Source organism: Zophobas morio, unplaced genomic scaffold, assembly GCF_036711695.1.
Source record: "Zophobas morio isolate AGI-343-1 ecotype UQ-CSIRO unplaced genomic scaffold, CSIRO_AGI_Zmor_V1 ptg000021l, whole genome shotgun sequence".
In the NCBI taxonomy this organism is placed as follows: domain Eukaryota; kingdom Metazoa; phylum Arthropoda; class Insecta; order Coleoptera; family Tenebrionidae; genus Zophobas; species Zophobas morio.
The window spans coordinates 9,346,676-9,407,623 of NW_026972126.1; the positions used below are offsets into that span (position 1 = coordinate 9,346,676).

General features: G+C 34.6%; 3 protein-coding genes and 5 long non-coding RNA genes across 14 annotated transcripts; 5 read left to right on the forward strand and 3 right to left on the reverse strand.

The window, feature by feature from the left end:
* Positions 1–28,911: 28,911 nt before the first annotated feature.
* Positions 28,912–29,509, reverse strand: LOC135132427 (uncharacterized). Its single transcript, XR_010281026.1, has 3 exons — positions 29,336–29,509; positions 29,153–29,287; positions 28,912–29,089 (listed from the first exon to the last, which is right to left on the reverse strand). It is a non-coding gene; the product is annotated as an uncharacterized LOC135132427 (long non-coding RNA).
* An 87-nt stretch (positions 29,510–29,596) lies between these two features.
* LOC135132428 (uncharacterized) lies at positions 29,597–30,727 on the forward strand. Of its 2 annotated transcripts, XR_010281028.1 has the most exons (3): positions 29,597–29,949; positions 30,008–30,308; positions 30,360–30,727. It is a non-coding gene; the product is annotated as an uncharacterized LOC135132428 (long non-coding RNA). The 2 variants fall into 2 exon arrangements; XR_010281027.1 differs by lacking the exon at positions 30,360–30,727 and having other exon boundaries at positions 30,008–30,312.
* A 2,536-nt stretch (positions 30,728–33,263) lies between these two features.
* LOC135132880 (uncharacterized) lies at positions 33,264–33,986 on the reverse strand. The gene is made up of 3 exons (XR_010281102.1): positions 33,716–33,986; positions 33,533–33,667; positions 33,264–33,456 (listed from the first exon to the last, which is right to left on the reverse strand). It is a non-coding gene; the product is annotated as an uncharacterized LOC135132880 (long non-coding RNA).
* Positions 33,987–35,184: 1,198 nt separating this feature from the next.
* LOC135132937 (uncharacterized) lies at positions 35,185–35,956 on the reverse strand. The gene is made up of 3 exons (XM_064061158.1): positions 35,717–35,956; positions 35,538–35,666; positions 35,185–35,483 (listed from the first exon to the last, which is right to left on the reverse strand). The coding sequence occupies exons 1-3, from the start codon at positions 35,778–35,780 to the stop codon at positions 35,287–35,289; spliced, it is 390 nt and encodes a 129-aa protein (XP_063917228.1). The 5' UTR covers positions 35,781–35,956; the 3' UTR covers positions 35,185–35,286.
* A 136-nt stretch (positions 35,957–36,092) lies between these two features.
* On the forward strand, positions 36,093–38,887 carry LOC135132939 (uncharacterized). 2 transcript variants are annotated; one of them, XR_010281112.1, is made up of 3 exons: positions 36,093–36,251; positions 36,300–36,485; positions 36,540–38,887. It is a non-coding gene; the product is annotated as an uncharacterized LOC135132939 (long non-coding RNA). The 2 variants fall into 2 exon arrangements; XR_010281113.1 differs by having other exon boundaries at positions 36,094–36,248.
* Positions 38,888–39,420: 533 nt separating this feature from the next.
* LOC135132872 (uncharacterized) lies at positions 39,421–40,031 on the forward strand. Its single transcript, XM_064061087.1, has 3 exons — positions 39,421–39,530; positions 39,581–39,706; positions 39,755–40,031. Exons 1-3 carry the CDS (start codon positions 39,467–39,469, stop codon positions 39,952–39,954), a joined length of 390 nt encoding a protein of 129 aa, XP_063917157.1. The 5' UTR covers positions 39,421–39,466; the 3' UTR covers positions 39,955–40,031.
* A 6,426-nt stretch (positions 40,032–46,457) lies between these two features.
* Positions 46,458–58,937, forward strand: LOC135132105 (uncharacterized). Of its 5 annotated transcripts, XR_010280971.1 has the most exons (6): positions 46,461–46,871; positions 46,924–47,052; positions 52,871–57,003; positions 58,314–58,395; positions 58,444–58,581; positions 58,636–58,937. XR_010280971.1 is itself a non-coding variant. In XM_064060043.1 (4 exons), exons 2-4 carry the CDS (start codon positions 46,807–46,809, stop codon positions 53,101–53,103), a joined length of 423 nt encoding a protein of 140 aa, XP_063916113.1. In that variant the 5' UTR covers positions 46,462–46,693; positions 46,758–46,806; the 3' UTR covers positions 53,104–57,001. The 5 variants fall into 5 exon arrangements, 3 of the variants coding, with proteins under 3 accessions (XP_063916115.1, XP_063916113.1, XP_063916112.1); XR_010280970.1 differs by lacking the exons at positions 58,314–58,395; positions 58,444–58,581; positions 58,636–58,937 and having other exon boundaries at positions 46,462–46,867; positions 52,871–56,482; positions 56,537–57,001; XM_064060043.1 differs by lacking the exons at positions 58,314–58,395; positions 58,444–58,581; positions 58,636–58,937 and having other exon boundaries at positions 46,462–46,693; positions 46,758–46,867; positions 52,871–57,001.
* A 928-nt stretch (positions 58,938–59,865) lies between these two features.
* On the forward strand, positions 59,866–60,619 carry LOC135132530 (uncharacterized). Its single transcript, XR_010281039.1, has 4 exons — positions 59,866–59,976; positions 60,085–60,161; positions 60,217–60,354; positions 60,405–60,619. It is a non-coding gene; the product is annotated as an uncharacterized LOC135132530 (long non-coding RNA).
* The last annotated feature ends 329 nt before the right edge of the window (positions 60,620–60,948 follow it).

The following is a 60,948-nucleotide window of genomic DNA, read 5'->3' on the forward strand; positions in this document are numbered from 1 at the left end:
AGGGTGGATAAGCTGCGGGCGAGCCGCAGAAGTCTCCTCGTCCTTCGTAGCGAACTCCGCAAGCACTGGGTGTCAGGTCAGGGTGGATAAGCTACGGGCGAGCCGCAGCCCCGACACCACGCCGAGCTACCCCTTCCGAGAAGGCGAGGGTGGCCCCCAAGGCTTCCACAGCAATCGTCCCCGAGGCGGAACGCCGTGACAGCGGATGCGGGCTCCGAATAATTAGTGTACTGTGTTTTTTTTGACTTTGTAAATACATTATTATTAAATAAACTCTTACAAACTGGCGCCCAACGTGGGGCCGGAAAACCGCGAAAACCACAGTGAAGTGAAAACCGCGAACAGTACCGCGAAAACCACAGTGAAGTGGAAAAACGCGAACAGTACCGCGAAAAGCACAGCGAAGTGGAAAACCGCGAACAGTACCGCGAAAACCGTTGTAAGGTGAAAAACCGCGAAAAATACCGCGAAAGTGCGTAAAAACGCGAGAATTTAAAGAATCGTGTGCTCGAACTTTCCATCATCCCGGTCCTAACACGAACACAACGCGCCGCAATGGCCATCACTGCAGAACAAATAGAACTACTCATACAACGCCTGAAACCAGAAACTCCCGCCAAACAATTCACGCAGTGTACATCACGCTTTGACGGAACCAGAAAGCGCGAGACGGTTGAGGAATTCATCGCTGACGTCGAGTATTATCGGACATCGGAGAAGGTCTCAGAGGAGAATGCGATCAAAGGTCTCCGTTTCCTTTTGCAAGGAGACGCGTACACTTGGTGGTGCGGTATAAGTTCCCTCATAAGAACCTGGGACGAAGCGATTGCCGCTCTACGAAACGAATTCGCGCCACGCCTCCTGCCATACCAGGTATACCAGGAAGTATTCGCAACCACCCAAGATGCTAATACGCCAACCAGCCACTTCATATCAAAAAAACGCGCACTCCTCGCACAAATCGATCCTCCAGACAGCGAGACCAAACAGATGGATTTCATCTATGGCCTGTTGAAAATAGAAATCAGGGACCGAGTTCCCAGAAGAACCGTGGCCACCTTCACCGAACTCATCACAGCCGCTCGCCAAGTAGAAGCAACGCTTCAGGAAGTGAGGAAACAGAAAACTGACGAGGAAGGAGCAAAGCAAAAGAAAACGAAATGTGAGTTTTGCCATAACTATGGCCACGATGTAACAGTATGCCGGAAGAAGCACCAGCAAGGTCTCCGGCGAGAAGCACCAAGGGTACCAGCGCATCTGGAAATTCCAAACAACCGAACTTCCACTAAAAGTATTTCTTGCTACGGATGCGGCCAACCCGGCGTCATAAGAAGAAAATGCTCCAACTGCTGCAAGAAACCAACGATCGCTACAGCATCGTTCGACTTCTGCTTCCTGGACACACAAGCAAGCATACGTCCAGCAGTACCTATCACGATCCAGGGCGCTCAAGGCACCGCTTACCTGGACAGTGGCGCCAAAACCAGCCTTGCCAGTGCCCAACTCACGACACTACTCAAACAACGCGGGTACCCATTTTCTGAGAAGACGGTTTTGCTAACACAAGCAGACGGCAAAACCGAAAACCGGCAGGTGCTAGTCACTACCATACCGGTGACTCTAATGGGCAGAACCATCGACACCACGTTCGTGTCACTCCCAGATGCTCGGGATTCGCGTACGCTACTTGGAATCGACTTCCACAAATCAGCAGGACTCGTAATCGACTACGAAGCTCAGAGATGGCATTTTAAAGGGAGCAGACACGAGACATACGGATTTGTGTCAAAGGACGATGACGCATGGCCAGCGAACGGTAGCACCGCCGCTCTAGATATTAGAGCTGCCAACACGCCAACGCTAGAAGAACTTACGACGATGCTCGAGGAGCATCACCTTCCCAGACCGCTAACCCCCATTCCTGATGTTACCATGGAATGTGACGTCATATCAGGAATCGCTGACTCATACGGCCCATGCATCACAAATGACTTTTCCAGAACGGGATTTATGATGCAGGATGCGGCTAATGCTGTCCAGCAAGAATGGGATAGGAACTTAGAAGGGCCCTACGCACGTCTTTGGATGGCCAGTATGGACATCCAATATGTAACCCTGCGTACAGATGAGGGTACGAAACTCAGCGAGGCACAGGTGAGAGGACTCAACGAGCTGCTGTGCCAAAACATGGATCTTTTTTCCGCTCACGGCCCCCCAACGCCCTTCGCAGAACACCGGATTAACACAAACAACCATCCTCCCATATCAAGCCCACCATATAGGCAAAACCCAGTGAGGCTAAACTTACTACGCGCGGAGGTCAGCGAATTGCTCGAGCAAGGGATAATCGAGGAATGTGAGAGTCCATGGGCCGCACCTACCGTGCTTGTTCCAAAGTCCAGCGGAGGCTACCGACTCTGCATTGATTACCGCCGTTTGAACGACGTCACCGTGGCCGATACGTACCCACTACCACGCCTGGATGACCTCTTGCATTCAACCGGAAAGGCAAAATATCTATCCACCATGGATCTGAAGTCCGGCTATTACCAAATCCAAGTTGCTAAGGAAGATCGTGATAAAACCGCTTTCGTCACCCCATTTGGCCTATATCGGTTTTTACGACTTCCTATCGGTCTCCGGAACGCTCCAGCCGCATTCCAACGTTTGATGGATCGCTTCAAGATAGGACTAGACCATATCCAGATACTGGTGTACCTGGACGACATAATAGTTCTATCCCCGACATATGACCAACACATGCAAGACCTGAGGGATTGTTTTCAACGAATGCGACATTTTCAATTACGAATGAATCGACAGAAGTGCCGTTTCGGCTGTAGCGAGGTGAAATATCTGGGACATATCCTCACCTCTGAAGGCATTAGCACCAATCCTGAGAAGGTGTCTGCTATTGCCAACATGGCACCTCCAAGGAACACAAAACACCTCCTAACATTTCTACAAACCTGCAATTGGTACCGCAGATTCATCGATAAATTTTCGGAAGTAGCCAGGCCACTCACCAACCTAACTAAGAAGAACGTAGTGTGGGAATGGGGTCCAACCCAATCAGCAGCTTTCGAAGAACTCAAAACAGCCCTCACCTCGGCACCTATTCTCAAGCCAGCTGAACCCGGGAAACCCTACATACTGCGAACCGACGCAAGCGCGTATGCCTTAGGAGCAGCTCTCCTCCAGGGGGAGGGAAACGAAGAACGTCCCGTTGAATACGCAAGCCGTTTATTATCCCCGCCGGAAAGGAACTACTCTACCACCGAGCGGGAAGCTTTAGCACTTGTGTGGGCAGTCCAGAAGTTCCGCGGGTACTTAGAGGAGGCACCCTTCATTGCGATCACCGACCATCAGCCACTACGATGGCTGATGTCCCTCAAATCACCAAGCGGAAGATTGGCAAGATGGGCCTTGCAGTTACAACCATATAACCTAAAAATCGAATATACGCCAGGAAAGGCCAATATACTCGCCGACACCCTATCAAGGCCACCGTGTGACCAAGACACGACCATCGACTGTCCGCTATGCATCGTTTCCATAGAGTTACCAAGAACAGGGGCCAAAGAACTACGCCAAGATCAACTGTCCGACCCGGACCTAAAGAAAATCATCGATTCACTCGAGCAGAACAACCAAGAAGAATCTACCCGATGGGCTGCACGGGGATACATGATGTCACAAGGAGTGCTACACCGCTATTCATCTGATGACGACACTGAAAATCCGCAGTATGTGGTGCCTTTGAACAAACGCGAAGCCATCATTCGAGATCACCACGACGCTCCGTCTGCCGGTCATTATGGAGCCGAACGCACGTACTACAAGATCATTCAACGATTCTATTGGACAGGAATGAGAAAGATGATACAAGAGTATGTAAAAAACTGCGAGATGTGCCAAAGGTACAAAATAAGTAATCAAAAACCTGCTGGACTGTTACAAACCCCTGTGATGCGCCAACAATTTGAAAGCATATCCATCGATCTGTTTGGCCCACTACCAAAAGGACCCGACGGCGAAACATGGATATTTATCGTGGAGGATTGTGCATCCCGATGGATTGAGTTGTTCGCACTCAAGGATGCCAAGGCTGAAACATGCGCATGGGTCCTGGTTCAAGAAATCTGCTTGCGATATGGACTACCTAGGCGAATCATATCAGATAACGGCACGCAATTCATAAGCGCCGCCATGCAGAAGATCTGTTATTGTTTTGACATGGACCAGGTCTTCACACCGGTATATCATCCTGCGGCCAACATGGTGGAACGCAAAAATAGGGACTTGAAAACACAGATATCTATCCTCGTGGGAAATGAACATCAAACCTGGCCCGAGAAATTAGCCAGTATTCGATTTGCGATGAATACAACCCGGTGCCAGTCGACAGGGTTCTCTCCAGCATACCTCACCTTTGGCCAAGAACCACGAACGCCCAGCGATGTCAAGCACGACCTCAGGGCCGTAATCTTAAGCGAAAATTTTATACCTGAAGTCACGCCCCGCCTCGTGAGGATCGTCGATACCTTGAAGGAGGCCCGAGAAAAACACGAGGCAGAACAAGACCGACAAAAACACTATGCCGACCAGCACCCACGACCCGGCCCACAAATCCAACCTGGTGATCGTGTGTTAGTCAAAACTCATCCGGTGAGCAACTCAGCTAAGGGTCGAACATCAAAGTTTGCACCTAAGAGGGATGGACCGTACATTGTACTCAACGCCAAGGGACCCTGCAGCTTTGAAATTGCAGCACCAGACCATCCTTCCCTCCCATTAGGGGTATACCACGTCTCCGATCTTCGATTGGTCACCACCCAGGACGAAGACCCACAACCTATACTACCAATTCGACGGAGAGGACGCCCTCGCAAGCAACCTCCACGTCATCAGAACCCCGCCGGGACGTCTAGGGGTTCCGAAGGGGGAGATTTGTAACATCCCCCAAATTAGTACCTATACGCTCCGCCGGACCCTCCGCGTTAGCGCTCGTGTCACCAGCGGAGATGTCGGTACGACACCTCCCACGCCAAACCACCCTCACCCCATTGGACAAATAACCGACTCAGCCCTACAGTAGGAGAGGGGATCACTAATAAAAGAGGGTAGCACACCCTCTTCAGACAGAGTTCTACCAGCTCTCTTGGGTGATCTCCACAAGCACTGGGTGTCCGGTCAAGGTGGAACAACTCAAGACTTGCCCAGTAGAAGTCTCCTCGTCCTTCGTAGCGAACTCCACAAGCACTGGGTGTCCGGTCAGGGTGGATAAGCTACGGGCGAGCCGCAGCCCCGACTCCACGCCGAGCTACCCCTTCCGAGAAGGTAGAGTTCTACCAGCTCTCTTGGGTGATCTCCACAAGCACTGGGTGTCCGGTCAAGGTGGAACAACTCAAGACTTGCCCAGTAGAAATCTCCTCGTCCTTCGTAGCGAACTCCACAAGCACTGGGTGTCCGGTCAGGGTGGATAAGCTGCGGGCGAGCCGCAGAAGTCTCCTCGTCCTTCGTAGCGAACTCCGCAAGCACTGGGTGTCAGGTCAGGGTGGATAAGCTACGGGCGAGCCGCAGCCCCGACACCACGCCGAGCTACCCCTTCCGAGAAGGCGAGGGTGGCCCCCAAGGCTTCCACAGCAATCGTCCCCGAGGCGGAACGCCGTGACAGCGGATGCGGGCTCCGAATAATTAGTGTACTGTGTTTTTTTTGACTTTGTAAATACATTATTATTAAATAAACTCTTACAGTAGGTATTTACATACACACCAAAAATTCTAAAACATGAAATGAGAGTTGTCAAAAACACTTATTGCTATCCCTCTCTTAGCTATCGATGAGAAAGCAATAATATAATTTACCTAATCTTTTTTTTAATTTCGCCATTACGTGACAAAAAAATATCCTGATATCTATAACCCTATACATAAAATCGTTAAAAAATTATCATTCTTCTGTAATAAAACAATGTTCTCTCTGAAGTGGATGCAATATAGGTTATGTTTTATTTGTTTTATGCCTAATTACCGTGTGTGCGTTATATTCACTTTTATTTTTTCGAGTACCTAAGGATTAGATTTTTAAAATGATATAACATTAAAGATGCTACACCGTGGATTACATTTGTATTTTATCAAGTACCTACCTATCAGATAAAAGGGACTGTAAATCTGAGATACGTAATGATGTAAATATCTCTTAAAATTGCATTTAAAATAATAGTAAAACTTTAACTTAAAAAGTCTTTTTGCTTCTATAATGCGGCTTCACAATTCGTAGAAAACGAAAATGCAAGTTTCCTTTTGCCGTTCGTCTGTTAAAAGTATTTTGAGATTTTAGGACTAGTCTGAGTTTATCGTGACGATGCCCTAGGTAGTCACAATTTATGTACTTATTAACCAAAATCGTAATTATGTCAACTTAAAATTTTGGATAATGTATCTCACTTGAGTTTGATGGTGTTCATTTTAAATAGAGAGAGAAATTTTTAGAATATGTTCCTTTGGTTACTACTCCGAAATAAAACAAAAAGTATTTAGTATAGTAGTTCGCAAACTCTACATTATATAGCAAAAGTATTACGGGGTAATTTATTGATAGTTTTCGTTTTTACGATTAATCCGGCAATTTGAACAAAAAGTGGGATCCTAGAAAATTGGGAAACCGTATCACCGAAGACCTGGGATTCTGGACGACATCGCTGATTCCTAGAGCCAGTGCAGATGAAGAAAATCATCCTTTTTTCTTATGCAAGTTTCGAAATTCCGCATATTCCTCTATATTCAACTCGCAATCAACATTTCCGACAAGACCATAATTTATACGAAATCAAACAAATCAATTTAGGGCAAACACGACTATTTCAAAATTTTGTATCACAAAAACAAAATTTCTTTCCTCGTAGACCTGTGCAGCAATAACCTTTTGGTAATAATCGGATGAATTCGATGACGCGAAATAATAAATTATCAAAACTTGAACCAATGGATACAACTTCGACAATCTTAACTATAAAACCAAAGCCCAAATTTACTTTCGAATAACTGTACACTCATGAAGTAGATGACGCTCAAGGAACCGAAAATATTGAATTTAAAAGTCCATTTCAATTCGGCTCTGAACTATTATTATCTGAGAATACGGCAGAAAACAACTGTCTTGATGATAATAGCATGCACTACACGGTAACGAAATCGGAAACCAAGCATCAAGTTCTTCAACGCAATACAACGACTTGAGTTCAGCTTACAAAGCGTTTGAAGAAGATCCTTATCACAACCATGAAACTTATTATAGGTATCAGTGGCGGCTCGGGACCTTTTGGAATGGAAGGACACAATTTGATTGATTAGTTAAATATGAAGATATAAAACAGGTTGTTATTACCAATTAATAGACGAAATTGTGTGACGGAAATAAATACAAAAATACATTCAACTTCTCCACATACCTTTTTGCCTTCAGTCAAAATTTTACGCTCATAGCATCTAAAAGTTCATTTTGGACAGTTTTAGGCGTTCCTTTAAAAACCGTTGCTTCTTTCAAATGATCTGATAAAGTCCAATTCAGCCATAAAATCAATCAGACCTCGAAATATACCTGGATTTTGTGATTCCCTACTTTCGTCATATCCACGTAAAACAAATTCAAACACTCCACAAAATTGTAGGCACATTATCACCCGGCATAATATATGGCGATTTATGTCGACCCTTGCGTTATGTGTCGGAATATTATTAATATAAGCGGTGTGTAGTTGTTTCCAAATGTCTGTACTACCAAGAAGATTATCCGAGAATATTTATCATACGTGTTCGCGCAGAATGAAAATTAAAACCCGCCATAGTAACTCAATCCTGCCGAGCACTGTCGGAATGGGACCGTCAGTTCAGGTGAATCAAGTGGAGACGTGAGGTTTCCATGTCAGCGATGTAAACAAAACGTCTAAATCAGCTATGATTCGGTCTCTGTTCCCGGCTTTTATTAATATTTCATCAAATGACATATCATATATCCAAGACACATCTTTAGTTAGTTTTGATAATTATCCGATAATTTTTTAAATATTGAAAATTACTATTTTGCTATGTCCAGTGTGTTTGTAGACGTTGTAATTTGGGGGGGGGCACGCGCCCTTGTGACTTCTCAAAATTTTTACCAGGATTTTCGAGAAATGTACCCGAAAAGATAACGTTCAATCAGACCGGTCAAAATCTTCCATATATCTGTATCCCCGAATTAAATTCTTATTTTTTGGTAGACACCGGTAGCTCAAAAAATTTTTAAATTCAAATTTAGCATATCAGTATTATCAACCATATATTCAAAATGAAAATCTAAATAATGTACAAACCCCTCATTGAATTTCTAATCACTCCCAAACAGCTGTAATAGCTTTTTTTAATTTTTTAAGAACGAATAGGGGAAGGCGGGGTAAAGTGAACATAGATATAAAAAATGGACAAATAAACTTTTATATGCATTATATCAATGATTTAGCGCTTTATGCTGATTCACCAAACATTCGGCTATAACTATAAAGAACTAAAAACGTCAATTAATTGTTAAATATTTACTTATTTATTTACAATTTACTCCAACCGTGCATTTGGTCCACTTCACCCCTATAGGGTGGGTAAAGTGGTCCGCCTGATTGGGTAAAGTGGACATATTAATAGAAAGTCATAAAAATAAGTACAAAATACAATAAATTTTCAAAAAATATAAAACACTTTATTTCAAAATTCCATAAAAACTCAATAACACATCTTCTATAAAATACAAACAAAAAATATAAAAAATTGATAGGCTTTTAGGCACAAATATCACAAATTAAATAACATATCTTTTGTAAAATACAAACAAAAAATATAAACAATTGATAGGCTTTTAGGCACAAATATCACAAATAAAATGTTTCATTTTTTTGTTAAACCCTGAGCAATCTTCATGAGCCCAATTTTTACATTTTATGCACTGGACCCATTTTTCTTTAGCCTTAGAGTCGCTAAACAGGGAACTATAATAAATGCATGCAGCATCGTCTTCCCTATTTTTCGAATCATTTTTGGTAAATGTCAGTCTTTTCTTAGGAATTTTGGTTTTTTCTTTTAGGGTAGTCCTATTTTCTTGAAGTTCCTTTGTATAAGAACTTCCCGTCAGTACCGCAGTTTTACCTGGTTCAGTTTGCCCCAATATACGATGGTCCAGTTTGCCCCCAAATGTACTTCAAAAATATTTCAGGTTATATTTCTTGAAACATGAACGTATACAGTTAAATTTTACAATATATCAATAAAATAATGTCAGGGCTATAACATGAGATAATGTAGTATCATAAATAGACAATATCGTCTCTAAAGCTTACACAAGGTACATAAAAAGATACCGTTTTGAGACCACCAACAGACACACGCACATTAACAACAGAACACTGTGCGCAAAATTTAAAAATTTTTGTCAGTGATATCTAGCGACAAAAAATCATATATTAGTAGTTTAAAAAAATATTTTTTTCAAGAAGATATCTTTAATTAAGCACCTGTTCACTTTGCCCACTATGACCTTTTTGCCCCGCGTTCCCCTAATTTGCATAAATTTTATCTGTTTAATTTTTCGCTCAAATTCGATGGATTAATAGGCGCTGACCTTTTGATGAAGTTAAAGGCTAATACACATTTTAATCAACATGAAATACTAACACCTTCACTTAAAACCGTTTCCAAAAATATCGATTGTCACTCGACAGTTATATCACCTCGATGTCAACAAGTTGTGAGAATTCCAGTCAAAATGAAAGAGGGTGTAGGAATTTTAAAATGCAGAAATTAGAAACACCTCAAGCTTTCGTGAATGTTAATAATGATTTTGCTTTAACGGCATTTTGCAATTCTAATGAGCGTTCTGTCAAAATTAAAATTCAAGAACCTTTTGATATAGAAACTTTAGATTTATGCGACGTAAATTTTTATGAACAAATGGAGACTGACGAAATGACAGACACTGAGTACGATCACTTCCGAAAGAATAATTTAAAAAATCTGCAACTTGAACACTGTAATCCTGAGGAGAAAAATGTCATTCGTAAGTTATGTTACGAATTTAGGGGCATATTTTATTGTGATAAAATTGCACTAACGTGTACTAACAAAGTCCAACATGAAATTAAATTGACAAGTGACACTACCATCTATACTAAAATTTATAGATATCCGGAAGTGCATAAAACAGAAATACGTGATAAAATTTCAAAAATGTTGAAACAGGGTATAATACAAAATTCTACCTCGCTTTGGTCTAGCACTATTTGGATAGTTTCAAAAGGTTTAGACGCCTCCGGTGTTCAAAAATGGTGTATAGTTGTTGACTATCGGAAATTAAATGAAAAAACTGTTAAGGCCAGTCGCTACGTTTTATGAGTGGATTTTTCGGTCTATTTTCAGAATGTAATATTCCGTTATTAACAGACCTATGATTTTGAAGATTTTAAAAAACATTTTTGAGACCTGTCAAAAAGATACGAAGATAACCAGAACAAAGTTTTATTGCAAAAACCTAGATTTTTCAACTTGAACGTAAGCACTTTATGGTTTACCTTATCGAATGCTTTGGAAAAATCGCTGTACCTATACCGAATCAACTTGTACCTATGGACGAAAGCATCATTAAGATAACTATAATACCCTAATACATTAGTTAAAGTGGACCTGTTTTTGAAGAACCCATGCTGTTTGGAAGAATTAATAGAAGAAGTCATTCACTGAAGTGATTGAAACAATTACTTTTAAAAAGTATGCATTACTTTAACAATTACTTTTTGCACTTTGAAAAATTTGATGAAAACTGAATTTTAGATATTTGCTGTATGAGTCCAAAGGGTCAATAAAAAACGTTCTTTTATGTTTTTTTAGGACAAGAACCATAACAACCAGTAGTCGTTAATCGTTGTGCATTATTATGTTCAAAGTTCCTGCCTTGTGCATGTAAGTAAGCTCGTAATGTTTCCAAATTTTCATCATTTTTGTAAAAGTTAGTCATCAGTACTTGCTAAGAGGAATTTTGGCCAATGAAAGACCTTCTAAGGAAAGAAAGGGCAGGTGGGCGGTACTAGAGTCTGTTAAGATAAAACTAATTTTGGCAAATCATATATCCTCTAAAGAAAGAGAGGGTGGGTGGGCGGGGCTAGTAGCTGCTAAGATAAGACTGATTTTAGCAAATGACGTATTCTGTAAGAAATCTAATGAAATTATTATAAGGGAAGACACTAAAGGCTCCAAAGCACTTTCAAATACTTTCCAATCAGGAATATCTAGAACCTATGTAGCCCCACCCACCCGCCCTATCTCAATTGTGATGATTTTTTTTTATTCGTCGTGAGCCAACAAGGCGAAGCTTAACTACAAAATCCTTATTTCTCTGCGAGAACTTAAAAGTTGTCAGATCGAGGGGCGGGGCTTAATTGCAAGATCTATATTTGTCTACAAACATGTTTTAAGTTTCTTGTTCTGAAAAGACGACTACGTATATTAAGAGAAAACGCATAAGCCCCACCCACCCACTTTATCTCCATCGTGCCGATTTTTTATTTTATCGTCGAGAGCCAAAGAACGGAATTTAATTGCAAAATTCTTTTTATTTCATGTTTTTAAGTATCCTGTTATTCAAAGAATAATGTGTATATTAAGAAAAAATTAAACCCAAAGATTAAGCGCCACCCATACCTGCCCTAATCTAAATATCTAAAGTAAAGTTTTCATTCGTTGGCCGACCTAGGGGTGGAGCCTAATTGCAAAATCCACATTTTATTAAAAAATGTACCATTTTAAACGTATTTTAAGTTTCTAAGATTAAAAAAATCATCAGAATTGAGATGGGGTGGGTGGGCGGGGTTCTATATTTTGCCTTGTTTTCTTAACGTGCATAGTATTCTTTGAACAACACGTTACTTAAAAATATGTTTTTAATTTCGTGTAAAGAAATAACTAGCTTGCAGTTAAGCTCCGCCCCCTTGCTTCACGGCGAATAAAAAAAATTGGTCTAAAGAGTTTAGACAGTACTTCCCTCGCTGTCGGAAACTTGACGACTGCATGCCTATTGTGTTTTTTTTCTCATTACATTTTTGTAGTGGGAATTTAAAAAAAAATGCGATGACGTCATCAACATTTTTGCAAGGACACGTATATCAGTTGGGATAGATGTAGTGTAATACTAAGAATAAAATTATTATATTCTCAAATTTTCGGGAAAATGAATTGGGTCGTTTGAATATTGATTTGTAATAATCAATAAAATAACGAAACAATTTACTCACGTATACCTACGTATCAGAGGCAACTGAAAATCGTGTATGTATAAACATTCTTAATTTAAGATGACAGGCGTAACAGCATACGTGAGAGCCAAACACAGAAACTGTAAACAAAACGACCGTCGGTTTTATTGCTTCGACTTCCGCTTATTATATAAAACATTGGGTTTTATTTTAATTCTTGACGGTGAAATTCACAATTGGTTGATTATAAACATGTCTATTTCACATTCGCGGAATCAAGTGAACGCATAAAACAAATGCAGGTCTGTAATGTTAAAGTCGATGTAAATAAGCGTGCTACCCTTATGTTTCAACCGAGTTTTTTCTTTAACAAATTTTGTGTCTACCAAATTGGGTTGGTTGGGGTGTAATACTAATAATAAGTGTTGCCTTTAATTTAATCAATAAAATAAATTGACTTCATTAATTTTTTTGAACCACCTCTTAAGAAAATCTAAAAAACATGAATGGAATGATAAATCACAAGTACAAACTCATCATATTTTTTGCATTTTAGATAGGATTTATTCAGCAAAATTTAAGGGTGACGTCATCAATTTTTTTAGGAGGGATGAACAAATACATTTTGAACAAAAGTTTACCATGCTTATAATAACTTTAAAATATTCCCAAGATTTCAAAGCATTCAGTTTTGTAATTCCTGATTAAATTGATAAAATAAATTCACGCCTTCATTAATTTTTTTGAGTCACCCTGCATATGCAAATCCAAAAATATGAATGGAATGATAAATCACAAGTACAGACTCATCATATTTTGTACATTTTAGATACGATTTATTCGGAAAACTTTTGAGCTGACGTCATCAGTTTTTTGTAGAAGATAACCAAATATATTTTGACTAAAAATTTATTATGCTCTTTATAACCTTAAAACATCTGCAAGATTTCAAAGCATTCGGTTTTGTAGTTCCTGATTAAATCAATAAAATAAATTTACGCATTCATTAATTTTTTTGAGTCACTCTGTATATGCAAATCCAAAAAATATGAATGGAGTGATAAATGACAAGTACAGGCTCATCATATTTTGTACATTTTAGATATGATTTATTCGGCAAACTTTCGAGCTGACGTCATCAAGTTTTTGGAGGGGATAAGCAAATATATTTTGACTAAACATTTATTATGCTCTTTATGACCTTAAAACATCTGCAAGATTTCAGAGCATTCGGTTTTGTAGTTCCTGATTAAATCAATAAAATATATTTACGCATTCATTAATTTTTTTGAGTCACCCTGTATATGCAAATCCAAAAAATATGAATGGAGTGATAGTTCACAAGTACAGACTCATCATATTTTGTACATTTTAGATATGATTTATTCCACAAACTTTTGAGCTGACGTCATCAAGTTTTTGGAGGGGATAAGCAAATATTTTTTGACTAAAGATTTATGATGCTCTTTATAGCCTTAAAACATCTGCAACATTTCAAAGCATTCTGGTTAGCAGATTAAAAATTAAATTTCAAAATGTTGTTTTATAATTTTGATTTTTTTTCCAAAAATCTGGACGTTTCAGGTGAAAAGTCGATTCAGAGTTGTAAACTACATGTGTAGGACTATGTTATTTTATACAATTGAAAACCCATTTACTATGTACAATTTTGAAGTGACGTCATCGCTTTAGTGGTGGGGATGATTCGACAAATTTTGGTTAGCGTTTTACCATCTACATGATATTCTTAATATAAGTACAAAATTTCACAACAATCGGTCGAGTACTTTCGGAGATTATCTGTCTAATAAAAATCCGTGACAACAGACGGACAGACGGACAGACGGACAGACGGACGGACAGACGGACAGACGGACAGACGGACAGACAGACGGAAATGGGAGACCTATTTCTTCGTCTTCTAGGGGTCATGAAAGATCCAGAAAACGTAAAAGTAGAGAGTCGGCCGACGGACTCGATTACAATACTTCCTTTGCTTACGCTCGGGAAGTAAAAATCATCACAAAGTAGATGGGGTGGATGGGCGGGTTTTACATTTTAACTTTTTGTTTTAATATGTGTAGACTTCTTTTCATAGCGTGAAACTTAAAACATGTTTAAAATGGAAAATTTTTATAAGGAAATATCGATTTTGCAAATAGGCTTGTAAAATCCACATTTCCTTGCAAAATGTACCATTTTAACCATGTTCTAAGTTTCTTGTTGTGAAAATATAAGCCCCGACCGCCCGCCCTATCTCAATTCTGATGATTTTTTTTTATTCGTCGTAAGCCGAGGGGCGGAGTTTAATTGTAAAATCCTTATTGATCTACGAGAAATTACCGTGTGAAATATGTTCTTAAGTTATTGTGTTATACAAAGAAAATTAAATGTATTAATTAAAAAAGAAAACCGCTATAGGTTACAGAAAATTGTCATTATTTATAAACTCAAGTTGCCGTCGATAGTAACTTTGATGTTCAACTTTTGCCGTATTTAAAGGGGTTGTAGAAGAAAAGTGATGTATTTGAGTTTCTTGTTGCCGAAATAAGTCTACACGTATTAAGAAAAAAAGGTATAATGTAGCCCCGCCCACCCACCCTATCTAAATTGTGATGATTTTTTTTATTCGTCGTGAGTCAAGGGGGCAAAGGTTAACTGCAAAATACTTACTTCTATACGAAAAATTAAAAACATGTTTTTGGGTATTCTGGTGTGCAAAAAATACTGTGTATATTAAGAAAAAACTAAAGCCAAAGATTAAGCCCCACCCATACCTGCCCCGATCTAAATAGTAATAAAGTTTTCATTCGTTGGAAGCCATAGAGGCGGAGTCTAATTGCAAAATCCATAGTTCCCTAAAAAAATACCATTTTAAACATGTTTTAAGTTTGTAAGAATAAAAAAAATCTACTACTACTGTACAATTTTAACCATGTTTTAAGTTTCTTGTTATGAAAAGATGACTATGATATTAAAAAATAAAAGGTAAAATATTCTTTTTACGCGTAACCTCCTTTCCGGAATTGTCAAAGTGACACTGCCAAAAGTGCCAAAGTCAAAGCAATCATGGATTAAGCATTTCATTTTAAATTCAGATAGTATCAAGTGGGACGGGGTATTAGTATTTTGGGTTGCGTAAAAATAATTTTCAGAAATAATTTTCTCGTGACTAACCCTGTATGTTGTGATAACTTTCTTTATATAACGCAAGTTTAATTTTTACTTCCCGAGCGTAAGCAAAGGAAGTATTGTAATCGAGTCCGTCGGTCGACTCTCTACTTTTACGTTTTCTCGATCTTTCATGACCCCTAGAAGACGAAGAAATAGGTCTCCCATTTCCGTCTGTCTGTCCGTCTGTCCGTCTGTCCGTCTGTCCGTCTATCCGTCTGTCCGTCCGTCTGTCCGTCCGTCTGCCGTCCCGGATTTTTATTAGACAGATAATCTCCGAAAGTACTCGACCGATTGTTGTGAAATTTTGTACTTATATTAAGAATATCATGTAGATGGTAAAACGCTAACCAAAATTTGTCTAATCATCCCCACCACTAATGCGATGACGTCACTTCAAAATTGTACATAGTAAATGGGTTTTCAATTGTATAAAATAACATAGTCCTACACATGTAGTTTACAACTCTGAATCGACTTTTCACCCGAAACGTCCAGATTTTTGGAAAAAAAATTAAAATTATAAAACAACATTTTGAAATTTTATTTTTAATCTGCTAACCAGAATGCTTTGAAATGTTGCAGATGTTTTAAGGCTATAAAGAGCATAATAAATTTTTAGTCAAAAAATATTTGCTTATCCCCTCCAAAAACTTGATGACGTCAGCTCAAAAGTTTGTGGAATAAATCATATCTAAAATGTACAAAATATGATGAGTCTGTTCTTGTGATCTATCACTCCATTCATATTTTTTGGATTGGCATATACAGGGTGACTCAAAAAAATTAATGAATGCGTAAATTTATTTTACTGATTTACTCAGAAACTACAAAACCGAATGCTTTGAAATCTTGCAGATGTTTTAAGGTTATAAAGAGCATAATAAATGTTTAGTCAAAATATATTTGCTTATCCCCTCCAAAAAATTGATGACGTCAGCTCGAAAGTTTGCCGAATAAATCCTATCTAAACTGTAAAAATATGATGATTCTGTACTTGTAATTTATCACTCCATTCATATTTTTTGGATTTGCATATACAGGGTGACTCAAAAAAATTAATGAATGCGTAAATATATTTTATTGATTTAATCAGGAACTACAAAACGGAATGCTCTGACATCCTGCAGATGTTTTAAGGTTATAAAGAGCATAATAAATGTTTAGTCAAAATATATTTGCTTATCCCCTCCAAAAACTTGATGACGTCAGCTCGAAAATTTGCCGAATAAATCATATCTAAAATGTACAAAATATGATCAGTCTGTACTTGTGATCTATCACTCCATTCATATTTTTTGGGTTTGCATATCCAGGGTGATTCAAGAAAACAAATGAAAGCGTAAATTTATTTTACTGATTTACTCAGGAACTACAAAACCGAATGCTTCGAAATCTTGAAGATATTTTAAAATTATCATAAGCATAGTAAATTTTTGATCAAAATGTATTTGGTCGTCCCCCCTAAAAAATTTATGACGTCACCACAAAATTTTGCTGAATAAATCCTATCTAAAATGTACAAAATATGGTGAGTCTCTTCTTGTGATTTATCATTCCATTCAAATTTTTTCGATTTGCATATACAGGGTGACTCAAAAAAATTAATGAATGCGTAAATTTATTTTATTGATTTAATCAGGAACTACAAAACCAAATGCTTTGAAATCTTGCAGATGTTTTAAGGTTATAAAGAGCATAATAAATTTTTAGTCAAAATATATTTGGTTACCTTCTACAAAAAACTGATGACGTCACCCCAAAAGTTTGCTGAATAAATCCTATCTAAAATGTACAAAATATGATGAGTCTGTACTTGTGGTTTATCATTCCATTCATATTTTTGGATTTGCATATACAGGCTGACTCAAAAAAATTAATGAATGCGTGAATTTATTTGATCGATTTAATCAGGAATTACAAAACCGAATGCTTTGAAATCTTGGAGATATTTTAAAGTTATTATAAGCATGGTAAACTTTTGTTCAAAATGTATTTGTTCATCCCTTCTAAAAAAATTGGTGACGTCACCCTTAAATTTTGCTAAATAAATCCTATCTAAAATGCAGAAAATATGATGAGTTTGTACTTGTGATTTATCATTCCATTCATATTTTTTAGATTTTCTTAAAGGGTGCCTCAAAAAAATTAATGAAGTCAATTTATTTTATTGATCAATTTAAAGGCAACACTTATTATTAGTATTACATTGGACCAACCCAATTTGGTAGACACAAAATTTTTTAAAGTTAAAACTCGGTTGAAACATAGCTGACTAGGTTCCGCGAATGTGGTATAGACATGTTTTAAATCAACCAATTGTGAATTCCACCGTCAAAAATTAAAATAAAATCCAATGTTTTATATAATAAGCGGAAGTCGACGCAATAAAACCGATTGTCGTTTTGTTTACAGTTTCTTTGTTTGACTCTCACGTATGCTTTTACGCCTGTCATCTTAAATTAAGAATGTTTATACATACACGATTTTCAGTTGCCTCTGACATGTATACGTGAGTAAATTGTTTCGTTATTTTATTGATTATTACAAATCAATATTCAAAACGACCCAATTCATTTTCCCGAAAATTTGAGAATATAATAATTTTATTTTTAGTATTACACTACATCTATCCCAACTGATATACATGTCCTTGCAAAAATGTTGATGACGTCATCGCAATTTTTTTTTAAATTCCCACTACAAAAATGTAATGAGAAAAAAAAACACAATAGGCATGCAGTCGTCAAGTTTCCGACAGCGAGGGAAGTACTGTCTAAACTCTTTAGACCAATTTTTTTAATATTCGTGTATGTATGTGTAACGTTATTGTAAATGAAATATGGGTTTCTTATTATTTTAGTTACACAATCATACATATATACATATTTCAGAATATATTTTAATACTGTGTTCACTAATGCAATGAGGATTGAATATTTTGTGACTCAAACCTATATTTGAATTTTGACCATAAATTTGTTTCAAAAATCAGTTACGATTACTGTGGTATCTATTCTATTGAAAACTTCTTCTTATCTCCAAATTACATCAAAACTTATGACGCATATCGATTTTTTCTAAGAAGAAACAATTAACATTCCATGTTTCATTTACTACGCTTTTAGTAAACAAAAACGCTTTATAAAATGCAAGATATCTTATCTCATAAAGCGTACTTTTGTACCTTATTTTTATACTGCACTTTCATAGTGAAAATTATTAAATTCAGCTCATCAAGCAATGTAACCATACAATTTGCACCAACTTCGTTAAATTTTCTATCTATATTTTATTTGCAAATTTTATGGAGACGTGATAACTATAAGGTATTTTAAAACCAGAATGTAACTGCTTTTATTTTTGCCAGATTATGTGAATCATTTAGATAAAGACTGCAGTTAAGTGTATAGTATGAAAAGATTATCTTCCCAATCGCTTTTTTGTTACCGGTCTTACTAAATCGTTTCACACAAATCACCAACAATATCAATACCTAGAATTTCTTTTACGTACAGAGATATAAATTCCAGGAAATTGTAATCAACTTCACATAAGTGCATTCCATTCTTCACAGTAACTTTTTAGGATGTTTCGTAATCATCTCAGATCCAATTTTTCCACTTTTATGCTTAGAAATAGGTTCTGAGAGTCTAAAGAAAATTCGTCCAAACTCTTTAGACGAATTTTTTCAATAGCCTTAGTGTCATGTTTTAAAAATAGAGATGAACTTAATTAACAAAATTTTTATTACAATATAAGAAAAGTCGGAGGATGAAAAAAATTCCAAGTTGGAAGAACACCTTTTAAAGTTGTCGAAAATTTGTTATTCATTTTTTTTTAAGTCAAAACAAAGGAACGTCGTTTGCGTCGAAGTGGCTAAAGCTTTAAAACCTTGACAAATTAAATATAGGTTATTATTGGGATTCCAGTTTATCGCTAAGTTTTGTCTGCAACTTTATACTCTGCTGACTTTCTCAACTGACTCTTGAGTGCCAAATAAGTCCTTCATCCACAGCAGGATGTCCTAATTGTAGACTAAAATAGACAGGAAAGTGACTAATTTCGTCGATTTCGGCTACCGACGCTTCCTTTCCTAGTGTGGCAATTTCTCACTACAGGGCATTAACTAGCATTCAAACACTTATTGGTACAAGAGATTGACGTAGCATTTTCGACTGCAATACCGTTTCGAAGTTCCTCTTAAAACATATACATTGAGAAAATAAGAATATAATTTATTTCCGTAAAGTTTGTAAACATCACTATAGGTATATCAAATATTGTAAAAATGTTAAATTCTCTATCTATATTGTTAATAATAATTAAGTTCAAATCTCACAAAACGTCAAAAAAGTGCTGCAATAAATTGTATCTATTTGAAACGTTTGAAAAAAATTCAGTCTTAATGCACACAAATGAAAATTAAAATAACTTTTATGGCAACAGTTTTGTGTAATCTACTTTCTTATACCAGTGTATCATCTGTTGAGCAATATCATTACTGCTTCCTGGAATGTATCGATCCAGTGCAAATAAAAAACTGTACATTATTATCTTATTTCGTTACAAGAATACCGCCATACATATAACGATAAAATACCAGCAAGGTGGGAACAAATTTTTTAGTTTGGAGATGTACAGAGTGTATTTTTATACAAAAATTATACACTGTGGTGTTCCTATTTTTTTTTTTTTGTAAACGTTAACGAAGAGGTGAAGAATTGATTTGAAATAGACAACGAAACACGTATAGCACACACTTGATTGCTTTAAAAATCTATACAACCACTTTTTTTTTTGTGGGGGGAAAACATAGAGATCTCAGACTGGAGAGACGTTAGAGAGAGAGGGTACGGTGACCATTTGAGAGGTCCGAATCGGTAGGCAAAACAAAGCAACTTCCAGTTAAAATTTACTTTTAATTACTCACTTCCTGGTGTGTGTGGCATTTGTGTGCAGTTCTAAAGTGCTTGTTTTCTTACAATCGCAATAATAACAATCATATTCACGATGGTTACATCTTGTTGTGCATTTGGATGCGAGGAGCGGCATCACAAAGGCTGTAATATTTCATTTCATCGGTGAGATATCTGCTGAATAATTTTTTCATACAATCTTTATTTAATTTAATTTCAGTTTTCCGACAAATCTGCGTCAAGAGTGTCTAGCAAACATTTTAAAAATGAGAATTTTCGGCAGTTAATAAATTCTGTTAATCCCACACAACAACTGAGAATTTTTCAAAACATAAAAAAAAAATTGGTCTAAAGAGTTTAGACAGTACTTCCCTCGCTGTCGGAAACTTGACGACTGCGTGCCTATTGTGTTTTTTTCCTCATTACATTTTTGTAGTGGGAATTTAAAAAAAAATTGCGATGACGTCATCAACATTTTTGCAAGGACACGTATATCAGTTGGGATAGATGTAGTGTAATACTAAGAATAAAATTATTATATTCTCAAATTTTCGGGAAAATGAATTGGGTCGTTTTGAATATTGATTTGTAATAATCAATAAAATAACGAAACAATTTACTCACGTATACGTATCAGAGGCAACTGAAAATCGTGTATGTATAAACATTCTTAATTTAAGATGACAGGCGTAACAGCATACGTGAGAGTCAAACAGAGAAACTGTAAACAAAACGACCATCGGTTTTATTGCTTCGACTTCCGCTTATTATATAAAACATTGGGTTTTATTTTAATTCTTGACGGTGAAATTCACAATTGGTTGATTATAAACATGTCTATTTCACATTCGCGGAACCAAGTGAGCGCATAAAACAAATGCAGGTCTGTAATGTTAAAGTCGATGTAAATAAGCGTGCTACCCTTATGTTTCAACCGAGTTTTTCCTTTAACAAATTTTGTGTCTACCAAATTGGGTTGGTTGGGGTGTAATACTAATAATAAGTGTTGCCTTTAATTTAATCAATAAAATAAATTGACTTCATTAATTTTTTTGAACCACCTCTTAAGAAAATCTAAAAAATATGAATGGAATGATAAATCACAAGTACAAACTCATCATATTTTTTGCATTTTAGATAGGATTTATTCAGCAAAATTTAAGGGTGACGTCATCAATTTTTTTAGGAGGGATGAACAAATACATTTTGAACAAAAGTTTACCATGCTTATAATAACTTTAAAATATTCCCAAGATTTCAAAGCATTCGGTTTTGTAATTCCTGATTAAATCGATAAAATAAATTCACGCCTTCATTAATTTTTTTGAGTCACCCTGCATATGCAAATCCAAAAATATGAATGGAATGATAAATCACAAGTACAGACTCATCATATTTTGTACATTTTAGATACGATTTATTCGGCAAACTTTTGAGCTGACGTCATCAGTTTTTTGTAGAAGATAACCAAATATATTTTGTCTAAAAATTTATTATGCTCTTTATAACCTTAAAACATCTGCAAGATTTCAAAGCATTCGGGTTTGTAGTTCCTGATTAAATCAATAAAATAAATTTACGCATTCATTAATTTTTTTGAGTCACCCTGTATATGCAAATCGAAAAAATTTGAATGGAATGATAAATCACAAGAAGAGACTCACCATATTTTGTACATTTTAGATAGGATTTATTCAGCAAAATTTTGTGGTGACGTCATAAATTTTTTAGGGGGGACGACCAAATACGTTTTGATCAAAAATTTACCATGCTTATGATAATTTTAAAATATCTTCAAGATTTCGAAGCATTCGGTTTTGTAGTTCCTGAGTAAATCAGTAAAATAAATTTACGCTTTCATTTATTTTCTTGAATCACCCTGTATATGCAAATCCAAAAAATATGAATGGAGTGATAGATCACAAGTACAGACTGAATCATATTTTGTACATTTTAGATATGATTTATCCGGCAAATTTTCGAGCTGACGTCATCAAGTTTTTGGAGGGGATAAGCAAATATATTTTGACTAAAGATTTATTATGCTCTTTATAACCTTAAAACATCTGCAAGATGTCAGAGCATTCCGTTTTGTAGTTCCTGATTAAATCAATAAAATATATTTACGCATTCATTAATTTTTTTGAGTCACTCTGTATATGCAAATCCAAAAGATATGAATGGAGTGATAAATTACAAGTACAGACTCATCATATTTTTATAGTTTAGATAGGATTTATTCGGCAAACTTTCGAGCTGACGTCATCAATTTTTTGGAGGGGATAAGCAAATATATTTTGACTAAACATTTATTATGCTCTTTATGACCTTAAAACATCTGCAAGATTTCAAAGCATTCGGTTTTGTAGTTTCTGAGTAAATCAGTAAAATAAATTTACGCATTCATTAATTTTTTTGAGTCACCCTGTATATGCCAATCCAAAAAATATGAATGGAGTGATAGATCACAAGTACAGACTCATCATATTTTGTACATTTTAGATATGATTTATTCCACAAACTTTTGAGCTGACGTCATCAAGTTTTTGGAGGGGATAAGCAAATATTTTTTGACTAAAAATTTATTATGCTCTTTATAGCCTTAAAACATCTGCAACATTTCAAAGCATTCTGGTTAGCAGATTAAAAATTAAATTTCAAAATGTTGTTTTATAATTTTGATTTTTTTTTCCAAAAATCTGGACGTTTCGGGTGAAAAGTCGATTCAGAATTGTAAACTACATGCGTAGGACTTTGTTATTTTATACAATTGAAAACCCATTTACTATGTACAATTTTGAAGTGACGTCATCGCATTAGTGGTGGGAATGATTAGACAAATTTTGGTTAGCGTTTTACCATCTACATGATATTCTTAATATAAGTACAAAATTTCACAACAATCGGTCGAGTACTTTCGGAGATTATCTGTCTAATAAAAATCCGGGACGACAGACGGACAGACGGACGGACAGACGGACAGACGGACACACAGACGGAAATGGGAGACCTAAAGAAAACGTAAAAGTAGAGAGTCGGCCGACGGACTCGATTACAATACTTCCTTTGCTTACGCTCGGGAAGTAAAAATGAAACAAGGCCTAGAAAACTGACTAACAATGAGACCCAATGAGACCCTTTCGGCACTGCTAAATTTAAAAAAATAGAGGTGAACTTACAAAGCCATCAGTTGATGTCATCAAAGTTTGTAAGATAGCTGAAACCACTTTCAGAACTATGAAATATAATATTTCAGCGAATGTTATTAAAATTCTTACAATTAAAACCATTAGATTACTAAATTTCAGAATTATGTTTAATGTCTTAAATGACCACATTTTGGATCAAGATCCACTTAACAATCATGTAGTCCAGTTGGTTTATGTAATTTTACGTATTTTTTTTATTATTAAACTGAATTATGAAAACAGCAGAAATAATCAAGTTCCTAATAAAATCAGACAGGTATACACAAAATTAATTTTGTTCAATAAATTGTGTGTTTATATTCATTTTGTATTGTATGTATGTACAGTGTCCTACAAAATAAAAAAAAAACGACAACAAAGTTGAATTTTAAAATCATTTTTACATGATCTCCTATTTAACTCAACGGCACCGAAGCTCGTTCTTGCCTACCGATACGTGTTGGCCTTGTCTAACAACACTCACTGTAGATATGTTTATTTCTCTCTCTAGTTGTCATCGCATGCGAGCGGTATTACGCGCCTCAACATTCCATCCATTAATTATTAGATCATTGGGGGAAAACCATACAAATCCTGTTCTAGTTTCTTAATATTACTCAGAATTTGTTAAAATACCTGTGTCTAAAAAAGATGGAAGCACCATGCAATATTTAAGTTCAAATTCTTCAACTCCCAAGCAGCAGACTGTCGTCTAATTCACGTCAATTTTTGGTCATAACTCGTCGGCGACGTCATTCGCCCAAAAAATCACGTGATAATGACGAGATTTTTATGACTTACTTCTGACGTCAATTAATGACGTCAAAAGGCCGTCCTTTCTTGGTCATGTTTTTATAGATTATATGATCAATTAGATGTGGATCGTCGTATTCTTTAAAAAGTGCCCTTGATAATGCTTAATTATCTTTAGAGCAAAAAAAAAACCAACGGCTTTATTAGAAATACACCAAAGACAAGTTTTTTCATCTACTAATTTCTAATCAAATAATTATTTCTGAAAACTTGTTTATACTCTGGAAGTGTTATTTTGTAAGTACCTGCTTGGCAAATTATAAATAGAACATCCGGGGTTGAGCGTATAATAGTGAAAAGACCCCACGAGTCCCACGACACAAACAAAGTCATAAAAATTCTTTGTCCATTGTCCCTAAAATGGGACAAGGTTTTGAAGAATTCCTTCGTCGAATTTTGATTTTATAAAGACGTTTATAAAGTGATGATGGTTACCAAAAAAATTGGAGAGTGATTTAATATTTAGTTTTATTAAATTTATTTCATCTAATGAGAAAATAATGCCCAAGTTCCGTATTTACCATACAATACATCAGATGTTTGAGGCGTGCATTCGGACTTTCCCTTTTTTCGGTATTTATGTTTATTGCACTTCACAGTGAAGCATCCCAATATTTCCAGTTGGTTCTCAACTGCCGAAACTTTCTCGTGTATTCGTTACTCACTTCATTTTTAACGCAGTTTTGTTAAAATTTCTGTACAGTGTGGGTTATACTTATTTACACTAGGTAAGTTAATATTTAATAAAGTAATCATTTTAATTTTTACATGTTTCTGTTATTTTTGATAACAGTACGTAGATAACAAAAGCAGTTTTTTTAAGAAGGACCACCATTAGTCACTAAAGATACTCCCACTGATTATGAAGAACTTACGGTGATTGTTTTTGAAAATGAGGCGCCATAAAAAAAAGGTATATTACTGAAATTATTTATGTACTAATGCTAATGAACATAGTTTTATTCTAGATTTGAAACAAATACAAAACACATGTGCGAAACGAAATAAATGCTAAAGGAAACGAGTGAAAAAATCTCCAACATGGAAACGTCATCAAATCTGACAACTGAAAAAGAAAACAAAAATAGAAGTTATGCCGCCAAGACCACACCTAAACAAATTTTGACGAATTAAAAGATTATCTTTGCCTATTAGAATAAGCAGATTTCTTTGTAAGTTAAAAAATACAATGAATTCATATATACATATAACATAATTGTTCCGGCTTGAAGTGCCAATGTTTCATACAATCCGAATCGTAGTACCAACGTTTTTTGTAATCCGGTTGATACGACCATCTATGGTCTTCCGAATTGTACCTTGATATTGCTCGAAGGACCTTTGTTTGTTATAATTGAAATAATGGACAGCGTTCGGTTTTGATGTTTAATATAGGACGGTTACAGAAGTACTAAAATTACAGTACTATTTACAAAATCAGGTAAAGATACCCAAAAGGGTCAGTGGCCGCTTCCGGAAATGCAACACATAATAGGTATTGGATATTATATACAGGTAGATGCCTGTAATACTACGATATTTTTGATAACTTACTATACATGGCACATTTCGCTTCATTGTAAAAAGTATTGACAACGAGATTTTCCTGATAGGCTATATGTTTTTGTCAATGCAACCATTTTACGATTATCCGTTAGATTTAAGTAAATTTAGCATTTTTAAAATGCAGAATTTGTCTTCTGCTGTAAGCCGTAATCCCTTAAATTTAATAATTTGGCTATTATTGCCCATAGACGAAAAAATGATTGCATTTCCATTAATCCATGCACTGGGTTTTTCTTTTCAGTGCAATAAATTAAGGCAAACTTAAAAAAGTTAGGTTATTAATATGATTGTTAAAACAGAATTAATTCTTAACGGTACTTTTTTGTGTGTTGGGGACAGTCAAGTCGTCGTGAATTAGAAAGTTTTACAGTGTATTTTCAAAGCAAGTAACTTCAACAATGCGATTCAACTGTCTTTTCCCTTTATTCTAGTTTTTTTTTTATATATTTTTTGTAAATAGACTTGTTTGTGTTTTTAAGATTGATTTATAGTTTATTATAGTTTTTTTTTTAATATTCTTTGTAACTAAATAGATTTCTTTGTGTTTTTAAAACTGATTTTTCTTTAAATAGCATATTTTATTGCAACGTTTATTTTTGATTATATATTGTATATTATCCTTTTTTTTGTTTATAGTAATTTGACTCGCAATTACCTGTATGTAGATTTGTTTGTGTTCTTAAAAGTAGTTTATCATTAATTTGTTTAATTGACATATATTTTTTTATTTGTTTATTGAAGTTCATTGTTGGTTGTACAGAATTGTAGTAAATTTAATTTCTTTACATTAATTTGTTTTAACTTTAATTAATACATATTTTGTTTTGGGGTTTACCTGGTGATTATAACGAATTATAATATTTTATTTAAGGTAAATAACATAAAAATATAAAAGTATTTCAGCGTTTTATTATTGCATATTTTTTTCTAAAAATCAAAATATAAAAAACGTCTTAAAATGGACAATAAATGCCGTCTATAAGACGTCAGTACATCACGTCAATAGTTCGTCAGAAAATGACGTCATCTGGACGAGACATTTGACCGTCATTGGTACGTCAATATCACGTGAAATCTTTGGTCACTATGACGTAATTGATGACCATTTATTCACGTGAAAAAGACGACATCATGTTGCCTGGGCTATTACGTGAGTTTTCGAAGAATTAAGTATTTTGATAATATATTATCTGTGTACGAAAGTACGGATTATTATCTTAAGCACATCACATTTTTCCAAATAATACTATTCACTAAATAGATGTTGTTCAAATAGTGCCGCATTTGAAATGTGCAAATTTATTATCACATCGATTAATTACAATTTTTTTAACATTTACAACTGTTTTCCATTATTAGCACTGTCACCATGATTATCAACATTCTTTGGACAATTTTTGATGGTTCACAAAATTCCCATCTGTTGTTTATTACCTTCGCTGGTACTTGAAACATCGAAAACAAGTCAACCTTTAATTATAGTTTTTTTTAATAAATGATCACAAATCAGAAACGAACTCATGCAAATTGCTTTTGTGGAAAGTTGGAGAAACTCAGAATATTGTTCAAAGAGTATTTATGTTACAGCTAATATCCAAAATCCGTTATTATGCATAATAACTAGACATTTTAGGAATTATGCGTAATAACTAAACTTGTCAGTTATTATGCGTAATAACTGAAATTTTCAGTTATTATGCATAATAACGGAAACGTTTAGGTAATATTGATAATAACTAACAGAGAAACAGGAATTATGCATAATATTTTCAAAAAAGCTACCCACCCTGCCTCCCTTTCCCCTACATATCACATGTACAGTTAATTTAAAAAAAACGGGACAAATTACAGTAACAGAAACGTCATATTCCCATTGCTTTTCATTGATCTATGAGAACCTGAATTGCTCATCTTGTCACGTTTTTTGTGAAATCAGCTATTATTATGCATAATTCCTGTTCCTCTGTTAGTTATTATCAATATTACCTAAACGTTTCCGTTATTATGCATAATAACTGAAAATTTCAGTTATTACGCATAATAACTGACAAGTTTAGTTATTACGCATAATTCCTAAAATGTCTAGTTATTATGCATAATAACGGATTTCGGATATTAGCTGTAACATTTATATTAACTCTAGTAGACAACAGAGATACAATCTGATGTTACTAATGGCCAACTTTCATTCATCAAGCGTTACATAACCTCAATTTTTATTATAGACCTTGGTCAATAATAACTTCACTTCCATTATTACCCTTGGTCAAATTTAATTATCATTATTGACTTTGGTAGAGAATGATAATGGTTCTACGCTACTAGTGAAAAAGAACAAAAAGCTGACAAGTCAGTCCAAAAGAGTGACCAGTGAGTAAAAGAAAGTAATATTTTTCAGTACAAAAAAATTACACTTCATGGACGTGATTAGGAACATAATACGACTAGATTTGTAATGGTCGCTTTCTTAGGCGACTAAAGCTGGATTTATAGCTATTCCGCATACGCAAACGAGCCCGGATGACGTAACGGAAGAAAGTTCAACATCAGACATCAGGTTTTGTTAATATGCATTTATAACGACTCCGCATCCGAAAGCGGGTCCGTAACCCAAGTTCTTGCGGTGCTTACGTTCGACCAATACGTGTGGCTATTGTGCCGAAAGGATCCGAATAAATACGACAAAAATCGAATCAAATTGCATTAGCTGATTATGATTATACATATATGCGATTAAGTATTATTAGCGGTTTCTGTTCTGTCACTTGGTTACGTTAATTGCGCCTCGGGCTGTTGGAAACCAAAAAAATAAAATAAAATAAAAATAAACGTCAATAGAATTGACGCTGAATTATTCATCCCTGATAATTGGACTGGATCTAAAAACTGATCAAAGAGGTATATTTATTATACTCCTGCTTATGATCCCCACAAAAGAGATCTTAGATAATTTAGGAAATATAATTTTTTACAATATTTTATGTTAAACCTAACATAGTAGGCACTGAATTTTTTATATTTGTACTAAAGTTACAAAAATCGTCACTACAAATAACACATGAACTATATTGCAACCCGTTGAGTTGTTCACAGGCCCATATAGCATCACTATTGTCATTCGAAATGCAACCTTTTTGTTCGATGGGCGTACCCTCTGAAAATGAAAAATACAAAAATTGCAATAGGCAAATTAAAAAAGTTGAACACTTTTACATACCAATTATGGTAAATGATGATATACAGCTAAACGTTTCACCATCACGACCATTAGAGCAACAAGTTGTTTCTTCTAAAGGGTAATCACATTTGTCATCACAGTAGTAACACTTTAAAGTGTTTTCGTCACCCCTAACTACAACCACAATTATAATTTGATTAATAAATTAAGATAAATACTAACCTTGATAAGCACTAATGAGTGCTATAACAAAACAAACGTGCATAAAAGTCATTTGGTGATAATACATTTAATTCACTTAAATATGCATATTTGTGTCAATATACAGAAATTAAAAATACGTTCATCATTGAAACCGCTATTTTGGCTTGTTTATACGTGTATAAGTTTCATTCAAACAAAGCCTCGACAATAATGTTTTACGGAGGGATTATTTATGTTCTTATCAATTAAATACATAATCGTTTAGAGTACGCAGTTATATTTGGGGAAGGTTATTCATGCCTGTGTTTCAACAGTTTTATAAGTTTTCAGTGGAAAATCAAAACAAGTGAGTGGAGGAATGGAATTAAATATGGGTTTGTCCATAAATAATTCTACACAGTGTACTTGTTCCCTCTTTAATCATGTCTGAAGTTGTGAAATCTGTTCCTTCCATTTTACTTCCCCAGCGTAAGCGAAGGAAGTATTGTAATCGAATCTGTAGTTTTACGTTTTTTCGACCTTTCATCACCGCTAGAGTACGAAGAAATAGGTCTCCCGTTTGTCTGTCTGTCTACCGTCCCAATTTTCATTAGACAGATAATCTTGACATTTAGAAATTTTTTCTAAATCAAGTAAGTTTGCGTAACATTGGTTGCATATTTCCAATGCATTTATGTGTATTTTTTTTAGCTGAACGTAAGAAATAAGCCTATATTTATTTCATCTTTAAAAAAAATTCTTCCAGATAATTTTATTACTCACAAAACAGATGGAGTTCTAATAATTCCACGTTTGAATTGTGGAAATTTATTATCAGATATCAGATAAGTTCGGAATTATTTTATGATATTGTGCACCAGATGAAATCTTAATGAGATGACACCAGGGGCGGCTGGTCAGGGGAGGCAGGGTCGGTCACGCCGTACCAGTCATTTTAAAATACTTAGTAAGCGTTGAAATTAGAAAATAAAAAAAGAAATAAAGTTTGAATGTACGTTAGGATAGATCATATATATTAAAAATATATTTTATTATATTGTAGGTACAAAATAAAGCATTTGTTGCTAATTTTAAATGCTGATAAACACGCTTTGCCGGCGAGATTTCGGCACGCCGTATCCAGGAATGCATTATGCTCGATGTTTCGACTTCGTAGCAGCTTACGGTTTCATCGTTCCCTTTGTCTAGTACACTGTAGTAGACAAAGACCTGGCGGAACGTATGTTGTGCCAGGTCCGGCGAAATCCTCCTTCGCCGTACCCAGCAACGCGAATTTAGTTTTTAAAACGCTTAATATTTAAGATAGCTAACCAAATTACAAAACAATAACGGCTTCGATGTTCTTCAGTGCATACTATTTTTTTTTTAATAATAATAATTGTCGATTTAATACATTTTCCTGTGTATGAATAATAAACGAAAAAAATTACATTAAATTATCTAAAATTTTATTTTTCGGACATAACTTAGCTACAACATAAATGCGCTTTTTCTGTATTTGTAGCATCTAAGCGTTTTCAGATATTTCAGAAACGAATTTAAAGTTTTAAATCATTTTAATTTTTCAATTATTCAATTAATTTATTTGACAATTTGTCATATACATTAAAAAAAATAAATGTGAATGAAGATAGTTAACAGTTGGTACTTTTATTATTACTTTTTTCTATATTTTTTAACTGCATGTTATTATTTAATTATTATTATTTAATTGTGGATGTCCGGGGTCGGCAAGCCGTATAGCCGCCGGTCGACGCGGAACTCAGTAAAAATAATGTTTTCGGTGGTTCTCAATTAATGATAAAGCAGAACAAGTAGAATTAAGGATTAATAGTATTTGGAATCAAACTGACATTGTCAATTTCCTATAAAAAATTATTTTAACAGGTCGAAACATTTGAGATGTTTTGTACATCCTGGCACGTAAAATGTCAGTGGTTAATGAGTAGCAGCCATACATTACGAAAATATATAACACCAAGGTGTAGACTCAAAATATTTGGCCGACCCGGAATTTTGACCCACCAGCCGCCACTGGATGACACGATAATAGGTATTGCACAATTCACCAACCTGCTTTGGACAATTTTTATTTTTCTCTCTTACCTCACAAAATTCACATATATTGTTTATCAGATCACTTTCGTTGGCATCGATTGAGTCATTTATTTCCAAAAAAACGAAAAACAACAGTATCAAATAAGGACTAAATGTTACTTCAGAACAAAGCAAGTGGGAGACATAAAAACTTGATCTAAGGCTAAGGTTACTTATCCAGAACTTCAATCGCCTCTGAAATACAGCCTAAAAATTATAAAATTTAATTTTGCTCAGTTTTCCATAAGAAAATTTTTTGTGACTTCAACAGTATTTAAGCAAAGACAAATATCAATTTGAACAAAAGCAGTGTAATACTAATATTAACGTACTATATTTTCAGTTCACAGACCTCCCATCTGTGAAACAAGCGCGCCACCACTGGACTAAGGTGGCTGTTATAGTGTCGTATTATGTGACTATAGAAAAAGACGAATTAAACAATAAAATAAATATAACAATAGTAAACAAAATTAAGACATACTTATTCATAAAGCACAAGTAAAGGAATGTGCTATTTCATAAAATTTAGGTAATCTTAATTATGCAGTACATTGAGCCGACGTCATCAAACTGTTGTTGGGGATGATTACATGATATTCCTAGTATATACATACAAAATTTGGCAACAATCGGTCCAGCAGTTTGGAAGATTATTATCTGTCTAATAAAAATCAACAGACGACAGACACATGAAAACGGGACACCACTTGTTTCGTGCCTTGGGAACATGAAACGTCGAGAAAATGTGAAAGTGTCCAGTCGTTCGATGGTCCCTATTACAAAAATCGTTGAGAAAATATGCCCTACAACTACAAAATCTGGTGCTAAAATACCTCAAAAATTGCAAGAATACCCGATATTAAGAAGTGCATTCTTATCCTATCTAACAATCCATTAGAAAAAAAACATAAAAAAAACGCTTGTGTTGCTATATAAAATGAAGATTATTGATGGCATTAAGTATGTTATTAAAAATACATTTATATTCGTTAAGTGGTGGTAAAACGCCCATGACAAGCTACTGAAAGATAAGGAAATCAACTTCGAACTTATAGACACAATTAAGGTTAAAGATTACTAAAAATCACCAAAAGAGTGTCCAAAGTCATCTAAAAATTTTAAAAATCCGAATTTTTTCAAAATTTTGTGTTTTTTAATTTTCGAGATCTGAAGTAAAATGCTTATGAAGTCATAGTCATAAATTCACTATATCTTTATCCGAACTTTATACGCTATGTGGAAATTAAAATCTACAGTGGCTTTATTAGAGACAGTGCCGACAATAGGCCGGATAGACGCCATGATGAGGCTAATGTGAATTGCTGGTTGCATAAGTTAAACAGTGGAAACTGGTAGGTTGGCAACCTAAAATACATTCTTTCCATTTTTATTTCCCTTAATTACCTATCTATTCAAGTCATTTTATACCTTTTTTTTGCCGAATTTGTGCATTCAACGCCAACACATCCCGGCATTTTGAAAAACTTTATTAAAATGACAGCAATGACAAATTTGAAATTTTGACAAGCTGCAACCAATCAAAAACAAGACCACCATTCTCGCCAGTGTCTCTAATAAAGCCACTGTATTAAAATCAACGTTGATTGCGCCCTCTATTATATCCGACAGTATTCAAAGAGCAGTTGCCTGCAATCTTGATGTTAGCAACGTTGCCTATATTTTAGGCTATAAATTTGAAATTGGTGCACACGTCTTATCAGACTATTATTTTCCACATCGACAAAGTTTCCTATGAAATCGGAAAACTTATCAGAAACATGATTTACTTATCACACTTTTGCTTAGGACACTGATAATAAATCTTGGACAGATAATTTAGAAAACATAGTTAAAAACATATTTTAATGCTAAACCTAATATAATAAATACTGAATTTGTTACTTTTGTACTAGAATTACAAAAATCGTTATTGCAAATAAGACATGAACTATCTTGCATATCATTAAGTTTTTCACAACCCCATATAACATCACTGTTGTCATTCGAAACGCAGCCTTTTTGTTCCATGAGCGTACCCTCTAAAAACAAGAAATACAACAATTACAGAAACTATTACAACACAAAAATTACTAAAATTAAAAACCTTATACATACCAATTATGGTAAATGATGAGATACAGCTAAATGTTTCGCCATCACGACCATTAGAGCAACAACTTGTTTCTTCAAAAGGATAATCACATTTGTCAACACAGTAGTAACAGTTTAAAGTGTTTTCGTCACCCCTAACTACAACCACAACTACAATTTTCTTAACAATATTAAGATAATACTCACCTTGATAAACACTAAAGAGTGCGATAACAAAACAAACGTTTATAAGACTCATTTGGTGATAACAAATTCAGTTCACTTATAAACGTATATAAATAAATTAAGAAATATATTTCTTTCACTATACCTCACTAGTTAAAATGTTTTCATCGTAGAAACCACTACTACAGCTGTTTATGCGTTTCAATCACAGACAAAGCCTCGACAATAAAATTTCGTTCAAAGATTGTTTATGTTCTTATCAATTAAATACATGATCGTTGAGTGTGTTTAGATTTGAGGACATACAATCACGGTTGCTTAATTCTCCGTTTCAGTAGTTTTAAAAGTCTTAAATGGAAAATAAGTAAAAACAAGTGAGTGGAAGAAGTACCTTGTAATAACACCTTATTTATAATTAATAACTAACTTAAAAGTTAGATTAAAAAAAACAAAAATTAAATTTTATTTTAAAAATATGCAAGATGTTTCAATTTAAAGTAAATGTTACAAATAAACAAAGACGATTTTTTTAATGCAGTATATTTTCTTTACTTGTTTTTGGAAAGTTTGTTGCAAAAAAGTAATTTAATTTATTTGGGCCAGAAATATTTTAATAATAATACAACCATATTTTTTGACTTCAGTAAGATACTTTTATTTTTCTAAATTGGTTAGCCAGCTATTCAACCCTCTTTAAAGTATGTAAATCAAATTCCTGATTATTTTTTTAGTAGTGACTAACGTAAAATAAAAAAGTACTCTCTGCGACGAAGATTTAAAATTCATACGTGTATTTCAAACAACGAGCTCATTATTCTAAATTAGAGTTAATCGTGAGATCATTTTTATAGGTGGTACTACAGCACTACATCTCTGGCACTACTGACACGGTGACACCACTGGTTGACCATTGACAGATCTGTCACCTATCATTGACAAAAATTAAACATGTACACTAGAAATCCTGTCGAAACCTAGTCACAAATTCAGTGATTGGTGGACCCTGTTTTAAAATGTAAAATGTGGTGGCTCCATATTCCACTATTTTAGCGAAATAAAAAAGATAAGAATGGGAATGAATGACGTAACTTGCATGAATCATGCGCCGAATTATTCACTTTTTGTGGACTAAAAATCACGTTTAGATATTATATCGATACGAATGAGAAATAATTACTTAAATTAAGCAAACGTTCTGCAAGAACGGTTCATTGTTTATTTAAACTTATAGCCAGTGAGTAAATACACAATGTATATGTAATCTGAAATCTGTCTTGATTATGCAACCAATTTACTTTGATAAGATGACTTTTGTAATTATCACACTTTAATTGCTGACACATCAGTTAAATAAAAATTAACCTGCTGTCATAACTGTCCTTAAAATAACCCAAATAATGAACAAAACCTTAGTAAAATGTAAACATTTTCGAGTACTTTTTTAAGCGCTTTAAAGGATGCCACTGACAATCTAAAATCATGCGACTAAATTATAAAAGCAAACACCTGTTATTTATTTTTGCAATAAAGATATAGTTAAACAATATCCAAAAAAATATTAAAATGTGGTAAATATCAAGTTGTGTGAGGACCTATACATAGAACAAAAACAATGTCATAAAACTTAAAAATACAGAAACCGTTAATAAATTTGCAGAATTGCAAGAGTCACTGTCACAAGTTGTACACCTTACTACGGCAACAGCGGGGTTGTTTATATACTGGTCGTTCAATATATCACACTGATTATTAGGATAACAACCTCTGTGTAGGATCTCAGTCCCAGGGTCTAAAATTCAAAAAACTTGTAGAAAAAATTCAAAAAACTGGAGAAAAATCATACTTCCTTTAACGTATTCAGCACAAACTTCACCCCCTTCACACGGAATAACCGGTATATCCTCCAAATTGTTTTCGCAATCCATACCAATGTTCAGCGGACCAGTGCATTTGTAACAATTTAACGAAAAGGCTGCATGATTACAGGATAATTAAACTCTTAATAAAACCAATCTGACTTACCAAAATTAATATTCAGGGTTAACGCTAAAACTGAAAGGATAGCTATTCTTGCAACGCACGCCATGTTTGACTAAATACTGTATTTAGGGTTTCATATCAGGAATTAACGTCTATCTGTTAAGCCAAATAACACGCCATGTTTACTCTAAAGACGCTTTTATTACCTTTGTGCTCACATTCGTTATCAAACACTCCACCTTGCTCGATATATTCAGTAATTAAAGTACGAATACAAGGGAACAAATTGGGCGAAGCTGTTTGTTTTCTTAGAAGATTTCTGACAATGTTAGATGCATCTAAACCATTTACATATGTGTATTCTGCGTTTAATAAAATATATCGTTATTGACTATTACATTTTATTACCTTAATCTGTAGGATTAACTATTACAGATAAGAATCAAATTTTGCTCCAATTTAAAAACGATACGGCTATCTTATATTAAAATTATGACTGACTTATTGTTTTAGTGCCAAACGTACGCATCGTCCTCTCAATTTTAATTTTGTTGCTAGATATAACTCACTACTAGTGGTTCGTAGAATGTATTAGAGTTTTAACTCCTTTCTTTTCGTATTATAGAACACATAGGTATACGACGCGCGCCGGAATAGGATATCGAGTTCGAGCTACGAGCTCGAACGCGGTGTCGGTGTCGAGGTGTTTGAACTGAGTTTAAACATAGGGATGTATCGCCGCGCTATAGAGAGAGAGAGAAATAAACTATAATAAAATGTGTTCGTTTGACTGTTCCAACAACTAAATTAGGTACAACAATTGATGTCGATTTCACACACTTTATTACTCATTTACAATTTATAGGCGCATCTAAAACATCATGTCACTCCAAAATTTGAAAGTCCAAGTGTTCCTTCCTAATGCCAACAAGCGCTGGGCAGGTACAGAAGCTGTACACAGGGTTTCATCTTTCTCTAAGCTCATTAGGCATCGGAAACTATATCGATGGTGCACATGTGTTTGTTTAGGACGCTGTGTCAAATGAACAGCTCCACTACAATTCTGAGATCTTTTCTACAGAGTCTCAGTAGCTTTTCACTGCGTTTCTCATCAGGCCCTTCTATTAGCAGTCCCCAGTGACGACAGTACAAGATCTGTAATTCTTGGTAGGTATTTAATAGAAGTCTCAAAATGTCTTTTTCCGACACGGTAAGTAGCGGTAGCGTACACAGCGACCCTAGCTTAGCAAACGGATTCTTAATAAGGACCTTCTGAAGTCTTGTTGATTGTGGACGATTGCCTGCCTTTCCAGAAAAGACTTTCCATCTGTCTGCTTTTTTACTTAGAATTGCGCATTTGAATTCTTATTGAACCCTCTTATAGAGCTCTCAAGAATTGGATGATGTGTCCAGTCGAGCCCTATTCCAAATGTTCCTTGCAGTGTGTCCCAATCCACTTAGGGTTACGCTTTGTAGAACTCTGTGTGTCTAGGCGGCCGTTTTTTCCGCCTCTTTTACGTGTCAGACTTTATTTGGCCTCTTTCGCCCTTTTCGAGAAAGCCTCCTTAAAGAAGTACCAGTTTTTTCACTTGGATCTTTATGTTCTCGTCTCGACTCTCCATTCTTTTGAATGCTAAATCCGATGTATTGATGATCCGATGAACTGAACTCTGATACATGCCAGTCTTTGATTTCCTGAGCCAACCCTATTGAGTGGAGAGCTATATCGATAACCTTTTCCCTCACTTTAGTGACAAAAATAGGTTTGTTTCCATGGTTCAGAATATCCAAACCGCTGTAACAACTGTAATTCAGAGGAAGCGCTCTCTGGAATCGACATCAGCACTCCCCCACACTATGTGGTGTGAGTTCGAATCGTATCCCACAATGAGGGGCCATCCCTTAGCCTTGCTAAAGTCTGTTATCGCCATTAGTTCAGCTGAGGATAACAGTATATGTGGGTCACATATCAGATAGACACACTATCAGAATTTTCTGCGTTCCACCACGTATGATATTTACACGGGCAGCCACTACATCCCTAAAATCAGGTTTTCTAAAGGAAGAGCTTGTACCGTTTGAAATAAGTAGAGATATGTCCTGAATTTACATTCGATAGGACCTGTAATAATTGATCGTTTCTGTAAACACAGGTTCCTTAACCGCCCCCCATATATCCACTGTTTCTGAAGAAGCCCAATTCTACACCCCAGATGCCGAAAAAGCCGAAGATGCACCACTATGGTTCAGATTGAACTGCAGAAATAACAGTGGGTCCCTATTCAGTAGGACCGTTAACTATCATTTTCTACACTTCCGTCTTCCTGTCTACCCAGCAACGTTATAGTCGCGATTCTGGGCCTCTAAGGGTCTTAAAGTCACCCTGAAAACCACGAGTAATTCCTGAACAAATAGCAAAGCTTTCCTTGGTCTTAGAAGTTCCGCGGTTGATGTATACCGCAAAGTGAAACCCTCCAACTGTAGGTCCCTCATCCTGACACTATATGTGGATTACCCCCTGTCGAAGTTTCCCATTTACAAGGTGGGTTTGATGTCCATCTTCAAAAGGGTTATCTGCAGCAAACAGCAGTGTCTTGAAAACCCTCTCTTGAATGATGTTTTAATGTGCGTTTTCTAGTTCTCCCACAAGGAAGCCTTTTGCAAAAATACACATTTGAAAAGCAGGTGTGACCGCTCTCTTCGCACTGCGTGTGTCACTGGGAGGAGTCTGGGTCTCTCCGCTTGGTTCCGGGTAGCGGTTCAGTCTCTCTACCCGCGAAGTTCCTTTCTCTACGACTTGCTTTTGGAGACGGTGGATCCTACTTGGTGCCGAGCCCTCTACTAAGCCCTAACAGCACATTGTTCAACATTTCCGCCACTTGCGAGTCCATGTTTCCACTCAAATTCGATTCATTTGAATTTATGGTTTCGTATAGGTCCCACTTGCACCGGAGAAAAGCATTCAACTGCATTTCGGAAACGCTGAGAGAACTTTCGCCCCACGTGGCTTCACTACGGTCATAGCATTCTATAGCACCCACGGCATAGCATTAATCTCCATTATGTGGTAGACAGCTATTATTATCTTTTGGGGAAATTTGAAATATTCAGGTACTTCGAGGAGCTTACTCCGGTTAATTGTATCATATGTTTGTTTGAAGTTAGTAAATATCATACATAAACATAGATTAAATTCATGCGTGTTTGAGAAGACTTGCCCTATTTATTTAAAATATTTGTATAGTTTATATGAAAATTGAGTATGTACGTTAAATTAACATATTATACTGAACAATTAGTACAAGCAGCATAAGATATTACATAATTATAGTTTACAGTTAAACGCAAAATCAAACATATTAAATGCTTCTTTTTCCCAATTCCAAGATAATCACAGAGAACTATATCAAACTATTACAACCAAATAGTGAATGATTAAATTAAATGATTACAAGGTTCAGTTCAATACAAAAATATTAAAACCACAAACTCCTGAAGGAAATTATTTATTCAGAAAGATCTTTGTAGAAAAGAACGGCTTTCTAGTGCCATGGATAAATAGTGCTCAAAATGCACTCGCAGAAAATTGTGTTTCCGTACACTCGTGGAATTTTCACAGCTACTGACTCTTCCTCCCACTCATGGGACATGTTATAATTTTCCATGCGTATTTAAACTAAACCTTCTTATACATTGGTGTACAAAATATTTACACAAAATTAAATTCTTTATTTATTTTAAAAATCACATCATAGTATAAAAGACCAGCTATAAAAAATACGCACATTTACCATGGCCAATTTTCTAAGCATAGTGTTTTTGCTAGGTTGCATAATACTGCAACAAAGTCAATTAGGTGAATATGACTTATATTTATACTAACCTCTGTAGTAAAGATCTTTCCAGCTGCTTCTATTCAGTGCTACGAGTGTTCAGGTCCCTTGACCACTAAATCTGACTGTGTAAAGTTAAAACACATTCCTCCTTCAGATTGTGAAGATGGAGAAATTTGCGCTGCCTACGTTTTAAAAAGTACGTATAGTTAGCAGATGCAACAATGTTGACTTTAATTTTTTTTAGAACCTGACGTAGAAGTTCTGTATAGATCATGCGCTGCGGATAATTTGTGTGCCACTTTGGTAGAACAGTATGAAAATAATTCAGCAGTTACAGTAGGTTCATGTGCTGTTTGTATTACAGATGAGTGCAATTCAGCGTCTATAAAAGTTGCTATTTTGGCTTTAAGTTTAATGAGTTTTGTAATGTGTCTGTTGTTGTAAACATGTATGTACACTTAACATTAATCAGTTACAAAAAAAAAACTAATAAATTTTAAAAAATAAAGACATGTTTGTGACTTGGAGTTTTTATATTCTACTTCTATAGCGGCTTTCAGCACGAAAGGGTACAGGGGCGGGGCTTAAGTTGCGCGACTTGTAGCCGGGCCATCAGTGGCGTAACATCGATGCATTGAGAAGGGAGGCTCGGCTGAGTTGTACTTCTTTCAAAAACAATTAAAAAAAGAGCAATTTCTACAAAAGAATACAGACAACCATTTAATAAAAATAAATTAATTTGTTTGTTAAAAAAATAGACTTACGTAACAATAAATTATGATAATCTATCACACAAAATTTGGTATTTTTAATTATTAAACGAGTTTATAATGTGAGGGATTATAGCATGAGTAAAAAATTTCACGAACCCCTCATTATAAACCAGTATCATATACTATTTTATAGTCGACTAGTCTTAAATCAACAGTTAAATCTTTAGATAAAAGTTGGCTTAAAACTCTGAGAATAAGCAACCTATGACTATAATTATATGTTTTTTTATTTTCTGGCACAATTTATCGATACCGTAAAGTCGGATTATAATAAGGCTTAACGTTTTCTGTCTTTAACATCGGAGTAATAATCACAGTTCATATTCTAGCATAATTGTCGTTTATAACTAGAGCTTCGACTGTACCCTAATTTAACAGTTCTTATTGCTCACTAAAAATTACCTTTTTACTTCTTTTACTTACTTTTTTATTCAACTCATACATCAAATATAGCACTAATAATTGTTTAAATTCTTTTTCTATAATGTCAACGCTAATAAAATAGAAAAGTGATATTTTTATTAACCCCAATAATATTTTAATATTTAAAATCGAAATATTCATCGCCGCTGCCACTGCTTGCACGATATTTGTAAGGCCAAACCAAAACAATGTTCTGCGCACTCCCACCACCTGTACCCTTTCGTCTTGAAAGCTGCTCTACAAGATAAGTATTATTCAGGGTTAGTCACGAGAAAATTACTTCTGAAAATTATTTTACGCAACCCAAAATACATATAGTATATAGTATCCAGAAGTACACGGTATTAGTACAGGGTCATCAAAATTGATTGAGAGAGTTGGTACCCCCTGTTTTTGTCGTGAAGTTTGTCAACCTTATGACAGATTTGTTTAAGGTTATATGCCAATGAATTCAGTGGCGTGACAAAAATTAGAAACTTCAAATCTGACAGCTAATATTTTTATACAACTTAATAAACCAAATTATTCAAGTTCAGGTTTACCAACTCTCTCAAACAATTTTGATGACTCTGTATTTTGGGTTGCGTAAAAATTATTTTCAGAAGTAATTCTCTCGTGACTAACCCGGTACATTGCTTGACACAGTCAGTCTGCTGTCAAGCACTTAACTTTGAGTCCAGATCCCACAGTCGTTAGATGGCGCTGCACATATTCAGCGACTGTCAAAGGCCGCTTAAACCATGGTAGAAGGAGACATGGTATAGGCATACGCATCGGGTGTGACGTCAAGTGGGGTGAAATTAGCGCGAAATTTAAAATACATTCTTTAAATTGCAAAAATTTATTTGTGATTATTCGTCGTATGCGTGATGTGATCGCAGAATTTAGGTTTGTGGAGAGAACTGAGCATAAATATGTCAAAAACCTCTTTTTCAAAACTCAAGAGATAAGAGCCAATAGGTATTTGCATTTGCTGATGTCCCACATTTATTGAAATTGATACGAAACCACATTTTTGGATCGTTCAACCTTCAATAATTACATTTTTATCATTATTAATTTCATTAACTTTCCTTATCCGACAACTAATTGACGTATTGGAGAGAGCAATGACAATTCAAGCTGAAATTCCCTAGACTTCCCTAGCGAAGCTCACAAGAATCACAAGGTCATTGATGCCACCTAACGTCACAAATAGATGCGCAGACGATTTTTAAATTGGTACATCGGATGCCTATACCATGTCTCCTTCTACCATGGCTTAAACATAGAAATAGCTGTCAAATTTGAAAATATGACTTAATTAAAAATTAAATTTTCAAAATTTGAGGTATGAAAGTAAAATTAGTTTCTGCCACTAGTTTTAGACACAAAAATTTAATAAATTTTGCTCGTTTTTCGATTACTCTATATTTTAAAAAAGTATTACAGTTTCTGTCACTCATAATAATTAATCACAGCAAACAAACCACCATAGGCTCTAAAAGGTTATTTTGGCACGTTTTTATTAAATCTGTAAGCGACATAATCGGACAATAAAAACAGGTATAAATGTAGACCTAGGTGATCGTACGTTAGGGTAATTCGAGGGGACGCGGCCATGGGTTACTTCTTTGAAGATTTCTATGGTACCATGAAAGCAAATGACTTGAAATTTGAAGGAGAATGTTTTGCTACACCATAGATTTCATATATCAGTCAATAAGTGCTAAAGACCTTCACAGAGAATTTTTCAGAATTTTTGTTGTTTTATCGACGGATAGCGTAGGGTGGTGTAGGCAGTGATGGCCATATCATTTTTTACAGACATTACGTATAAAAAAATAATTTTTATAAAGCATTTATTGAAAAACACAAAAACAAAGAATATTCGTCATAAAAACTTCGAATAAAATAAACAAATTTAACAAAAAAAGGAGGTCGGTACAAATCCAAGCAACTAGTAAAAATGTTAAAAAGAACGTTCAGATTATACGTTTAAACAAAAATCGCACATGTAATTTTTCGGTGTATTTTTTCCACTGCATACTTTGTGCACTCAAGTTCCGCATGAAATGTAGCGATACCAGAGTTCTGATGTCCCTTGTTCTCCACAAATTATACATGTTTCATCATCAGATTCATCATTAGTACACTCAAATGAAGAATCTGAAGAATCCTTTCTCTTCTTTCGGAGCGAGGAAGATGGTGTTGTTTTGTAAGATTTCTTGCCACCAAGTGGACGCTGTGATTTCATCTTACCACTGGTTTTTTGACTGATATTTTGGTTCTTTACCTGATTAATTCTACATTTTTGTATATGCTCTGGTGAAGTTAGCAAGCAAGCAATACTTTTTGCTCACTTTTTAGCTCGTTCCACAGTCAGCTTCGGTACTTCCGAAATGTTTTCTAATATTTTACCGGAGTTTCTTTTTCTTCCTGTTTTTCTGCATGTGATGTACTGGGTTGTCTCTCACCTTTTGTCTGGTTTAATTCGACAGCTAGCATATCGATATCTGAGAAGCTTTCCACTGCTTCATGGCAGGTGTATTTCTCTTGTTCTTCTTCTAGAGAGTGCGAGGGACCAGCTTGCGGTTCATCAATGGTTTACTGATTAGAGTTATGGTCTTGTTTTTGAGAATTTGCTATAACTTCGTGTTTTTTCTGAATATTACTCTCGTGTGATTTACGAATTCGAATCTCAGAATGCCGACGCAGAAATAGTTGAAGCCAAGGATACCCAGCTTTTTCAGTAATTTTGTTAAATCGATTTGGAATTTTGCATTGCTCGGCATATCAAAAAGCAATGTGACGAATGTCGTCTCTTGTTGGCAGAAATCCCATTTTCTGCATTTTTTTAATATGTTTTACATTTTTTTTTCATTTGCATCCCCAAAAAGACCACTAGGTCCCAATCTACTTTACTTGTATTATTTGTTTTTAAACGTCGTTCTAATGTTTTTCGCGGAATGTCATATTCAATAGAGGCATGTCGTACAGACATTCCACCTTTATTTACGGCCTCCATTGGTTGTATTAGACCTTTTTGGGACCATAATCCACGTTTATGTAATGCCTTTCGTTTATATATGTTCGGCATCTGAAAAATCAATCATAACTATAGGATAGATAGCCATGACGAACTATCCTCAAAAAGTGCTGGCCAACTCTCCTTTCTGTAGAGGAGAGATGACCATAGTCTCCACGGGCGACACATGCACATTTCATGTCGGTTTGAGGTTATATTAATCGTGAGACATTATTTGAACACTAAGGAAAAAAATTGAGCAATCAAGAATGTTATATACGATATTATTGTACCAGAAAGTGAATGCTTAAAAACTTTTGGTTGTCATATCTACGTAACACCTGTAAAACTTACCTTCAGAAGTTTTGTCGTCAGAAACTATGCATGAACAGAAGCATAACCAACACAAATAACTGTGTTTACGCCAGTAGTACCGATATCTAGTAGTGGGTTGCTTGTATATAGGCGTTGGCCATCTTTACTCTATGGCCATATCCCCTCGAATTACCCTATCATGTTATCAATAACCATTGACATTGAAATGAATTGATATGTTACAAACACAATCTTGGATATACTTATCTACATCACAGTTAAGTTGGATATGTTACAGTTAAAACCCGTTTTCAGTTAGAACACGTTTTCTCTAGTTAAAACTAGCTTTTACTGTATACCTTTGTTACAACTATAATTTACTGAATTTCAGTTAAAACTAGTTCTAACCAGACAAAACGCGTTTTGTTGACATGATTCAGTTAACAGTTAAATTAAAAGGATTAATGTATGTATTGCTTTTTAAAATATTTATTAATAAAAAAAGAGTGCGTCGGCCCAGGGACACATGGATGGAATTTTAACTCTGCGTTGTCAATTTATTTAAATTAAACACGATACGCGGAGTCATTAATTTCCTCTTAAAAAATTATAAAACCCAAAAATTTGTTGCATTTGTATTTCTTCACAAAATGATGATAAAGGATGATGATTGGGTTAAATAAACTAAATATCCACTCATTGTCAATTGTTGTTTATTATCAAATATACTTTATTTAATTATTATAATAATGGACAGCGGATGGCCGTCGGGTTAGCAAGGTCAAACTCGGTACGGCTCGTACGGGATGGGAATTCATTGCAGTTTCAAGCTGCACTTCGTTTATTTGAGATTAGAATAACGTTGCTTCGTTGTACTCTGGTGTTAATTCCCGTTCTCATTTACTTAGCCATATTACTAATTACGTTTTCGTTAATTGTATTTATGAAATAAGTGACGTATAATTCAGTGATTATCACCCGCTACTGAATCCCGCCTCATGTTTTTTTACATTTGTTCAGACTAGTGTCGGTGTCGGTGTCGAACTCGAAATCATATTCCGGTGCGTGTCGTATACGTGTTCTATAATATGAGAAGAAAGGAGTTACAATTCCAATAATTTTTCGTCACATATTTGTGTCGTTAATGTTAATTAAAAAAAGCAATCTCCCACTCAATCGAATCGATTCTCCCTCACTCGTCGAGTCTGGTGACGCTCTCGACCACGATTACCGAATAGATAGGTTTATACTAGCATACATTTGCAAATCCCTGGTCAGCGACGCCAACTCCCGATCGTATCGCCTGGTTTTAGAGGTTTTAGGGACACAGAACTCTATAGGCATCTATTTATAACCAACGTTCAAAGCTGTTCAGTACTTAAAGTAAAAGTACTTGAAATATTACTTCAAGTACTTTACTCTTAATACTAATATTTTGGTACTTGGTACTTGAAGTATTTGTAAAATGTACTTGAGTTTAGTACTTGATTTTGCCAAGTACTTTAAACTTCAAATACTTTAGTCTCTACCTTACGAATTTTTCACATCTCAAAATAGGGACTGTTAAATACTTGAAATTATTAATTCAATAATTTGATTAGATGTATTTTTATAGTAAAATCGTGTTTGTTTCCTGTGAGGTTAATTTTGATCTGTGATTGTGAACACCTTATCCACAATACAACGTACCTATATTTCATAGGTACTTTGCATAATGCAGATAGGTAAGTAAGAAAATTAATGTCATAAATATGTCATTTAAGAGTGGATGACGACAGCAGAAGGGTCGGAGATCTGTGTAAAATGTTCAGTGATGTAAAGTTGTGAATATATGAATTTTATCTACTGGTTTGGAACTTAACTTTGCGGGTAGTTTTTCAGTACCTACCCAGGGTCCCAAAGAGGATTAGGTTCGTTGACGTACCTGCTAATGTGCAAGGTCGGATTTGAAAATATTTGAGAAATGATTCAGTACTCTTGTAAAAGAAATTCTTTCATTAGTTTATTAACCCCACCCTGTATTTCTCAGTAAGAAGCCTGGTCAGGGCGGACAACTCGGCAGGGGATTGTCCCTTTTACAACAGCAATAGCGGATGGCAGGTATAATAGACTTTCACATTCGCCTCTTCCTCGTAGAATTTAAACACAATTTTAATGTTGATATTTTGCAGTTTAATTTTCTTTATCACGTTAGACACTCGTTTATTACCAATTTCTCTTTCTTTGTTTATACATGCTTCAGCCATATAAACTTAGTTTGCTATTAGTACTTTAACGTAATTAATAAAATAAATCGTCATTTAAAAATTTCGTATTGTTAATTGCCACTCACAAAGCATTGTAAACGAAAATCCCCAAAGTCCACAAAGTAACTAGAATGATTTGCGCTTGACAAGGTAGAGGGGCTAACCGTAGGTGTGGATTAGGCGTCGCCATCCCAAGCCGTTTGTGTACAAACCTAACCTATCTATTATACAACCGTGCTCTCAACCAATCAGTCGAAACGCGTTTTGTCTGGTTAGGTTAGAACTAGTTTTAACTGATTTTCATTTTAAAACAGCAATTGTTTCTAGCTGTAAAAAAGGCCTATTTAGTAAAAACTAGTTTTAACTTTAACAGACATATTTGCGTCACTGTTTAATTTAACTTTACTGAAGATACCACGGTATGTACATACACATATTTGGCGTGCGTTTACCACACTTTCCTGTATATATTTATAAATCTAGTGCTGTTAAACTACCTCTTATCTTCTGATAAGATAAATGTTGAAAGAAAATGGTCAATTACGTCATTTTATTGATCGCTTTTTTGTCTATACAAACTTTCGTAAATTCAGGTAGGTACGTAGCGAACGTTACACTGAATCAAATATAACATTTGTTTATTTGACAGCAACTCGATGTTATGGATGTTCTTCCGCCATGAATTCCCAGTGTACATACGTCTTAAACAAAGAATTCCCAAATCACTGTAGTTTCGAAGTGGATGTAAAATGTGCATTATATACATATAAAACAAATGGTAAGAAACTGATTAATTAATAGAATGTACAGCACACCTAAATTTCTGTTGTCGAAATATTTTACAAGATAGGTACACATGTGGAATGAGTCACGTCATTAGGTGGGTATACAAAACTGTCTAAATCAAACACAGCGCTCTTTATAAGAATAGTTTTTTTTCTAGTTCAAATCATTTAAGTATCGTTGTAAAGGTAAGACTAACACACTTCACAGCAGCGGTGTAAATGCCTTAGTTGTTATCAGTGGCGGCTCCTCGGGGTGGGCACGGTGGGCAATGCCCACCCTGTTTGATTGTTTACGATACGAAGTAAAATATTGATTTTTTTTCTTTTTTAAATTATTTTATGTATACACAAATAATTATCGTCATAAACATCATTTAAGCCAACGGATTTTCTTCATTACATGCCGCAATTTCCGCAATTGAGAAATTGCAGTTGCAAAAAAGTGCGTCAGATCTCGGGGTTATACGGTTCATGTGAGGATGGGCTAGTCCACCCTGGTCCACCCTCTTGATTGTAAGCAACGACATACGTTCGGTTTTCTATGTACATGACAGAGTAAAGAATTCGAAACGCACGTCTTTGCATATCCGTGTTTTCTTGCTCCAAGCGGGGCAGGACGCCCTGGCGTCAACGTATATCTCAAACGCTGCAGAATCGGATCTCTGATATTCGATTCAAGGATTCAATAAATTAATTTCGACTTTTTTACTTCTTTTGTATTGTAAAAGTATAGAGATAATTATTTTTATTACTCCATTGAAACATATTTCAATATCATAGGTGAGGTGGTAAGGAAAATAATGTTATGCGAAAATTCTTGAATACTTTTGTTATAGAAAAGAGCAACACCATAATAATTAATAAATACTTTTTCATATCAAATGAAAATTTGTAATAACCATATTCTTGTATTATAACACCGTGTAAACTTTATAATGAATTATAAATTTAAAAATCCGAATAACCAATGATGAGAATAAGTAATACGTTTATTATTGCAGTACGTATGTGACATGTGTATTTTTTTATTATTACATATGCATTTTTGTTTCATACAGTGAATGCTTTGTTAACTGTAGCAGAGTCAACGAAAGTTAAATATACGCTTAATTTATAATTTAATTCAGACTGTCCGCACAGGTTTGTTATGCGTTTCGCTCTAGGATGGGCAAATCCACCCTAAAAATCGGAAGCACTCGGCATGGTTCGTCCTCGTCGGAGACACGACTGAATTGAAATCAGTCAGAAACTGCATTGTGGATAATGCATTTTATTATAAAATGTAGCTTACTCAAATTACCAAACGGTTAGGCGGGTACCAAAGTAGGTAATTTTTAGCAATTTTTTTTAATGACAAGTCCGACTGTAAGCTGTACAAATAATATTAGAGAGGTGGTAAAGAAGGTATTAAAGACATTGAGTTTTCGTTTTTAATAAATAAATTCAGTGTTATGGAACTTGATATTTATGAATTATTTGTTAATAAATTAAGATCATGTCCCGAAATGAAATAATTGGTCATCACAAACTCTCGTGGCAGTAATAAAGGCTTTAATCAAAATTCGAACAGTAAATATTACCTATTGGCTGATCCGTAGTGAAACAACAAGCAAAACTGCTGGAATTGTCTGTTATTTAACATATAATTAAATTACGAACACTTCAGAATTCCACAAGAAGAGCGATATAAAATATATCGCTACTGCTTTACAAAAACATGACCAATCTGAATAAACGAAAATTACTTTGAAAACGAAGTGAAACTATAGAAAATTCTCCTAAATTCGGCGTTTATTCGATATGATAATTTTCTTAGCTACACAAAAACATAGGTACATTTCGGGGACAAGATGAATCGCAAATTTCTCTTAAAGTAAATTCGATGATAAATTTAAAAAGTTTTTGGAGGAGTCTTTGGTAATTAGTGGTCTTTCTAAAACCAATCAGAGCGATTATTTTGGAATTATTTTTATTTTATTTGTTATTGTTAACTTTGTTAGTATTTTGAGAATTTATTTTTTGTTTCATTTGGCATTTTTAATTTTGCTTTTACAATAATTTTCCAAATTGCTGCTTTTTCTAAGTGTAGCTTATCTCAAAGGTACAAATTTAACGTTTTCTCGTCATGTTATTTCAAAATCTTTACATGTTTTGATAATTATTTGAGTTTATAGTTCTATAAACTCTTAACAAAACCATTTATCTGCTGAACCTTTTTTTTGCTCCTCTTTCCTCTTCTAGCAAGAGCCTTCGACGTTCTCGTTGGTTCTTGCTGAACGACATTGTAAGTAATATTTTTAAAATAATATATATGTAATAGACATAAAATATTTGTTATATTATATTGATTGACATGCAGCACCAAAACAAAAACACGTTCTCACAAAGATGATTAATTATACATATATATGTATATATATTTTTTTTCATACATGTTATAACCTACCTATAATACTTTGCCCACCCATCAAAAATCACCACGAGCCGGCACTGGTTGTTATCGGCATCGGTACGAAAATGTACCTTTGTGAAAAACTTCTGAGGACTATTACAACAAATATTTGTTGTGTTGTAAAGAATCTAAAATACTGTCTTAAATATTATTGTACTGGAAGAACGCAGTAATTTACAGTTTCTACGAGATATTGCATTTTATTATTATTAATCCTCAAAGAAAAACATGTTGCATAGCCCATTTAAATTTTAAACAGCTGTTTTTAAATAATTATGATCAAACTCACACTTAACCTTAAAAGTACATACAAAAGGTTAATAAAATATCAAATGACACAAAAACTAGGAAAATCTTGATGATAAAAATCACACATTTTTTTATGAGGGCACACGTTTTATTTCTCACTATAATATGATATAGATAGTCAAGAGATTTTTTTTTAAGCATCTACCAAGTTTTTAAAGACTGCATCAGAGGTGTCCACTATGTCAAATATTAATACAATTTTTTACATCTAACAGATTTTCCGCTTCCACCTGTTTGTTAGCCTTGTGCGGTCTGTTGGTAATTTATCAAATACATAATCTTCAAAAACACTGAATAGGTTGTTGTAAAATCGTCACATTCGCAACATATTATGCTCTTTATATATCGTGCAACAACCTTTACTGCCTATCTCGGTGATTAGATAAAAAAAGTTTTTGAAATGATTTAACATGTTAACACTGATTTAGGAAATAGAGAACATTAACTAAATTTTACTTAGATGTGATAATGATAACCCAAACATCCCGCCTTAAATTGACATGTGAAAAAAAAATTGAAAGCTCGCGAAAAATACAAAAATTAAAAATTTGGCCTTGGCTGTGATCATCTGACAAAATGGAACCCTATGTTGGGTTTTTGAAAAATGGCGGGATGCGTTGAGATGCCACTGGTGGACCCCAAGGTTGGAACAGTACCGCTAAAAAAAACACTAAATTTTCGGAGGACACAAAATTATCTATAACTCCACTGACAAAAAAGAGAAAAAAAGCTGCGACTAAGTTGTGTCAGGTGAAGACACCCCTTAACGCTCAGGTCCAAAAAAAAACCTTTAAATGACTTGGAATGAAATCCAATTAAACGTTCTGAATCAATGCAAATATTTGAATGTCTCAAATTTAATAAAAACAAAAATCAAAATCTGAATGAAAGTAACTGGATGCAAATACACAAGTTATTACAGAGGTGTGGCGGCAAATTTAAATTATGGCAGTCAACAAGAGCACAAAATTTTAATAAAAAAACGATGCAGCGGCAGCAGCATCAGAGCACTATATAAGAGTATGACGATCGACTATATCAATTTCATTCTAGAAACAGCAAAAATACCCATAGGGGGCGTTGTACCACGAGCGGAGATTGGGGCTCCCGGTCGTGGCTGTTCTCCCCCATGACGGTGATTCTATCTATTGCAAGCACTGCCGCACAGCAATTCTCTATTACGGACAAGCGGTACGAGCAGGCCGTTACGGTCGCAAACTCGCAGTTGGGTCCCGGCAATGGGGTGGAAGCCGACAGCGTTACGTCATCTCGACCGTCCCTGAATTCTATTCTAATCTGCATCTTTTGTTCAGATGGCGCGATAAATTCCGCCAGCTCGACTAGGAACCGCGCACTCCGCTGCTGCTACGTATTTCAGTATTATTTCACTTGAATTCCATTTATATGTTCAATTCTTATGACTCTGATATTAACCGCAACTGAACAAATCTTAAAGTTTCAGAAAGAGCAATAAACAACATTTACATTCGCCATACAATCTTGTGAAATTTTAAACAACAAATAATTCTTATTTGATATTAAAATTCGACATCAGATAATTTATATGATGGAAACATTCATCAACAAAATATTTACAAAACAAAAACTAGCAAAGATTAAAAAAAAACAAAAGATCTGGTGTAAAATAAAACTTGTACAGACAAAAGAAAATTACGTGAGATTAAAAACTGCAGAGCATGGAAATTTACCTTGAATTTAAATTATAAAACAAAGAAAATTACTGAAGTTAAAATTGTGAGATAGAGAAATACTGTATGAGGTAAAAATTGCAAAGCTAACAAATTTACATGAGTTTAATAAGATTTTACAGTTCAGACATGTGCTCGGTTTAAAAGGACGCTTTCAACATGGCTGTAGCCAGAAAAGAGGGTTTACATTATGTTAAATTATGCCACAATTTATCAACGATTCAAACAAAGAATTTACATTACGTTAAATGATACTTTGATCCAAGTGACTGGTTACTTAAAACAATTAGCTTTGAAAATTTATATTGTGGACTATTTACCCCAAACAAAACACATGATAAATAAACAACACAAAATATCTTCTGCGTTGCGAGGAAAGCTCCTTGGTGATGTAAATTTTAACGTTGCGAGATTACATGTTCCGTTGATGTAGCTGTGTACGTTGCGAGATAATTATCTCGGTGATGCGATGATGATACGATGATAATAACGATGATAACTACATAAGGAGAGAAATCTTTAATTATCCCCCGTCCCTCAGTCCACGATTTTATTTTATAATTTTTATTTTGTTAATTTAACTGCCGTAAATGAACTATTGGCAATCTTGTGTGAAGAATTAAAAAGTGTTATAATGTATCACTTAAGTTTTAGTATCCAGAAACGTTCTTGGTAATTAGACAAACAAAATCAAACGAATCTAGACAAAGTGAATTTCATGAAAACTCCTATCAAGTATTTATCTAAATAAATCGAATGTCTGTTACATTGTGTTAGCACCAGTTAACGATTAAAATCCTAACCTAAACTGTGAATTTACAAACAGTGAATCAAATTTACACGAGTTCGCGTTGGTTGAAAAATCGCATTTTACCGATTAAATAGCCGCAACAATTAGCTGTGCGTGTTGGGGAAAATTATGGCGTAGCCGTTGTTACGATTAACTATCGCTAAACAAAGGCTTTCTCCCTTTTAATAACTACCAAACCAACTAAACTTAACCTAACTTCCTTACCGCATGTTGCACTCACAACAAACCAAACGAAAACTGACGCTTTTCACCTCCTTCTACAAAGAGGCCATCTTTTCCTCTAAAGAACTAAACGTGCACAAGGCCTATGTTTAACAATTTTTTTTTATTGATTTTTTTTTCAAATTCAAATTATTCAAATATGATTTCGCGCGCTGCTATTTTTTTTTCAGCGCGAAATTTTGATTCAAATTCGGTCACCACACAGAGTTAAATACCTTCACCAAAAAAAGATAATGCGTTCATTTCCACGATTTATTAAACAAATCTTTATTGCTGCTGTGCAGTTAAACTCGACTTTTTTGTTTCAGAAGATAAAGAAGTCATTGTTCGTGGATGTAAAAATACAACAGAAACTTGCAAACATATCGAAGACATGTTAACCAAGGAACACAAGACCATAAGCAACTGTACTATGTGTTCCGAAAACCTGTGCAATGACGTATTTTCGACGTCTGAAGGAAGCAAAGTGGACAAATTGAGTTCTCATAATATCTACATTTTACTAATAACATTTTGCGTGTTTTTAGTTACTCGGCACTGAGTTATTTTCAGGCGCGGATACAGGATTTCGTTTAGGGGGGGGGGGGGGGATTTTTGTGCGATTTTACCTATCTCCCAGAAATTCGTTCTAAACAAAAAAAATATATAAAATTTTAACCAGTATACTCTTTTTTACATAACATGGGTGAGATTTGGTTGTTTTCGTCACTATACTTACAGTAGAACCTCGATAATCCAAATTAATTGGGAAAAAGGGGTATTCGCTTTAACGATTTGTTCGGATCAGCGATTTTCCCAAAAATCTGAAAGGGACTTGAATAACAACTTCATACACAGTTCAGTACAAACTTAATTTTATTAAACAAAATTAAAGAATTCTTAAGCAACAATGGATAATAGATACATTCTAAAAAAATATTACTCTGTGACCATAAACACGCTTTTTGGAATCAACACGCCGGGATCTAGATATAGGTACCCTGCATTTTTTCAGAATTTTTAGATGAATTTTTCAAAAATGAAATTTTCCATTATGTATTACCTCCATTATGCAAATTTCGACCCACAACGACGATTTTCGAAATTTAACTACCTAAATACTTTTTCTTGTAGATTTCGGGCCTCATTTCTTCGATAACTTCAACCTTTTTTCCAGAGTTAGTTAATTAATTCAGTGCATTGAAGTATCGCAATTTTTTAAAATTTCAAAATATTCCATACAACATATGCAGAAAGCTCTTGCGTCATTTTTGCAAGTAGGTGCGTGTTTCCAAGTTCAGTTCGGATTGCAGAGTTTTTGTTCGGATTAAAGAAGCATCGAATTCAAATAGCCTCTGTTCGGATTAATGGATGTTCGGATAATCGTGAATTCGAATTATAGAAGTTGTACTGTATTTACAAAATGAAATGCGATTTCAAAATTTTGAAATTGGTCAAAATAAAGTACCTCGGTCGTGTGCCCCCCCTCCCCCCCCCCCCGAATCCGCGCCTGGTTATTTTCTATGAAATTAGAAGAACTAGAATATTTGTCCGGTAACACTATGCAACACTAAAAAATTCACCAGAAAGTTCAGATAGTGTTTGAGGTTGGGTATACTCCATATACTAAAGAAAAAAATGTTTTATACCCATATCATTTCACAAAACATAGGTAGATAACGGGTGTTTTGTTTTTCTTACTTTTTGGGACATTTTAGGAATTATGCGTAATAACTAAACTTGTCAGTTATTATGCATAATAACCGGGAAGATTAGGAATTATGCGTAATCAAAAAAGCTACCCACCCTGCCTCGCTTTCCCCTACGTATCACATATACAGTGGATTTAAAAAAAAACTGGACAAATTACAGTAACATAAACGTCATATTCCCATTGCTTTTCATTGTCTATGAGAACCTGATTTGCTCATTTTGTCCCGTTTTTTGTGAAATCAGCTGGACATGTTAGGCAATATGCTTAATGACTAATGTTTCAGGTATTATGCATAGTTCCTGTTCCTCTGTTAGTTATTATCAATATTACCTAAAAGTTTCCATTATTATAATAACTGCGAAAATTTCAGTTATTACGCATAATTCCTAAAATGTCTAGTTATTATGCATAATAATGTATTTCGGATATTAGCTGTAACATATCCACCCATGTTTGCAGACTTCTGTTGGTGTCTTCAGAGGGATACTGCGAGATCTGGCTACAATAGGTATGCCAATCGTTCAAAAAAAAGACCTTTTTCAATGAAAAATGAAGTTTTGTTTTATTAATTTTGTATGACTTCAAAAATTTTTTTTTCATTTTGAAACCTGATGTGATACGGTTCTTTCAAGCATAATCCTCAATTGAGTTTGAGGTAAGAAATTTTAACTACATACTGTGCATTCTGTGAATTTTATTTTTTTTTTTGATTTGTTGCATAGTGTAATAATTGACTAACGGGCCAATTTCAAGTTGGATTTACAATTTCGCAAGTCCTCGTTGCCATGGAAGTTGCGATGGCAGCAGTCGCGAGGACGAATCATATCGCCAATCGCAACAACTGTCATCGAAATTATTGAATTACCCCAAAGGGGTAATTTCAACATCGAAATTACCATAGCAACGGCACTTGCGATTTCGCGAATCCAACTTAATTTCGATGACAGTTGTTGCCATTCACGATATGATTCGTCCTCGCGACTGCTGTCATCGCATCTTCCATGGCAACGAGGACTTGCGAAATTGTAAATCCAACTTGAAATTGGCCCGTAAGACAACATCAGCGTAGAAATCCGTAAATTTGAAAGATGCAACGTGTTACAGAAAAAAGTACATTAAATTTAACCACGAACAGAACTCGTCAACAGAAAACATTTTTCTATTTTGGCATTTTTCAAAAACGATTTTCACCCCCCCCCCCCCCCATTATTTAACGAATTTAACGAGCCGTCCATCCATTTCTTCAATTGTTGACCGTGAATTTCACTTTCGATGCATCAGATGGAAAGTGTTTGTTTTTACCCAATTTTGTGCCAAGTTGGCTAGCAATAACGTTTTATCAGCTTCAAAATAGTTAGTTCCTTTTCGACTTTCCTTTGCGGTGTTTTTCACTTTTCGTTATGTTATGCCTCGCTATTCGAACAGTGAATACACGGACATGCTGCTAGTGTATGAAGAAACCCAGGGAAATGCAATGCAAGCAAAAGAATTTTGATATTCTTGAAATTTTGGAGGAACAAGTGATACGTGCTGCTGAAACAATTCGAAACAATTAAATTATGTTACAGAGTCAAAGACTCATTTCGTCGCCGTCTTCAGTGTTGTCTAGATAATAATAGTGGCCACTTTGAACATTTATTATGAAGTTTTTGGCGATTTCAAGGTATGTCTCCATTACCTATTACAACCTTGCATTCAAATGTTTACATTTTTTGTTCCCCATTGTGTTCATTTCTTATCCCTCTCCACAAGAAACTGCTTTGTTAGCCATTGGCGGGTAGGTGAATTTGTATTAAATCTTTGACTAATTTTAACTCAATCACGAAAGGGTTTACGATTAGTTCTATTACCAGTTAAAATTAATGTACTTTTCTCTGTAACAGGCTGTATATACATATATATATATATATTCTGTATCAATAACAAAACTAATAAACTATATTCTTTTAAAGTACCTATGTCTTTAGCTAAACTGAATACACAAAACATTGTAGTTACTTTCAGCTAAAGCGACTAATTGTAACTTGAAGTGCATTTAATAAGTTACTATGTATACAAAATTCTCATTGTCACTGTTTTAAAACTACAGTTGTTTTATTTTCTTAAAGCGTATTTGTAATTTTTAAATTCGTGATACAAACAAAACTTTATACACTTTCATTAAAAACCAACATCATCACTTGATTAAAAAAGCTTCTTTGCAGTCTTTTACACAATGGTATAGAAAGTAAGTTTTTCTAGTTACTAGGGGATTTTTTACCTGTCTAGATCCAATACACAGTATTATCTAATGGCTGACAAAGACGACACTGACACAGATCTAGAAATAGAGAAAACATATGAGACAAATTGTCAGTCTTTATTTCCAAGAAAATCGAAGGGAAGGTATGGAAAATTGCATGAAAGTTACAAAAAATGGTTGTGTGCGAAGAAAGTGGTGATAACTGAAAAAACTTTCGTGGCTTATTTTATTCAGGGAAGCTTATGATTGAAGTGTCTTCTGGAAACTTTTGAGCAGAGTATTCTAGCTTAAGACTCTGCAAACAACTTTGACAATATTGTCTCAGTAGTCTGGAGTTCCTATTGCAACATGAAATTGGACAATGGGTCCAACGCATTGACGAAAGGATATTACAGAACATTTTTGAAAATAAGAAAAACAGAGAGAACATGTGCCGTGAACAAAATGGTGAACACTTTGAACATTTACTGTGATGTTTAGCCAGAATAAATTTCTTTATTTTTATTGTAAGTTTTATTTTTTAATAACATAAAATATGAATCATTCGGGCAACTAGTTGTACAGATGAGTGTGGTATTTGTCGTGCGTTCTTGGACATTTAGTAAAATACACATAAAGTGATAGGCGGCACGCTTCCATGACCTACTTCGACCCTATAATCATTTATAGAAACGCTGTATAACAGTTCTGTTATTTTTTTATCTCAATAGAAACTAACCATAGTGTTGAATATTTGACTTACAAATTGTTTCCACAATGACAGTAAATACATGTAACAAAAGGATTGTACGTCAATAGGGACATATTACTCTGCTTCAGTAAAATAAAGTATATTCTGTCCGGAGAGAGCTTTAGGATTGCATTGCCAAAGGTGAAACAAATATTAAATAAAAATATATACTAAAAGGGGGTACCTAAAATTATTACATCAAAAAATCAGTAATTGTACAACAGAAAATTGCCAATACTGGTATAGATTTGTTCATATCTTTCAGAAAACGGAACAAAAATCATAAGTAAGTACTAGGGGATTAGACGGTTTTAAAATTGGTAATCAAATCCGTTTGATCTCTACAACACAGTTTACATACGAATTTGTATAATGTGTTAAAAATTAGTAAAACAATGCCATACAGATTATTGTAGACAATCAACTTGTCGTAGATCGTAGATATACCTATCTAAGATCTTAATCTTTTTAAGTAGGTACGTAATTTATATTCCATAAATTCAGGGTAGAGGATTCTTAATGCACAAACTGTTGATATTATGACAGTCTTCAAATTTAAAAATCCTATAAAAAGTAAATGTTTGAAGTCGGAATTTTGTTCCTGTTCTTGTAAATTTTAACAACACGTTTTTATATGTTTGCATTTATTGTAAAAAAATGAAATAATAATTAGTGTAGTAAAATTCTAATAGAGATGTACATTTTTAATTTCCGTAACACTATTGCAAATGAATAAAGAATTTTTCACACATTTAAAATTCACAAACATTATCCAGTCAAATAAATCAACCATCTGATTTATTTTTGAAGACCCGTTTGTCGTTACAACAGTAGATGTCGTTTTGTTTTAACTAATACGAAAGTCCTATATTTTAGATGATTTTTAACAAATTTGATAACACATGTTTTGATCCATGAATTATAGAGTACGTCTAAAAATATTAACATCCTAAATTTATCCCACCTATTTACGTCTTTCATAGATTTCACATAAACACTAAAGAACCGCACATAATTATGCTTCCACGAAAATAAACACCTACTTCCCCATCTTCTAAACAATCTGCTACCTTAGACTTGTTACAGACACCTTCTTGTTAGCTTCGACGAAAAATGTGCAGAAGTGTCATAATTATCGTCTTTTTAATATCACACTGTCTATTTTCGGGTGAGTTTCACACTTAAATAAAATAAAATCACCTTCGTTTTCTCTTAGCTCTGGCTGCAACGGTGTGTTACCAATGCTCGACATCAATTAACCCTGATTGTCTTCATCTTCAGGATACGAGACATACTTGTAAAACTACAATTAAGGAAACCGAAATTAACTGCATAACTTACAAGTACAGACTGAGTAATATTAAGTAACATTACTGTTTGCTTTATTTTAATTAAATAAAAATTCCAGGTGGCAGAAATTACACCTACCGTGGTTGTCGAAAGAAAAGCGATACTTGCGAGGATGTTAAAATTGAGAAAGAAAAAGAGAGGAAAGAGTTCTTTGATTGTAGTTTATGTGATACTGACCTGTGTGGAAAAGCATCTTCGAATACGCGTTCACATATGCTGACAAGTTTCCTAAGTATATTAGTTCTAATGAAATTATAAACTTTTAACTTTCTGAACAAATTTAGTAACTAGGTTTATTAACATTTCACGTCATGTACTATGTTTCACAGTTTAGAATAGTCCGAAAATACATATATACAATATATATATAAAGTGTTTAAACGTTTTAACAGGACAAGCTTATTCTTTTTACTTCCCGACGAATAATTCCTTTTATGTGTCCTCAACGGTTCATGGCCTCTACATTATGAAAACATAGGTATTCCGTTTTCGTCTGTCTATTTCTGCTGATTACGAAATTCCAATGTGCCATTTTATAAAATAACATTTTCCTATACCTGTGGTTTATGAATCCAGCTTGATTTTTTACCCTAGATACCCATATTTTAATTTGTAAGGGTTATCTTTAACAAAATTAAATTGGGAACATCAAATTTATAATTTTTTGGAAAATGTACTTCAGGAGACAAAGAATTTCGGTTTAAATAATCTTAGATCAAATTTTTATAAACACCTTACACTTTTTGCAATTACAGTTTAGTAACCAAATAATTTTAACAAAAAATTCTGCCCTGATTTAATATGTAACTTTTTCAAAACTTAAGGAAAGTTTACTATATTTTCCACAAAAGTTGTAGTTCTAGATATTAAATAAAGTTTTTGAAAAAACGTAACTTGTAAACCGTATATTTTTAGAATAGACGGATATTAAGAAGGCCCGTGATAGACAAGTAGCAAATATTTGCATAAGAATGGAAAAACGAGGGCCTGAGGATTGCCAGGAAAGCTAATTTTAGACTATCTCTTGTTAAGCAGAAAATGATTGTGAAAATTTGTTCAGTCTGAATATTTTACGACCCATGTACGAATTTTTGGTGCTAAACAATAAAGCACACCTAATCAACTCTACAAAAGACATCAAGGAAATTTTGTCTTGAACAAACAGCAATCATATTGGTTCGAAAATCACACTAATTTATCTTTCTAGTCAAATAAACTTGCATGCAATGACGCTTTTTCATGTCTTGCATTATATCAGTTATCTAGTGATTGCGATAACATTTATATTTATTTAAATAATAGTGCTTCCCAAACAAGAAATTTTGTAATCGCTTAAATATAAGTCATCAATACGAAACGACAACGCTTTTGAGTTTGTGTAGTATAGTTTTGTTGTAAGGTAAGTTCAGTCAAATAGTGACAAAATTATGCTATGTTTCCTAATCAAAATCACGTTAGCGATAACAAAAACATCTATTGTTCTATCTCTATGTTGAATCATTTACAGCAAGTACACAATGAGTCACAAAAGCGTCTTCCGGACAACAATTTTCTTATATTTTACATTCTACAGCTTAACTTCAGGTACTAATTTTATGACAAATTCATACATAATTTATATAACCTAGTATTATTCCAGTATCTGCGGCAATTGAATGTTATCAGTGTTCAACTGCAACAACCCCTGAGTGCGCTGAGCTAAGCAAGAATGGAATAGATACATGTAAAACAACCGCCGCTTCCGACATTAACTGTGTTATGTATATGTTTAAATTAAGTAAGTCGTAATGGAGTTTCAAGCTCTTGTGTTAAACAAATTTGTTGTAGACGGAAAAAACTTCACTTATCGGGGATGTAGACAAAAAAGTGACACTTGTGACGATGTGAAGGCATCATTAGAAGCAGAAAACAAAGAATTCGTAGACTGTGCGTTGTGTGACACCGACCTTTGTAAAGCTGCAAGCACAACGTTTTCGATTAACCTAGCACTAATTCTATTATTTATAAGTTTCCCAGTTATATTAAAGTGATCTTGTTAGTAAGTAGTGTTTGACAAACTTTAATGAACATACATTATTATCAACCTTCACGCTGTTAATGTTGCGTCACGATTGACAAACATTAACTTGTGAGTAATTGAGGTTTTAAGATAAGTAATTCAATACACAGAAACGTTGTTATTGTTGTCACCGAAATCTCCTGTCCTTCGTATCGTTCTTCAAGTATGTTAGCAAAATAGTCCCAACTGTTGAGGAGCAATAAATGTTTTACTAATAACTCCAAAAATTGTTTCGTGGAAACGATAATATATATCGCATTCTGATCGAGAGTTTGCTTAGTGAGTCATATCATAAACCATTTTCACGTAATG

Coding starts and splice junctions, on each gene's coding strand:
- LOC135132937 (XM_064061158.1), bottom strand. CDS start 35,780: ATGGCGTGCGTTGCAAGAATAGCTATCCTTTCAGTTTTAGCGTTAACC. Junction 35,667..35,716: donor AACCCTGAATATTAATTTTG/GTAAGTCAGATT, acceptor GTAATCATGCAG/CCTTTTCGTTAAATTGTTAC. Junction 35,484..35,537: donor TGCTGAATACGTTAAAGGAA/GTATGATTTTTC, acceptor TTTGAATTTTAG/ACCCTGGGACTGAGATCCTA.
- LOC135132872 (XM_064061087.1), top strand. CDS start 39,467: ATGGCCAATTTTCTAAGCATAGTGTTTTTGCTAGGTTGCATAATACTG. Junction 39,531..39,580: donor ACTGCAACAAAGTCAATTAG/GTGAATATGACT, acceptor AGATCTTTCCAG/CTGCTTCTATTCAGTGCTAC. Junction 39,707..39,754: donor CGCTGCCTACGTTTTAAAAA/GTACGTATAGTT, acceptor AATTTTTTTTAG/AACCTGACGTAGAAGTTCTG.
- LOC135132105 (XM_064060042.1), top strand. CDS start 46,807: ATGGTCAATTACGTCATTTTATTGATCGCTTTTTTGTCTATACAAACT. Junction 46,868..46,923: donor ACAAACTTTCGTAAATTCAG/GTAGGTACGTAG, acceptor TTTATTTGACAG/CAACTCGATGTTATGGATGT. Junction 47,053..52,870: donor ATATACATATAAAACAAATG/GTAAGAAACTGA, acceptor TTTTTGTTTCAG/AAGATAAAGAAGTCATTGTT.